Source organism: Haemaphysalis longicornis, unplaced genomic scaffold, assembly GCF_048455015.1.
Source record: "Haemaphysalis longicornis isolate Haplotype H1 unplaced genomic scaffold, Haemaphysalis longicornis Haplotype H1 scaffold_1, whole genome shotgun sequence".
Lineage (NCBI taxonomy): Eukaryota > Metazoa > Arthropoda > Arachnida > Ixodida > Ixodidae > Haemaphysalis > Haemaphysalis longicornis.
Genome location: NW_027526203.1, coordinates 207,830,117 through 207,902,205, shown reverse-complemented (window position 1 = coordinate 207,902,205; position 72,089 = coordinate 207,830,117). Strand labels below are relative to the sequence as shown.

At 47.1% G+C, this 72,089-nt stretch overlaps 1 non-coding gene and 1 pseudogene across 1 annotated transcript; both read right to left on the bottom strand.

Annotated features, from left to right (window-relative positions):
• Positions 1–39,210: 39,210 nt before the first annotated feature.
• LOC144156955 (uncharacterized) lies at positions 39,211–67,767 on the bottom strand (annotated as a pseudogene).
• On the bottom strand, positions 43,678–43,750 carry Trnat-ggu (transfer RNA threonine (anticodon GGU)). Its single transcript has one exon. It is a non-coding gene; the product is annotated as a tRNA-Thr (tRNA).
• Positions 67,768–72,089: the final 4,322 nt, after the last annotated feature.

The following is a 72,089-nucleotide window of genomic DNA, read 5'->3' as shown; positions in this document are numbered from 1 at the left end:
TCCCCCCCCCCCCCCCCCCCCCATCTGTCCCACCGACTTCGCCTTGTGATTTTTTACCTTGGCGGCGCCTTCGCCCCGGCTGCGAGCTGTCTCCCCACGCTTCACTGTTGTTTTTTGCGTCCAGAACCGTCGGTGATCGCATCCCACCTCGCCCCTCATCGGGACGCTGGCGCGGTGTTTGTGTTCACTGCGAAATTCCGCATTTCAGCATACGCCCCATCTCCCTTCGCGCTCCCCCTTCCTCCCCCAGGACGTTTTGCAATACTGGTCCTCCTGTCTAGATACTCGGACGCCTTTGCCCGAAGCAGCGTCTACGAAGACCTAAAATATTGGTTCGAGAATCCACCCGAAACAGGAGAGCCCATGTGATAGGAACTGCGGTCACGCCTGCCCCTTCAAGCTGCACGCTGCAAGCATTGTTCCTAAACGGTTCCAACCTAACGGAAATCGAACGCTAGCCGCTTTCCCTTGCTTTCCCGACTCGCAAGTGCAGTTTCCGTTGTAAATGTGACGTCAGCTGACTTGGAACGCGTGTTTTCCACGGCATCTCTTTTATGACAGACAGCGAAGCGAAACCGGCTCTCAAACACACATTTTAAGCAACTCGTTTGTCAAGCGCAACACACAAACAGAAGGCAACTGTATTAGTTTACCTTTTTTTTTGTTTTTAGAACTGATCGTTGAAACAGCCGTCATTTACACTTCGTGTTTTCAGAACTGAACGGCGAAGCGCCCATTTGGCTCACACCATTTTGTTACGTAATTTGGATGAATGAAACCAAAATAAACTTTTTTTAGACCTTTCACGGCAGCTTGAGACCGTAATTGCAGCATATAAAATTCACGAGTAGACCTAATTGCCCTGTTGAGCACGAGGTGGCGGTTCGATTCCCGGCCGCGGCGGCCGCTTTGCTGAGGGAAGCGATAAGCAAAAACGCCCGTGTGTACGAGATTTCGTCCTAAGGTGGTCAAAATTAATCCGGAGGCCTGCACTACGGCACGCCTCATTGCCTGCGTTGCGTCGGCGCGTTAAACCCTACAATATACCAACGAGGACACTTACGCACTTTTTTCTGGCGTAGGGATTTCCACAACACTAGACTGACCGGCTGCCGAACGTGTCCTTCTATTATTACCGTTATCATTTTTCTTTGCATCTTTTCTTTCGGTTGATCGCCCAGACCAGAGGACACTTGGGGGAACCTTCATTGCTACTCCACTGAATGCAACTCCTCAAATTAGTTATACAGGCCTCAGTTATACAATTAGTTACGCAGGCCTCGGACTCAGTTTTGCTAAGTCCATGGCCGCAACGCATTTTCTAAGTCCTTCTTCAGTTAGCTAGAGCCAAAGGTTGCGTGGTGCATAAGTGTGAACAATCTCCAAATTTCTAAAAGAAAAAAAAAACAAGACGCAGATTAGTATACGAACCAATGCACTATACCAGTACACACTAACGAGACAAAAAAGAATTCTCCCTGCGCATTGGTTCTCATCGAGACACCCATACAAAGGTCGCGCATACTCTAAGCACAGCCTGAACTTTCGCTCGTGCGCATTGGATGATACCTGACGCACTTAACTAAGCTTTTCGGCAAGGGCGACATTGCACACCTGCGCACACGCAAACACAGGAAGTTGTGAACCTATCCGTGCTTTCAAGGCGCGCTTGTCATGCGTGAGTGCTTTTTTTTTCTTTATTGCGTCATGCGTGAGTGCTGACGACCTGTGCGGCCTGTGATCCGTATTTGGTGCAAAGGCAGGACAAGGTTCTCAAGCGGTAATTCTTCGAACAAAATTATAGTTCTAACCATGCTCACGACCGCTCTATACACGTGTTAACTGCTTAAGGAAGATAATGTCTTCTTCAACCATACTTTTGTCAGCACAAAAATAGAACATGTCGTCACGTTAGCAGTAACACATTCACGCTTAAACAATATTAAAGCATCACAACTCGTAAAGACGTGCTGACCGTGCAAATACTATAATAACTACCTGGATAACTGCCCCTGTGGGAATTAGTAGGGTGATTGCACTGAACGAGATAGTATGTCACAAAGCCACTATCCCTCGACCTTGGTTACGTGTTTTATCAGTTCTTAACGCGTGTAATAACATCAGCTTAATGGTGGGTTCATTGGTAACTTGATAATCACCCGATAAAACGTTGAGGAATTAGAGGAATGGAATTGAACTGCCCGGCAATTCCCGGAGTGGGAATGGGCGATGTTCCGGCATTCCGAGGAATTGAAAGGAATGGAATTTAGGCATCTTGTAATTCCCTGGAATGGAATTGGAATGGAATGGGGACGCCCATTCCGCAACACTGCTACACAAACACTTTCCTGAGACATAAAACCACTTGTGAAAAGAAGTCCTTACGTGATAATAACAGGTCAAAATCTGGTTACAACTCTGAATTTACTCTCTATGAGCTGAAGGCTGCCCTGAGCACATGTAAACCTTCACCTCCAGGCGCAGATCAGATTACATACACAATGATACAACACCTACACGCAGATACTCTTGAAACACTCCTACACTTATACAACAACATATGGCTTTCGGGGCACTTTCCGAAATCTTGGAGGGAGGCTATTGTAGTGGCGTTCTTGAAGGAGGGTAAGGACCCGTCTTCTCCCACCAGTTACCGACCCATCGCCCTCACAAGCTGCCTGTGCAAGCTTCTCGAGAAGATGATTAACAGGAGACTCGTGTACTTATTAGAATATAATGGTCTTCTCGAGAGCTGCCAGGCCGGCTTCAGGATGGGGCGATCCACAAACGACCAACTCGTCGCCCTTGAGTCGTATATAAAGGATGCCTTTGTCCACAAACAGTTTTGTGCTACGGTCTTTTTTGATCTTGAGAAAGCCTACGACACTGCGTGGCGATACGGGATACTTAGAGACCTGAAATCATTCGGTGTTTCGGGCAATCTGTTTAACACTCTTTATAGCTACCTGGCAGAACGAACCTTTCGTGTAAGAGTTGGTACTGCCCTTTCAAATGTTTATGTGCAGGAAAATGGTGTGCCTCAAGGTGGCGTTTTGAGTTGCGCATTGTTCATAGTCAAGATGAACTCACTTCGAAAGGCGTTGCCACGAACCATTTCGTGTACCATGTAGGTAGATGATGTCCAAATATCTTTTAAATCGTGTAATATGTCAATTTGCGAACGCCAAGTCCAGCTTGGTGTTAATAAGCTAGCTAGCTGGGCTGATCAGAACGGTTTTAAGCTAAACCCAGTTAAGAGCACTTGTGTTGTATTCTCCAAAAGGCGTGGGATCAGGCCAGATCCAGACATCAAACTGAATGGTGTCTCGATACCCGTTAAAAAAGAACACAAGTTTCTAGGTATAGTCCTTGATGAAAAACTTTCCTTTATCCCCCATATCAAACAACTAAAACAAAAATGTATTAAAACACTGAATATTCTAAAGGTCTTGTCGCACCACTCGTACGGTGCTGAAAAACAACTGCTGCTGCGAGTATTTACCAGCCTGGTAGGGTCGAGGTTAGACTATGGGAGTGTTTTGTATGGTTCAGGAAGGGAAACTGCTTTGAAAATGCTCGACCCAGTGCAGCACTTGGGCCTTCGACTTGCGTCTGGTGCTTTCCGGACTAGCCCCGTGCAAAGTCTGTACGTCGAGTGTGACAGATGGTGCCTGGGGTACCAGCGCGAGTATGTCGATTTGCTATATGCTTTTAAAGTTTCATCAATGTCTCACCATCCCATTAAGTCTCTAATGAACGATACATCTACATCCCAACTGTTTTTAAATCGTCCATCTATTTCTGCGCCTTTCTCGCTCAGGGCGAGGGAGAAAGCCTCTGAACTTTCTGTCTCGTTTTCAGACACTTTTACAACATCTCTCATTGATTCTATAGCCCCATGGCATCTTCGTCCTGTATTGTGTGATTTGTCGTTTACGCAATTTAAGAAAAACACGGTGCCCAGAACTGCCGTTTTGGAGCATTTCATGTATCTCCAGGCGAAATATGGGGCAACAGAATTTTTTACTGATGCTTCAAAAACATCCATTGCGGTGTCTTGTGCTGCACACGGACCCAATTTCAGTTCTTGTAAAACCATGAATGTGAATTCTAGCATTTTTACAGCGGAGGCATACGGTATACTCCTTGTTTTAAATCACATCAATGAACATAATATCGCAAACTCCATCATTTTCACGGATTCACTAAGCGTCGTGCGCACATTATCATCCCAAAGGTCTTCCAAAAATTACATTGTCAATCTGGTTTTTAAATTTTTGATGTCAGCGTATGCGTCAGGTCTGAATGTTACCATCTGCTGGGTTCCAGGCCACGCTGGTATCGCGGGCAATGAGTTTGCTGATGAAATGGACGCTGCTGCTGCACTGAGAAACACTCTAGACATAGCAACAGTACCGTACACTGACATGAAGGCAGTCATCAGACAACACCTACGTAAAACATGGCAAACACACTGGAGTGAACAGTCAGACAACAAGCTACATGTAATAAAGCCACACTTGGGACGATACACAACTGACTCACACAACAGACACACCGAAGTGACCCTAGCAAGGTTACGGATAGGCCACACACATGCAACACACTCGCACATGCTCACTGGGTCTCCAAGACCCATGTGCAGCAGGTGTGGAGAGGGCCTATCCGTAATCCACGTACTCATCCAATGCAAGGCACTTGACACAACACGACGCAAACACTTCCCACAACTATACAGACAACACGTTCCGTTTCACCCATTGTACTTTCTAGGAGACGAGCCCATGTTTTCCACCAAGCTTGTTTTTAAGTTTCTCACCGATGTCAATTTTTTTACATCTCATCTCTTATCATGCATCATGACAACCTGGTCCTTTACACCAGTCATCTTCATTAGCTTGTTTTGTTTTGTGTATGTTTATTGAAACCCTCTACTTTTACTTTCACATCGCTGTCATGAAATCACTTTTGTTTGGCGCTCTTTGCCCTTAGCTGGCCTTGCGCCATTAAAATCCAGATATCATCATCATTAATTGTTTTTCATCCTTTTGAAAAATTCCCAGTATATTGTCGTAGTTTCGCAGTTTTTTTCCCGCAGCTTTTCGTTCAATATTTGTTGCCTTTAAGCTTTGCGATTTTCTCATTCTTGTGTGCGCTCTAGAGAATTTGTTTGATATTTTGTAAATTGTAAATAATAAATTGTGGCCGCGCTCCACTGCTTCCAAGGCGCTTCCATCAGAACATATACCAGTGAAAAACTGATATGCGTTAAAAACGGTTATAAAAAGTATAAACGACGCCGTAAAAAGCATGCATATACGTGAAAATGGCAATGGCGCTTAACCGAAATGGAAGCAATTATAGATTTACAGCACACTGTTACAGTTAAAGTGTCGTGAATTATACGAACGCAATGGTAGTGCTGCACCTGAAATTAGCCCCAATGTTGAGAATTGATGTTTGGGATTCCAAGTTACTACTATTTAGACGCCTATGAACGGCCCATTTTAGACGGGTCCAGGACATTTCGATGTACTGGGACATTTCAATGCGGGATGTTACGGTGCAAGCATTCCGATGCACCGACATTTTCGTACGCCAACTTTTCTGCGAACGGATTTGTGTGCTTATTTGTGTGAAACTTTCGGCAACTTATTATTTGTGTAGATATTAGGTTATGGATGACTGTCTACGCACTGATTGCATCGTTTCTGTTTATGCTTTAAAAGTTTTCGGTCAGAATTTGAGATTTTTTAGAGCTTTATTTAATAACTCCTTTAGGCAATACCAATTATTGTGTATCTTTTTTTTTTCTAGGGGCGTGGGCGAGGGTTCAGAAAGCCAGAAAAAGAGCAGCTTCTTGCCGCCTTGTGTGGCGCCTTGCATCTGCGGAAAAAGAGATATTCAACGATGTTACGGCACATATAATGTTACACTGACGTCGAAAGGGACAAATTATGCAGCTCTTAAAGCTTTATGCTGTCGTTCATGAAACGTTGTGTAAATGAGCTGAAGAAACGGTTCCGGTGCATCAAGTGGTTTTTATTAAGACTTGTAACAAATAAAACTTGCTCAAACGTAGGCACTTCCAAAAAAAGACGCCTATTGCTAAGCTTGCTAACCAAGCTTCTGAACTGTGCTATTTCTGTGCACCCTTCGGTGCCACACACAATAATTGCAGCTCTCTTTCCTAGGTGTAAATTCCGAGGACACCTAAGCACTTTTTTATGATACAGTGATTGAGAAATCATTAGTGTCCAGTTGCCGAACGTGCACTCTCAATCGTCCTTTTTTCTTTTCTGTCTGTCTATCCGTCCGTCTGTCACTCGATTCAGCCGCTGGGCCAAACATGAAACAATGCTGGAACAAGGAGTATATATAGGCAAAACCGTCCCAAGCTACTGAACCTGGCGGAGGGTATATATTCCTACGTGTCAATAGTGTTCAGAAGAAAAACTTGGCCGCGTATCTGCTCGCTTCGCTGCAAGGCGATAGTCTTCCGCAGCCCCTGCCGTCTCATACATTCTCTCCCCCCCCCTTTCACTCCTCGCGCGTCTGACGCGATGGAGGTTAGCTAAATTAAATCAACTTTTCCCGCGCCGCAACGCTCGCACGCCATCTGTTGGAACCTTTGCTACTGTTCGGCTTGGGGTTGCGCTCGAGCTCGAGGCTCGGGCGCCAGCTTCTTTTTGTATTTTTTGGTCAAAACATTGTTTTAACGCCTCTTTTTTAAATTTGCTATCGTGAAAACCAAGGCCACGTCTATTCTTATTTAAAAGAACGCGCGTAATCCCGGTTATGTGCTTACATTTTGCCTCAAATGTACCTGGGGTTTCCTTTGTGCCATATTATTGGGACATGTATGACAAATCTTGGCAGTTTTAGAAGTTTGGAACGGTTTTTCGTATATAAGCGTCTTGTTTAATAATAGTTATAACTTTTGGACCTGTGGCTGAATCGGTGCCGTCCACCGGGCGGGCGCCCTAACATCTGCGCTTCATGCTCGCCAAATAAAGATATATCAATCAATCAATCGCGTTTAAGTAGCCCAAGAAAGACTATCGTCTTTAAAAAAGCATTAGGCATAATTGAGGCAAAACATTAGTGCATAACTGGCCGCAGAAGCGTTCTTTTATTCAAAAATAAACGTGCGATTGGTTTTAATAAAAATGCGGTAAAAGACGGTGTCAAAAACAGGCCAGATAAAAGTACATAATAAAAGAAAGATGTCTCCTCAAGAGTGAGAGAGAGAAACCTTTATTTGGGGCAAGGCTGGCCTTAGGCCTGTTGGGGGACTAGGATCAAAGGAATGGGTAAGGAAGGGGAGCAGACCGGCCGTTCTATACTGCTCGTGCTGGACCGCTTGTGACTGCGAATACAGCAATTTTGTGAAGGATGGGAGTGCCCACGGAGTGAGGGTCTATGGCTATCGCGGGATCGTTGGTGGGGGCAGAGAAATTTCTATAGCGAATTAATTTGGGGCAAAACCAAATGAGGTGGTGCAGATCAGCTTTGGTTAGGGAGTGGCACTTGTTCACGAATACCTCAGCAGCTCTTGGAAGCGTAGGTAGAGAAGCCAGGAACCCAGGAGGGGTGAGGTTTTTGAGGCGCTGTTCCAAGAACAATTGAAAGAAAAGGTCCCAACAGGTGGCGCGCGAACAAAAAAAAAACGAGGGAAAATTGAATCTAATTCATCAAACTTCAATTGCATTAATTATGGGGGAGGCAGGGGGAGAAGAACAGCGTGAGGGGGAGAGGGGAGGATGTTACGAGGCGGGGGCGGCCGAAGGCTATGGTATACATTTGCAGCGAAGCAACCAGATACGCAGCCAATTTCTTATCTTCTCCTCGTGACTATGACTCGGCACATACCCGGGGAACGTACTGTAAATAAAAATACTACTTACAGTACGGTAGCATACCCCATTTCAGGTAGTATGACGGACAGGGCGTTTCACGTAAGAGCGCTAGTCCAAGAATATTGTTCACTGATCATGTCGCACACTGGCCGGTGGTTGAGGCGGGGAGTATTAAAATATTTTAGTGTACGTCTAAAAGAAAAGAAGAACCTACCCGCGTTCAGTAGCACCTTTCTCTTCTTGAGCAAAGCTGCCTCAGGGGCTAGCGCGTGCAAGTCGATCCAGCACGTGCTCTTTGCAGAAGCGTTCTCGTCGGGCCGGCGTGCGTCTTTTTTAGCTTTGGAGGCACTGGAAAGCCCGTTCAGCGGACGCGTCCCACGCAATAGAAAACATTCATAACTTGTTTTTTTTTTACTTGCCGAAGACTTGCATATGCTCATCTGCTTGTTTCGGCACTGTCGCGTTCATTGCGTATTTCTTTGTTTTTCGTCACTCATAATATTAGTATACTTGCACCTCAACCTTAACGCAAAGTAGGTAAGGGTTGAGGCATTTGCTTTTTGGTTTTTTATGAACGCCGAAATAATAGATTATGATCTTGCTCTACCGCTTGTGCTTTGCAACAATAACGCAAAATGTTTTTGTGCTTCAAATTATTTGTCGATGCAGATATTAGCATAGGAAAAATAATTTTCCTGAATTCGGGTGTGAATGTTCGCGAGTAGAAATTAAAAGCGAGCAGAAAAAGAAAAGCTCGTTCCTTTTAATCACATGCGCCTTCAAAAGACGTCCCACATATCAGACACCTGATTAATTCTAATGTACGAGTCAATGTACCAACGCAATTTGTGCAAGTTGTTCAACAGCCAAAAAAAAAAAAAGTTCGGGATGTGCCAAGTGCGAACAAGCATCATGCAAGCGGAAGGAAATAAAAATGCCCTGTGACAAATAGAACAGATGACCCCTTAATGTCGAAAAGGCGACCCATGGGACCTGAAAGGCTTTCGGAACCGACGTCCCCCAACAACACGTTTCATTCCGTGAAATAGCCAGGGCACCGGGCTGGTCGAGTGGGATTCCGAGTCGCCAGATCCAACGCGTCAGTAGATCCAACGAGTCATTACATCCATTCGTGGATCTACTGACTCGGTGGATCTAGTGACGCGTTGGATCTAGTGACTCGGTTGGATCTACTCACCTGTTGGATCTAGTGACGCGTTGGATCTAATGACTCGGATGGATGTACTGACCCTTTGGATCTTATGACTCGTTGGATCTAGTGACTCAGTGGGGCGGGCGGGAGAGGAGGATAGTTTGGGCAGAAACCTTTTTGCCTCCACCGCGTATTCTTCGCGCTTTATAAAATGAACAAAAGGGGTGCCCCTCAGCTTACTGCTTTGGTAGCAGGTATGCTTTCTAGCTCTGCACGTCTTTATTTATTCTTTTTCCACATGTCGTGGTGTGTTCGTAAGTGCACAATACACTTTCAAAAGAAAGGGGCAAAGACTTTTGCGACTGACCATGCTGCGAGCGCTCAGCTATCAGTCAGGGAGTAAGGAAAATGTACAAAAATTAGGAAAAAGGGGCGCTTCTTCCACTTTAGGTTAGTCACGGGAAAGAGCGCCTTGCTACCGTGACATTCATGTGAAAGGTATTGGGGGGGGGGGGGTGCGTGGCACTGCGGGACAGGGATATTTTCCGTGGCAGCCGCTAAGAGGACTGATGCTGGAAAAAGGTCCATTCAGCCTTATAACGCAGGAGTTGTCGGTTTTCTCTCTCTTTTTTCTTTTGCATTTTCAGATATGGTTATAATTTTCACAGCTTGGGTTAGTTTTCGGTGTCCTAACTTTTTTTAATACGTTAGGTTGTGTTAGAGTCGTTTAACTAACGTTACTTTAATGGAAGGCGATGCACTGCCAGACTTTTTCATCAAAGCAACGCCGGTGGGCGTCGCTTTAGCGGAGGGCTTATAATACTGTCGGACCGCATATAGACACAGCCTCATATAAATGAGTAAAATATGCTGTTGGGCTAGTTGGTTCATTGCTTAAGGAAAAATGAGCGCTACAAACGAGGATAGAAAAACGAAGAAGGACGAGACAGATGCGCTACTTTTTCTTGTGAAATGCACTTTTCTCTTGTGAAATGAACTCGAATTCCTTGATACGATTTTTTGTGTAATTATTTGTTGAGAATCGTTCCTCCATCACGTTTTATTCTTTTTTTGGTAACTCCGATTTCATTGGGAAAAAATGTATTGATCCTGCAGTAAAGTCTGCATGCAGACTTCACACGTGGCCTACGCCGTCTTCTTGACCCCAACCGCGGCCTGAGCCCCTCTAGCCGTTCCCGGTCCGCCGGGCTTTTGATCTATTTCTCTGGAGCAGGGGTCTTCAACACGCTGCCCCATGGCCGCACGCGACCTCTGACCTCTTGATTCGAACCTATTTATTACAAGTGTTCTTGTTCGCAATTCTGCGTTATTTTAGGCCAGCGGATAGTTATGCGGCATGGTCAAAAACTTTTGTTTATTTGTTGAATATTTGCTGGAATATTTGAACCTTCCGGAAGCTTCGCTTTAAAAACGCAGAAAGCCATAACGAACAACTTCCGCAGCGATGTGCACAGGTGGTAGCAAAAAACGAAAGCTTAATATAAAAACTGACCATCAGCCCTGCTCAGCTGATTAGACGGTGAAGTTGTTAGATAGCAATGAAAATGATGCTACGAAATGAGTTACAAAAGCCCTTTGAATTGCAATTGCGCAATACAGTTGACTCCTATTAATACCAACTCCATGGGGACAGCAAAAAGCTTCGAAGTAACACAACTTTCAAATAAACAGAATCCCGCCGTGGTGGCTCAGTGGCTGTGGCGTTGTGCCGCTGAGCCCAAGGACGCGGGTTTGATTCCCGGCCGCGGCGGCCGCTCTTTCGATGGAAGCGAAAACGCCGGTGTGTTCGAGATTTCGGCGCATGTTAAAGATTTCCATGTCTAATTTAATCCGGAGCCCTCCACTACGGCGCGCCTCATCGCCTGCGTAGCGTCGGTGCGCTATACCTCACAATCAATCAATCAATCAATCAATCAATCAATCAATCAATCAATCAATCAATCAATCAATCAATCAATCAATCAATCAATCAATCAATCAATCAAACATAAAGTACCATGAAAGCATTGCCATAACTACGCTACACGTCTGCCTCCTTGATTTTGGTCACAACCTCGACATTCCTCGCCAATTCAAGCGCACGACATTGTTTTTCTGGAGTGTTAAGGCTCATCGCTAAAGTTGAAGCCTGAAGCGCCCAGCGCGCAAACTGCTTACACGGAGTTGTGGGCAGCGAAGAACGTACAAAGAACGTAGGGATCGATGCGTACGTTGGCGCGAGTTTCAACGGAACTGGCTGCACGAGGCATCGATTGTCATGGCGCCGACATAACACAGTGCACGGTGCACAGTGCACAGCGCAGCGCACATAACACGGCGCCGAAAAATCTGAATTCCATCGAAAAATGACGGCCACCTGTATGTTTTTATTCAAAATACCTTCCAATTAACCGACACAATTGGTTTTGGCTTTGAATTATCGGGTAATTTTTTCATTGAATCGCACGTATAATTGCCGAGAACAGCTAGAACATCCCTTAAGTTAACCGAAAGTTCTAATTGTGCGACTTTTAATTATCGAGAGTCGATTGTATCTTGTTTACGAGCGTATTCACCGCACGTAGTTAGAACGAGCCCAAGGAACACAATACGATTGTTATTTGCGATTTAAGCTATTTCTCAGTTCAATACAGTAATCAAAGTTGAAATGGCTGCAGTTTTATTCTAACAGACAAACACGAGGTTGCCTGCTTTACGTTGTTTTCGAGACGCTAATGGAATGTCTTAGGACCAGCGGCTTTAGGTTCGTTCTATCACAACTGCGACTGGTAATTACCCGTGATATCGCCTAAGCTAAAACTCCCAATGATCATGTAGCCGCATCAGCAGTCAGACTTCATTTATATGTTTCGGGGTCTCCTTACCAAAATAAGAGTAACAGCGATTTTCTATAGCCATTCTCATCCCGCAGATGTTCACATGTTTACAGCAAAAGAGAATTCCTCAACGCTTACCATTTTACTGTAGACCGCCTAATGACGAAAAGTAAATGAACTTGCGGTGTTGAAAGATCTGTCAGGCGGCACCACGATATTTCCCGGGATGTCTACGCTGGATTTAAAGCTACAGCAGTGTCCCGAATAAGTTGGGGTTTAGTCGCAAAGCGTAATCTGCTGAACGATCCTGCTGACATAACAGGGCAAAGTAGAAATGCACACCGACGAGCGACTTAAAGAAAAATAACTTCATTGCCACCTACTCGCAAAAAAATTGGATATAACAAATAGTTGAATAAAGAAAGACCAGGTGCGGCTTTCCGATTTACAGCAATTCTTCCAAATGTGATTACTATAAAATTAATGAGCGCTGTGCAATGACTTTTCGCACAGTCAATGATGAGGGCAAAAGCTTGCATTGAGCGCAGTTTCAAGTGTATAACTTTGTTCTCCCAGGCTTCATGGCCTTTAGAATATCCTTTTGAAGTGTTTGAGTAGTAAGTTTTGATATTTAATGACACACAAGCTATTCGGATTTTCATATCCAAGGCCACTCCTTGGTCAGTGCGAAATATCACTTTTCTCTTGTAAATTAACTAGGTTCCCGTCCAGTTATATTTCCAGCAGTAAAGTTGGGGAGCAATCAATAGAGAGTTATAGCAGAGCGGAGAACCGGTTCCGGTACGGCACCCGGTACACCTGCGCATGCGCACAGCCAGTTTTTCGCCTCTCGGCACGCGCAGTAGCGCCGGTCGCCTAACGGGTAACGTACCGGAACTGATTCTCCGCTATGCTATAACTCTCTATTAATTACAGAGTGATTGTTCTTTGATATTCCGTCTTGCACGCCAACTCGAGGTTTGGGTGGCTTTGCGCTCTCCGGGGGACTTATCGTTGTCAAAGTAAGATGAGGGCCATGAAGACGAAGTTTGCAACAAGACAACGAAATTTATGCACGCATATTTACATTTGTGCAAGATAGTAAAACAGGGGAAAGCATCCATATTGACGACCTGGGATCAAATCCATGTTCGGCGAATCCGATAGTGCAGAGCGCCGTACACAAAAATACCAGAATACTGAAATATTCGTCCACTCGCGGGGAAGGATTTCTCACCTTTACCCTCGCGTCTCTCATCCCCCCGTCGTCCGCTTCGGCGCGTTCTTGGAAAGCCGTGCCTTGAGCTCCTGAATGGGTTGCCTTGGCTAGCGGACACTGCAGCGCGTACTAAGCGACACGAATGATAGCGGTGTCCTGATCCAAGTGCAAGAGTTTTAGGCGCCGGCGCCATGCACGTCCCTTCCCCCGTTCCCATGTGGCGAGGGAAATTCGGCCAGGGACAGGTGCCTGACCCTTAGGGCGAACATCCATCGGGATTCCGAATACAAAATTTGCCGAAAAAAAAAAGAATAACGCATATGTTTTGGGGGCATTTTTACAAGGCTTTTTCGATGAATGAACATTCCATTACACGCACTGTTAAGCACTCACACGTTCCAGTGCAGGGCGATATCGGTACAAACAGTTATGAATTCATGAAACGTTGCAATCAATTACAGATTTTTTATGTTATTAATATTTTCTTTATCCCGGCAAAATCATAAGTGCACTAAATTTCTTCGAAACGATTTCCCCAGTAATTGTGTATTAAAGACGGTTCCTCAATCGCGTTGTATTGATTTGTGTTATGCAGTATCTCAAGGACATATTTTTCTAAAAACGGCGTCTGTTCTCTTATTGTAATATTTACGCATAATTATGAATCGGCAAATTTTTTAAACGATTAAAATTGTAGTTATTTATTAAGGATCGCTCCTCAATCTTCTTTCATATAATTACCTTTCTTGTAAATGTTCTTTGAACAGTAGCGCTATAACTGCGAATATATAACTGCAATAGCGCTATAAATTGCGAATTTATGACGACTTAGTTATGCCCTGTTTATTTTTTATTGCGAAATGTATGAATATCTAATTCACGGTTAAGACCTAATTGTGGCCTGTACAAAATCAGTACCACTTCAATGATGGAAAAAGTCCTGCAGTCAATTCATTTTTGGTTTCCCACTTTGGAATTTAAAGAGCGCAAGTAGTTCATGAACCGATTATTCGCGGAGGCTAGTAAACAAACGCAAACCTATAAATACAATGACCACCCAATCCCAAGAAACACAAGCACGCGCGGTTCCTCCCTTTGGATGTAGTGGCTCGTTGGATCTAGTGACGCGTTGGATCTAGGGACTCGGTTGGATCTCATGACTCTTTGGATCTATTGACGCGTTGGATCTAGTGACTCGGTTGGATCTCATGACTCTTTGGATCTTTTGACTCGGACATCACGTGACCCAGTGGATCTCCTGACTCGTTGGATCTAATGACCCGTTGGATCTAGTGACCATAAGCGGTCGAGCGGCGCGGTGAGCAGACGATGCGTCCGTAGCAGACGACAAGACGAACAAGACAAAAGTTAACTCATTAGCGACGCTGCAGTTGACCCGAGCCTGCTCGATACGTACTAACGCACATTGTTTCACAAGTCGAAAGAAAATTTTACCCGGCTCTTTCCTTCGAGTGAGAAATGCGGCACGAGCGCCACGAAAAAAGCAGGCGCCCGAGCGGGGCGAGCCCTCCCCGGCCCATAAACGAGCCTCGTCTACACGGGGGAACCACAGCCCATGCGGGGTCGCTTTGTGAGGGCTCCCCTCTTGTTTTTTTTTTTTTTCCTTCCTGGTTCGGCGAATTTCAAAGGCGAAAAGCTGGCCTCTTTGGGAAACCGTCGCGAGCGGCTAGACCCTGTGTGAAGGCCCTGCTTTTCGCGCCGCGGAGGAGAGAACAAGAGAGAAGGAATTGTGTCTCCAGGTCGCTACGCCACGTGGTGTCAGTTTTTCGAAACTCGACGCCGTGTCCCGAAATCCTGGCCATGGTTAGCGGGGTTGGCTCGATTTCCCGATTTAAAAAGCGGCACAACCTGCGCAACCCTCCAGTCATCGGGAATGATGCTGGATTCTAAGGATTGCGAAAATATGAAGAAAAGTATCTGACTGGATAGAACAATAGTGTTTTTCAATAATTTGCTGTTAATTTGACCACATCCGGCAGAAGATGACAACTTAAGTTCTTTGATGAGATTAAAAATGCCTTCACAGCTAACGTGGATAGCGGACATTGTGCTCACGCAAGTGGTTGAAGTGGGAACAGAAATAGCAGCGTTACTAGGGGAAACAATTGAACAAAAATAGTCATTTAAGACATCTGCACACTTATCGTTATTTATTGGATCGTTGCCTTGGTCTGTAAGTTCTATTAGATTAGAGCCGGGCTTATTGCTAATCATGCGCCAAAACTTGTTGGGGTTAGTTTGAAGAATATTTAGCAGTGTAACATTTAACATTGTAAGGACTGTTTGTTCATACATGTTGCCCGTTCAATACTGGAGTGTGTGTCTGAGTCGGCAGAGCAGGTGGCCCTTATCCAAATTGACCTTTCAAAGGCATTTGATCGCGTTTCTCATGATTTTCTATTCGCACTATTGGCAGCGGTAAATTTAGGGGATGTGTTGTTAAAAGGCATTCAGCTTTGTTACAAACAGTGCACCACACAACTGGTCGTCAACCGCGTCCTGTCTAAGCCAGTTTCGATTAAGTCGTCTGTTAGACAGGGCTGCCCCCTTTCACCCTTGTTGTTTGCCTTATACCTCGAACCTCTGTGCCTTAGTATTCAGCAGAGTGAAAGAGTACGGGGCTTTTCATCGCTATCCTGTGAGGTTAAGGTCCTTGCTTACGCGGATGACATTGCATATTTTTGTGCTGATAAAAACAGCGTTCAAGAAGCCCTTAATCTCACCAGGCAGTTTTGTGCCGCGTCTGGAGCAGCTGTGAATATGGAAAAAACAAAGGGATTTTGGTTTGGTGAATGGGGTGCGAAACCGTCCTTATTTGGTGGCATTACTTGGGATAAGGACGCACTTCAATACCTAGGTGTACCTTTGCACCAAATACCAAATACGAAACACCGGGCCTCATTGGTCATTGGCACTCCAAAAAGTCAAGCGAGCCTCTCAGGCATGGATGGGGCGAGAACTTTCTGTGTTTGCGCGTGCGCACGTTTGTAACGTTTGTAATGTCTTCCTTGTCGCAAAGCTTGTTTATGTGTTGCAAGTACGCCACTGTGCGCGTTCTAAAGTGCAAGCTCTACATAGAGTTTTTGCAACATTTGTGTGGGGGTCCCAATGGGAACCTATGCGTAGGGACAATTTGTTTCTTCCATTAGTGTCTGGGGGTGCTGGGCTGATACATTTGTTTGTACACCAGCTTGTATCTCGGTTTTTCTTCTATAAGGTGACACATCATCCACTTCTGCTCAACGTTATTCAACAGCGCATAAGTTTTCATTTACCGCTTTTGCTTGTCTCCACTGGTGAAGTCAGTACGAAACCGCCATGGGGGTTTTTAAAGGAGGTGGGTGACACCTTCAATTTCCTTACTGCGAGGTTTTCCCTGCAATATCTGTTTACCCTTTCCAGGAAGGCTTTGACGAACAATTTATTAGAGAGTCTGTTCCCAGTGCCAATTTATCGCCAGCCTTACATTGGCCACCATAAGGACAGTGTTTTGAAGCGGGTCACACGTATGTGTCTTCCTCCAAATGCAAAAACGTTTTTCTTTAAGCTGCATACATCAACACTCCCAGTGAAAACATGGTTGCGCGAGAAAGGAATGTCTATTCCTTGGTCTGACAATTGCCGTTTATGCAATCAACCTGAAACCATTGATCATTGTTTTGTTTTGTGCCGGGATGCGGTGTTTTTCTGGGATGTGTTGCAACGAACTCTTAAAAAGGACATGAACATTACCCCTTATACAATTCGGTTCTTGCCTTTTAGAGATGTTACTGGAGTGCCCTATGATATGTTTGTTGTGATCGGATTGTATAGCTTGTGGAAGTGCCGCATGACGGGCAGGCACGCGGAACCCCCTCGCCCAACGAAGTCCATTTTTCGGGAGCAAACTGCGTTGGTGCGGAGCATTTATGCGGCGCAAAGTGACCCACCAGAATGGCTGCATCTGTTGGACGCGTGCGTCTGCTTGCCAGAGTTTTAACGGACGGCTTATTTTAGCTGCAGTGATGTGCATCTTCTTGGATGACTCCTAACTTTCGTAGGCTGTATTAGGGGAAGTTTTCCATGCAGTAAAGAAAAAAAAAAGAAATGAAGAAAAAAAAATCGCCCGTGGCCGAGTGGCTTGGAGAGCTAGGTATTTCGGGCAAGTTTTTTGCGTCACAAGTTCGAATCCCCGCGGGTACATGCTTTTTTTTTATAAGTTAACTTTTTCGTTTTCCGCCGATGTTTTCTATACTGAGTTCACCTTTTTTTGGGCCACAACGTTCATTGCTCCACGAACTAGTTCACAGAACGAGTGGAGGCTGGCACTGGCGCACTAGCGAGTTCTCGTTGGCGTGTTGTTGATGATGATGTTTGGAGTTTAATGGCGCAAGGCCGACTAAGGGCAAAGAGCGCCAAACAATATTGATTACAAGAAAGTGGCATGGAAGTAAAAGTAGAACATTTCAGTAAAAATAAACCAAGTAAAGGACAACGTAATGAAGATGATCACTGGTGTAAAGGGCCAGGTTGTCAACATGCATGATAAGAACTGAGATGTAAAAATTTTACGTCGGCAAGAAACTCGAAAACGCGTTTGATTGAAAACATGGCTTCATCTCCTAAGAAGTATGACGGGTGTGGTGGAATATGTCGCGTGTGTAGTTGTGGGAAGTATTTGTGTGGTGTTGTGTCAAGTGCCTTACATTGTATAAGGATGTGGATCACGGATAGGGCCTCTCCGCACCTGCTGCACAGAGGTCTTGGAGACCCCGTGAGAAGGTGCGAGTGCGTTGCATGAGTGTGCCCTATCCGTAATCTAGCCAAGGCGACTTCAGTGTATCTATTACGTGTGTCGGTGGTGTATGGTCCCAAGTGTGGTTTTATTACGTGTAACTTGTTGTCTGTTTGTTCACTCCAGTGTGTTTGCCATGTTTTGCGAAGTTGTTGTCTGATGTGTGGTTTCACGTCGGTGTAGGGTAATGTGGTTATGTCTACTGTATTCGTGAGTGTAGCAGCAGCAGCCATTCGGTCCGCTGCTTCATTCCCGGCTATACCACAGTGACCAGGGACCCAGCAAAGAACCAGTTCAAATTTGCGTACATGCACAGACATAATACCCTTGACGATCAGATTGACAACGTGGTTTTTCGAGGGCATTGTTGACGACAGTGCCCGCACAACACTGAGGGAATCTGTATAGATAATGGATTGTGGGATGTGGCTTTGAAGTATATGATTGACAACAAGAAGTACACCGTAAGCCTCTGCCGTAAATATACTAGTATGACTATTCAGAGTTTTGGTGACACTAAGGCCGGGCCCATGCGCCGCGCAGGACACAAAGGTGGAAGTCCTAGAGGCATCCGTATAAAATTCAGAGCACTCATACTTTTGCTGCAAATACAAGAAATGCTGCAGAATTGCACATGTGGAAGCTCGGTTTTTATCTACATGTGTGAATGATGTGTCGCATGAGACACGGCGGGAATTGCCATGGTGCTATGAGATCTGTTACAGAACTTTGGATGGTATCTAAAAAGGAGACAGCAAGCTCTGACGCTTCCTCTCTAACTCTGTAAGAGAAGGGCGCAGAGAACGATGGTCGATTTAGAAGGAGTTCAGTCATGGAGGTATCATGAAAAACTGATTTAAAAGGATAATGAGGCATGGATGAAATTTTAAAAGCATAAAGGAGGTCTGTGTATGCTCGCTGACGTTGTAGGTTCCATTTGTTGCACTCTACATACAGGCTTTCGACTGGACTAGTCCGAAAGGCGCCACAGGACAAGCGGAGCCCTAGATGAAGCACAGGGTCCAGCATTCTGAGGGATGTTTTAGTGGCTGACCCATAGACAACGCTGCCATAGTCCAATCGTGAGCCTATCAAGCTGGTAAAAACACGCAACAGAAGCTGTTCGTCAGCACCAAAAGAGATGTGCGAGAGAACCTTCAGGATATTCATTGTTTTTAAGCATTTATGTTTTAGTTGTTTTATGTGTGGGATGAATGTGAGCTTTTCGTCAAAGATTGTACCTAAAAACTTGTGTTCCTTTTTGACAGGAATCGAGACACCGCGGAGTTGAATGTCTGGATCCGGCCGGATGCCACGCCTCTTGGAAAACAAGACACAAGTGCACTTCCCTGGATTAAATTTAAAACCGTTGCTGTCTGCCCAACCAGCTAGCTTGTTAACACCAAGCTGGACTTGGCGCTCGCAGACAGACAGGTTACAAGACTTAAAGGATAATTGTACGTCGTCTACATAAATTGAGCAGGAAATCGACGGTGGCAATGCCTTCCTGAGGGAATTCATTTTCACAATAAAAAGGGTGCAACTTAAAACTCCACCTTGTGGCACTCCATTTTCCTGCACATGCACCCTAGAGAGTGCAGTTCCAAGTCGCACGCGAAACGTCCTTTCGGACTGTAACTGGAAAGCGTGTTTATCATGTTACCCGTTATGCCAAAGGACTTCAGATCGATGAGGATACCATACCTCCAAGCAGTGTCGTACGCCTTTTCAAGATCAAAGAATACTGTCATACAGTACTGCTTGTGGAGGAAAGCATCTTTGATATATGACTCTAACGCAACGAGTTGATCGTTGGTAGATCGTCCCGCCCTGAAGCCCGCTTGGCAGCTCTCGAGAAGACCATTGTACTCTAAGAAGTACACGAGTCTCCTGTTTATTATCTTCTCGAAGAGCTTACACAGGCAGCTTGTCAGGGCAATGGGACGATAACTGGCGGGAGAGGAAGGGTCCTTCCCTTCCTTTAGGACAGCCACTACTATGGCCTCCCTCCAAGAGCGTGGAATGTGCCCCGAAAGCCATATTTTATTGTATAGGTGTAAGAGTGTTTCAAGAGTGTCTGGGTGTAGGTGCTGTATCATGGTGTATGTAATCTTATCTGCACCTGGAGCTGAAGGTTTGCACGAGCTCACGGCAGCCCTCAACTCATAGAGAGTGAATTCAGAGTTGTAAGAAGTTTTTGATCTGTCTTTGTCTTGTAAGGGCTTTTTTTTCTGCAGATGTTTTGTGTTTTATGAAAGTGTTCGTGTAGTGTGCTGAACTGGACACGTGTTCGAAGTGTTGTGCAAACGTGTTAGCCTGGTCTTCAAGTGTGTCCCCTGTTGTGCTAACCAGGGCCAGGCTGTGTGTCTGTTGTCCTTTGAGCTTGCGTATACGTGTCCAGACTTTGTGTGTGTCTGTGTATGAATTAATGGATGTCAAGAAGGTGTGCCAACTCTCTCGTTTCGCCTCACGGCGCACACGTTTTCCTAACGCCTTGGCCCGTTTGAACAAAATGAGGTTACCCGACGTGGGGTACCGACGAAGGACACCCCACGCCTTGTTCTGGGCCTCTCGCGCCCGCCTACAGTCCTCATTCCACCACGGCCTCCGCTGGTTGCGCGGGGTACCAGAGGCGTGTGGAATGGGCTTTTCGACGGCGTCGAGGATGTGCGCCGTGAGGAGTTGGGTAGCTTCTTCAACGTGTAGGTGTCCTATGGATGTGTGGTGTAGTTACGATGTCTTTGTAAATGTGTTCCAGTTAGCTCGTGCTTCATTGAACCTATTATGGGAAGAAGAACTGCTTGGGCCATTACCTAAATATGTTAGTGAAGTGGGGAAGTGGTCACTGCCATATGGGTCAGTACCCACTCCCCACTCAAGATATGGAAAGAGAATTGCCGAACCAATAGCCAAGTCAAGATTTGAGAATGTATTGTGTCCTATGTTATGGTATGTAGGCTGTTTCTCGTTGAAAAGGCATGCTCCAGAAGATGTTAGGAATTTCTTTATCAGGCGACCTCGGGCATCCGTTCTGGAAGAGCCACAAAGAGAGTTGTGAGCATTAAAGTCGCCTGTAAGGATGTATGGTTCGGGCAGCTGGTCAACCAGCGCCTCGAAGTCGGAGCTCGTAAGTGCAACATCAGGAGGAATGTATACGGAGCATACCGTTACCAACCTATTAAAAATTATTGTGCGGATGGCTACAGCCTCGAGGACGGTATTGAAGGTGACAGGGTGGCAGGCTAAGGATTTTCGGGCGATTATGGCCACACCGCCAGAAGAGTGTGTGCAGCCATCCCTGTCCTTTCTGTATACCAGGTAACTATTCAAGAAATTTGTGTGTTTGGAATTCAGATGTGTTTCCTGGACACAGATTAAACTCGGCGGTTTGGTATGCAGAATCTCATACACGTCGTCAAGATTACTCAGAAGGCCTCTGCAGTTTTATTGAACTATGTTTTCTCTTCCCATTATTATGTGTTCAGAGCTACTGGAGTGTGACTGTTTATGTAGGGTCTTTCGGGGCTTGGACTCTTGGGAGGGGTTTTCTGACCTTCTCTACTGACCTGGACGTCGCAGCCCGTTCCTTCCGCTGCGATGAAAGCCGGAAGGGCTCGACGTCCATGTCGTCATCTGAAGGCAAGGGGGTGCCCAGCGGACTGGGCCCCCTTGGCGTGGTACCGTTTCGGGTGTTCTTTGCCTGCGCTGCCAGTGCCGAAGGCGTGGGGAGCACGACAGACGGCACAGGCAGTGAGGCGGGGGAGGGGGTCGCTGCGACTGCCTCCGTCTCCATCTCCGTGCCCTTGCATGTGCTTTGGGCCGGTGGAGAGGAAGCAGTGGATGCAGCGGCATCCCCAACAGATGTTGTTGCCACCACAGCCGCTGCTGGGTGAGCGAGCGGTGCAGAGGCTGGTTGGACTGCCTGGGGCAAACCTGGGGGGGCGGGGGCGGGACCAAGTCCGACTCGCGGTACTGGGTCCCCGCCGAAAGCAGACGCCGCTCCGCCCCCCGGCGAGCCGCGTCGGCGTACCTCCCCAGGGGAGAAGAGGCGAACCTCTTTCGCGCCTCTGGGACGGTGATGTTCTCAGTTACCTTCACATTAATAATCGCCTTCTCCTGCTTAAACTTCTCGCACGTTCGAGAGTAGGCGGCATGGGGTCCCTGGCAGTTGGCGCAGGTGAGGGTTGACGATGGACAATTATCAGATGGATGATCATGCTGAGCGCATTTTGCGCAGGTCAGACGACCACGGCAGGAGTTGGTTCCGTGCCCGAACCGCTGGCACTTAAAGCAGCGGCGCGGGTTTGGAATGTAGGGCCGGACATTACAATGTACAAAACCTGCATTGACGTACTCTCGGAGCGTGGACCGGTCAAAAGTAAGGATAATGTGCTTGGTCGAAACTACTTTGTCATCCCTCCTCATAGTTATGCGCCTCACAGCTGTCACGCCCTGATTTCTCAGGCCCTCCAGCAGGTCAGCATCTTTCTCATTCATCAGGTCTAGTTCAGAGACGACACCTTGAGTACTGTTCAGGCTCCGGTGGGGTGTCACCCTGATTTCAAGATTGGCTATGCGAGTTTGTTCAAGGAGGATCTTTGCATGCTGTTGGTTCTGTACTTCAACCAGGATTTCTCCAGTTCTTTGTTTTTTGGCCTTATATTTGTCACCAATGATGCCCTCCAGAAATTTCGATATTAGGAACACGGACTGTGATGCAAGAGGCTTTTCTTGGTCACTGGATTCCAACACCAAAAAACGGGGGTAGTTATCGGGCTTTGGAAGACTGAGGGTTGGGAGTGGCGGAAATGAACCTTCGGTGCGGCCCCTTTTCAGGGGCCGATCATGTTTGGGGGGGGGGGGATTTACGATTTACCATATGGCATGTAAAAGAAGCAGGGGACGGGGGTACTTTCTTCTCAAACGTTACCCTGATAGCCTGAGAGGTCCCGGAGCTCCCTGCCTGGTAAACAGACAGGGAGCCCATCCGCCGGAGCTCGACCAGGGCTCCGACGGCCACCGTTTGAGGCTTCTACCCTTCAATTTAAACACATAACCACGGTAGGTTACAGTTTATGTTGGGGGCTCGGGGTCCGCGGTGTCGCCAACACCGTCACACTGAATACTCAAGGTGCCCCGTGCGGGGGTTGGCGTGTTGTTGCCATAAGCACCGACTGCTTGCGGGCAGTGGGCACAGGCCAGAATCAACAGACCCTTGGCCTGGTGCGAACACGCTTTTTACGATACAGGCATGAGTGAGGCAAGCTCCAAATATACACTCTTAGTCAATTCCTGGTTATACGATCCGCATGCAGGCGGGCCGCCGCGTCAATTTAAAGCCGCTTATAAAGCGGCAGTTCAGGCGGCCTCGAGCACAAGCGGCCCGCAAAACACGCGGCCCACCGAACACGCGGCCCGGCGTTTAAGCGGCCATATTGAGGGCCGCCTAACTAGAGGGCCACCTAAATCCCGGGCCATGTGTTCGGCGGGCCGCTAGCCGTAATTTTTCTACCGTAGCCGTAATTTTTCTATTAGCCCGTTATGCTAATATATTCCCGCTTACGAGCGGCCCCCAAATCATACGGCCCCTCAAATAAGCGGCGGCCTTGTTGCTTTTCATCAAAAAAAAAAAAAGAAAAACAATCAATGCACTCAGCCAGGATCGGTTCTATTCGTTTTTTTTTCGTCCGCATTGACAGGCCAACGCCAGCACCCCGTCGTGAATGCTCTAATATACGCTACGTTATACAAACACACAAAGTATTCATAAGCACATTCACGTAACCCTACGGGGAATCGAACCTGGGTCTACTGCAACACATCAAGGGACGATCAAGAGGCGGACATCATAACAACTACGCCACGACCCACGGACTACTGGGTAGTGCAAGCGTGGGCTTATAAGTATTCTGCATGCTGTTGCGCGTCAAGCATGAGTCTTAAATAACACATTCGGAGGCGGGTGGCTTTCTTTAGACCACCGTTTTTGAATCGCTCTACCAAAGAGGCATAATACTATATGGTTTGCGGGAATTTAAGTACACTGGTACGAGCGGAAACCTTTTGTCATGCTGTGTGCCCGTTCCAACAGTATGATGCGCCGTGCGGGGATTTATTCAATCGATACAAATGGAATTGATAACAGGTATTCTGCCTGGTTACCGAAAGTATTCTTGGCCATTCGTGGAAAGTGTCCCATATGACAATGCTTGCAAATAACTAACACGCAAGGCGCACTGTTGTACTGCAAATAAGAGCTGTCTCGTCACGAGTGGCAATTATACCAAGCATGAAATGGTGTACTAAATTTTTTCTGCTCGTCGTAGCTCTTCTGATGGTGCGGTTACATGCTTTGACCTTTGTTTTTGTAATAGGGGTGCGGTAGTAAAATACGCATCTGGTAATGTAATGAAGCAATATTAAATCACCCACTCCACCTAACATTGTGTCGCGACGCCTGCAGAATTGCTGCGTCGACGCCCAGGTAAAGAGCCGTTGGGAGGCCAGATACTGCGTTTTCTTTTATGGATCGTGAGCACACAACAAATATCTTAGCGTTTTCTCGCTCAGGCCAGATAAGCGCCCGGCCGTGTAACTTGTAACGCCCTGCATTTCCAGACAAATGCTGGTTTCGCGGAAGTTTCACCTTTATTCATTATAATATCGTAAATGAAGATCATTGGTCAAACAAAATTTTGAGAAACTAAAAATTAGGAAAAATATAAAACAATGACGAAAAATGGCGACCTGTATAACGATTTGCATTTCCACAATAATGCAGATTTAGCTGAAATTACGCTTTTAATAGTTATCATAGCGTAGATGGAGATAATTGGTCGAACAGAATTATGAAAAACTAAAGAACAAGCACAGTAAAAAATACGGAAATGCTGAGCCTTGTTACGCCCTTCATTTACAAAAAATGCAGATTTGGCGCAAGTAAGTGATTGATAGGGTAAATGGAGATAATTGGACGGACCGGGCTTTGAAAAACCAATAAAAGTGGCTCTAACAGACTTACACTCAAGAGAAGCGGCATAAAAATGCGGCGCATTAGCAGACAATTCTCGGAATTCGTGCAATTTTTTTAAGGGGCCTCGTTTCATTCGCGCTTCCGTTATTAACGAGTTATATTATTGTACGCCGAAGCGCAAGGTCGCGGTTCAGCATTTTCAATACTTTCAAGGCAGTTCACTAAAACCATAGCACTTGGGGATGAACGCACCCTAGAGCATCGAAAGTTTAAGCCGTATAAAACAATGCCACAAATAACTGGGTTGCAATGGCTGCAATTTCCCTAAATCATTTTTAATTTGTGCCCTTCTAGAACATCGTCATGACCTGTTTTTATGCAATGAGGTTTTACCTTCATAATCTCAGTATATTGCAACCTGATTTATCAGGCCTCAATGCGCATACCACGAAAAAAAACTCCCTTTATTTATAATGCCATGTTACAAGCAAAGCTGTAAAGCAAGTATCTGTATACCTAAAACCTATCCCGATCTTGAACTGATAGTTTATACTCATACAAGCTTGGGACACGAACAGAGAACTGAGTTGGGTAGGTAAATGTTAAGTATTTCGTCATTCTCGAATTCATGAGCATGCACAAGTGTGAGATGAAAATTACAAAATGACACCATGTCCAAGTAGCGATGTTTTATTTTTATTTGATATCCAAAATACAAATATGAATACAAACGACTTATACTGAAATAACAAATACAAATATTAGCAGATTGCCCTTATGGAACACACAAATGAAAATATTTTTGTGCAAGAGCAAATAACGGCCTGTCAAGATAAAATTATTGTTTTTATTTATAGAATTTTCAGCAGCTTGCTGTTTACAAAACAGGGAGGAAACTCGTCTTTTTTGCTGGCTACTGACTGTATAACGCCCAACGTTTGGCCTAAAGCTGAAGGGTATCTCATGTCCTTCATGCAATATAATACCGAACAAATAAAAAGTACATTCTCTGGGCTTCAATTATGGTCCAGGTACACCACTTCCGATGATGTAGATGGCCTTTGTAGAATCGCCCCAAGCAATCTTTGGGCCGGGAGCTGCTGCTTCGGGAATTTCGGACCACTGGAATCGAAACAGCGTTGTAAACATCTCAAAAACGTTGAGTCACGGGTAGCAATGTGTTGTGTTGGCACTGCGTGAAGAAACGGCAGGTGAATAAGTGACCAGGTACAAAAGGGTGGCGTTATTATCGGTGGTAAAACAGTATAGCCTGAAGGGGCGCAGCAGAAGTATTACCAACGCGTTAGCAGATATGCGAAAATATAAATCACGTAAGTGCATCGCTGTAGTTTAGGCAATTATTTCTTTCTTACTGCTTGTAGATTCAAACGCACTCCAAAAGGACGTTTTCTTCATATACATAGGAAGGCCGAGCGCTTTTTCAGTGCAAAGGCGTGCGAGAAAACGTTGCCATAATTTTATATGATGGAGACACGTCAATTGCACGTCGAAAAGAAAGTCTGTTCGCTGTTACATACGGAGGGCAATGTGCCCTAGTTTATTTTTATGAAACAATTGCCACCAATAGTATGGCGCAAAACATTTTATTGAAGATGGAAGAAAATTGCTAGCAATATCTTTTAATACAGCATAGGTAAACTGTGCGCACCGAGCAACAGCCAGCTCATCTGTAACAACATTAGAGGCCACAACTTCGAGCGACCTCCACGCCGGCGACGCGCCGCGTGTGCGCTGCCAATGCTATCATGTTTCTGCAAACCGCGAGTTGACACTCCAGACAGACGACAGCTGTGGCGAGCACAACAAGATAGATGCTGGTGTTACTCATACATGTTGCTTCATGTGAAAACTTTACCACTTAAACGCACCGTAATGAACTTTACAAATCGCCGCAGAAGCCAGACTACTCAACGCGCCAGAAAAGTCACGAGCCGAAACGATGACGCGAAAACCTAGTTATAAAAAAACGTTACATAACTTTTTGCTACGCCTACCGAAAATGGCAAGCAGTGGCCATGGAATATTGAAAAATACAAAATTCAAACTGGGTTTTATGTGCCTTGACCTGGACAATGAAACGCATGGAAAAATGCAATTTCTTTACGACACCACGGTACTCTTTACGGCAACGGAAGTGCATCACATGTGCAAGCGTTTTCATTTTTCGCGTGGATCCCAACGGCCGTCGCACAGGGAAACCAAGTCATCTCTATAAAGCCCTTCAAATTTACCGTACGGCCCCGGGTATCGGAGAACGGTTTTGGCGCGGGCTTCTTACGACGACGAAAAAGGCATAATTTCATGGCCTTTACTAATTGTCTGCAAACACCTATTTTTTACAATCTGCGCCCCCCACCCCTCGGAAAAAAAAAAAACAAGAAGTCCAGGGATCTATCCTTTCGTGTTCAACCGGGCTATGGCCGCAATACACACACGAGCCGGCTTGAAATGTCGTCGCTGTTCGGCTTGCGTGACCGGTGGCCTTAATATTCCCATCGCATTTGCAGTTGTTTCCACTGTTGCACGAACCTCGAAGCACACATTCGATGTCAGCGGAAGCGAACGTGGTCAAGGAAGTGCGAACGCTCGGAACTAAGTATGAACTACACAGAGCAGGAGTCAAAGCGCGGGACCCCAACTTGCTCCGCGGTCAAATTCCTCGCACGTGCGCGATAGAGACAAATCACCGTACGACAACTCGCCGCGCGCAAACTTTTTTCCACTCCTACTGCGCATGTGCGCGCGAGACATTTTTGAAGGTTTTTCGGCTTTCGCCGCGTCGTCGGGCGCGCGTCGTCGGCCACCGCAAAAGTAGCTCGTGGGCGATTGTGTGAGGAGGAATACGCGCATGCGCCGCAAGCCACACATATCGGTCGGAGCTTCACGATTGCCCCCCCCCCCCTTTTTATTTTATTTCTGGCGTCAGGCTGTCTGCTAGTTTATAGCCGTGACACTGGCCGTTGGTGCAGCATATAAGCGTGATGCAACCACCTGAGGTTTTGTCACGGAAAACAAACCTGTCAGGGCCTCTTATATCACGGTATTGAGACTGCCCACCGCATACAACTAGGACGCCATCCGGGACGCGACTAAGAGTGTAGGGGAAAAACGCATGGCATTTGAGCGCCTGCGGGGACGCGGAGGGCGTTCATGCACTGCGTAGGCCTCGGCTAGTGAATGCTACGATTCCAAGCCGTCCTGGGAGGCTTATCTTATGCATTTTACAGCCGACAACATGGCAGAAGCGCGGTACGATGATTACTGAGATATTGAGAATGCCCATCCAACAACGCCATTGGTTGTGTTTTACAGAACCGAAACCGAAACCGAAACTTGTTTGATTGCTAACCTTGGGCATCGTCCAATCAAGGTGCCCCCTCCTCCCAACGTCACAGCCTTACTTGGTGCGGCCGCCGCAAACCGCGCATGGTAGTTTTTCTTCTTTCGCGCTTTGTAAAATAATTACCGATTTGTCACCCGGATAAACGATGTAAAGTGTGCTAATTTGAGCCAGTCTACGCAGTGCAAGCAAAAACGGGAGCTTGACAAATTCACTTCAGTGTCCTTTTAAAGGGACACTGAAGTGATATGTAAACATTGCGGGATTATTAGCGCAAATTGTAGTCCGGAGTACCCAGGCCATGTTTCGACCACTCTGGGCGCGTTTACGCGATTTTATTTAGTAGAAAAATGAATTCTAAAATGCTGTCCTCCTCTCTTTACCTCACCCATTTTCTGTGGCGTTTTCGTGTGACGTCGAGAGGAGCCGAACTCGCAATTGGCTGCGCTACTGCACGGCTCCCCGGCCTCCGGCCCAGCGTTTCGTCCGCCGGCCGCCGACGGGTCGTCGCAATTCGTTCGCGCAGTTGAAACGAAGCCAGGACACGTTTGTGAATGGAAGAATGTGCCTTTCTTTACTTGGTTAGTTTGTACACTGTATCTAGCTCCTAGTCAAGGTCGCTTCACACAAGCGCTGCACAAGCGCACATGCGACGCTTCGCTGACTGGTACGCCAGTAGGAAAATATAAGGCCTCTTGAAGGAGGGAGAAGAGTCAGCGAAGTCAATATAGGTACTAAGGAAATAAAATCAACTGATATTTTTACCGTACAGCGTAAAAATAGGGTGCGGGAAGCACTTTTTTGCGCTGGGCGAACAGCCCAGCGGCCAGCAGCACGACTACGCATCGACGAACGCTTTTCCGTCTAAGAAATGCAATTGCTAGACGTGAGATATTGTGGAAACTTGGAAGATGCTTACTGCACGAGCGCAAAACAACAAATAGTCACCTAAGCTGCTTGGAATGCTAAAACTAAATAAAAGTGTAAATTGGTTATACATTATATACCTCATATTTCCGAGGTCGGCAGCGCTCGCCTGTGGCCGGGTGGTTTGGAGCGCTAGGTATGTCATCGCAAGTGTTTTGCAAATCACAAGTTCGAATCCCCGCGGGTACGTGCTTATTTTTTATAAGTTAACTTTTTCGTTTTCCGTCGATGTTTTCTATACTGAGTTCAGATTTTTTTTGGCCCGCAACGTTCATTGCTCCACGAACTAGTTCACAGAACGCGCGGAGGCTGGCACTGGCGCGCTAGCGAGTTCTCGTTGGCGTGTTGTTGCCATAAGCACCGACTGATTGCGGGCAGTGGGCACAGGCCAGAATCAACAGACCCATGACCTGGTGCGAACACGCTTTTTACGATACAGGCATGAGTGAGGCAATATACAAATATGGGGGAAAAGCGCATGGCATTTGAGCGTTTGCGGGGACGCGGAGGGCGTTCATGCACTGCGTAGGCCTCGGCTAGTGAATGCTACGATTGCAAGCCGTCCTGGGAGGCTTATCGTACGCATTTTACAGCCGACAACATGGCAGAAGCGCGGTACGATGATTACTGAGATATGGAGAATGCCCATCCAACAACGCCATCGGTTGTGTTTTACAGAACCGAAACCGAAACCGAGACTTGTTTGATTGCTAACGTTGGGCATCGTCCAATCACGGTGCTCCCTCCTCCCAACGTCACAGCGTCAGTTGGTGCGGCGCCGCCGCAAACCGCGCATAGTAGTTTTTCTTCTTTCGCGCTGTGTAAAATAATTAGCGATTTGTCAACCGGATAAACGATGATAAGTGTGCTAATTTGAGCCAGTCTACCCAGTGCAAGCAAAAACGGGAGCTTGACAAATTCACTTCAGTGTCCCTTGAAAAACGCGTCCCGTACGTGGCCGGAATCAAACCTGGGTCCGTCGCGTTATGAAGCCGGCGCTTGTCCAACTGCTCCATTTCGACGTGGTAGAGGCGAACGACAAGCAGCATGGTACCGATTCATGCAGTACACCCCAAACCCGGGCGTTAGGCCTACGGAGTGCACCCCCTTGGGGTTTTTGTGGTTATTCTTGAAAATAGGTGCGTGCCTCCAGAGTAGCACATACTCACAGTGTGGGACTAGCCAACCAAGGAATCCATCACGCAGCTTCGCGTTCCACCATCGTCGTTGTTAGACGGAGAGGTGCATGATTTAACGCGTGTTGTGTCGTTTCATTACGCAAAAAATTACGCCCACGTGTATTTTTAATTAAAAGAGCACTGCAAGTATCAGTTATGGATTATTGTTTTACCACAAGTGTGCTTAATGTTTGCTTTTTGCTCAACAATGTTGACAAGTAGGTAGTATTGTGCTAGCTTTAGTAGTTAGAAAATTAGTTTGCTTATATATTTGTCCCTTTGAAGAGTTCTCGTTAACAATAATTTTGCCGGATGGCTGAATCCAGGGACAGAGACAATAAAACAGACCAAAATTTTCCCGTTTAAGTAGCCCAAGAAAGGCTATCGTCTATAAAAATGCAAATAGTAGTAGCAGGAGGCTTTTTATTCGGTCGAAACTACACTCTAAGCTGGGGTAACCCCTAAGAGAGGTGCACATTTGGAATTTTTGTAACCTATAATTTAAAGGGATCAAAAGTAACCTATATCTTAGTAACCTTTATATACGTATACAAGGAATGGTTACTTTGCAGCTTTCAGCATGTATAGCTTTATATGAGTGACATCTACCGTCGTCCAAGGCCCCCACACCTGGAAAGTGTCATATTGCTTGCCAGGCGCTTTGTAAACAAACATTGCGATAGTGGAAAACGATATGTGCGACCATGCTCTCCATTGCGTCGTCTAAAACTGGGAAAGCCTCGGGTGTCTTTTGTTCGTCCCTCGAATAAACTGCGGCCACACGGCTGTGACTAACAGAAGTTAATTTTATAATTCTTAAAATTGCAGTGCCAGAAAGCTTGAAAATGTTCTCTTAATATTCACGCATTGCATTACCAGTTCGATAATCGTTACCCAGGTTGTCACTAAAAAAATCTTTGCGGGTATTGGCAATGCTTAAGTCTTATGAACAGGCATAACTAAATTTGATGTTGGCATCAGCTTTGTGCCGTTGAAGAAACCAGCATCAAACATGCATGATAGTTCTTTTAGTAAATTGTGGGAATGAATATGAACTTTAGTTAAACAACATTAAGCATTAGTGAAACCAAGCTTTAGTGGAAACATGCAGTTCATAGCATACTTCAAAAGGCCCCCAAAATTGTGATAACATACCCTTAAAGGCCAACTGCACTCAAAATTTCGGCTGCGCGAAATCATTGTTCCTGCATAGTATGACTAAAAAGACCGCGATGTACGAAGTATGACGCCTAAAATGTGCGTAATTACGCCGCAAGCGACCAGCAAAAATCGACGATTTTGAAAACGAAACTGGGAAAAACGCGGTCATTACGGGCAGGCGGAAGTGACGTATCAGCCGTCGGCGCGAGCAGTCAGTAGTATTAAAGGGACACTGAAGTGAATTTGTCAAGCTCCCGTTTTTGCTTGCACTGCGTAGACTGGCTCAAATTAGCACACTTTTCATCGTTTATCCGGTTGACAAATCGGTAATTATTTTACAAAGCGCGAAAGAAGAAAAACTACCATGCGCGGTTTGCGGCGGCCGCACCAACTAAGGCTGTGACGTTGAGAGGAGGGGCGCCGTGATTGGACGATGCCCAAGGTTAGCAATCACACAAGTTTCGGTTTCGGTTCTGTAAAACATAACCAATGGCTTTGTTGGATGGGCATTCTCAATATCTCAGTAATCATCGTACCGCGCTTCTGCCATGTTGTCGGCTGTAAAATGCACAAGAGAAGCCTCCCAGGACGGCTTGTAGTCGTAGCATTCACTAGCCGAGACCTACGCAGTGCATGAACGCCCTCCGCGTACCCGCAGACGCCCAAATGTCATGCGCTTTTCCCCCATATTTGGAGCTTGCCTCCCTCATGCCTGTATCGTAAAAAGCGTGTTCGCACCAGGCCAAGGGTCTGTTCATTCTGGCCTGTGCCCACTGCCTGCAAGCAGTCGGTGCTTATGGCAACAGCACGCCAACGAGAACTCGCTAGCGCGCCAGTGCCAGCCTGCGTGCGTTTTGTGAACTAGTTCGTGTAGCCATGAACGTTGCGGCCCCAAAAAAGGTGAACTCAATATACAAAACATCGGCGGAAAACAAAAAAGTTAACTTACAAAAAAAAAAAAAAAAGCACGTACCCGCGGGGATTCGAACTCGTGACTCGCAAAACATTTGCAATGAATTCCTAGCGCCACCGACTATTAGGCTACGGAGCGGGACGCGAAGGCCCTGCTAATATAGGGTATATATTGTACAACCGGTGTACACTTTTATTTAGTTTTGGCATTTCAAGCCGCTTAGGTGACTATTTGTTGTACTGCGATCATGCAGTAAGCGTCGCCCGAGTTTCCACAGTAGCTCACGTCTAGCAATCGCATTTCGTAGACGGAAAAGCGTTCGCAGATGCGTAGTCGTGCTGCTGACCGCTGTGCTTGTTCGCCCAGCGCAAAAAAGTGCTTCCCGCGCCCTAGTTTTACGCTGTACGGTAAAAATATCAGTTGATTTTATTTGCTTAGTACCTATATTGACCTCGCTGACTCTTCTCCCGCCTTCAAGAGGCCTTATATTTTCCTACTGGCGTACCAGTCAGCGAAGCGTCGCATGTGCAGCGCTTGTGTGAAGCGACCTTGACTTGGAGCTAGATACAGTGTACAAACAAACCAAGTAAAGAAAGGCACATTCTTCCATTCACAAACGTGTCCTGGCTTCGTTTCAACTAAGCGAACGAATTGCGACCAAGCAATTTTTTTTAACCTCCTTGATTGTGACGACCCGCCGGCGGCCGGCGGACGAAACGCTGGGCCGACTGACTCTGTCGGCCGGGGAGCCGTGCAGTAGCGCAGCCGTGGCGCAGCCAATTGCCAGCTCATCCCCTCCTGACGTCACACGAAAACGCCACAGAAAATGGGCGAGCGTAAAGAGAGGAGGACAGCGTTTTCGAATTAGTTTTTCTACTAAATAAAATCGCGTAAACGCGCCTAGAGTGGTCGAAACATGGCCTGGGGACTCCGGACTACAATTTGCGCTAGTAATCCCGCAATGTTTACATATCACTTCAGTGTCCCTTTAACTCTATGGCGCGAGCGGCCAGACGGCCGCCTGACCTGACGGCCCGAGCTGTGCGGACCGGGCGACGCGGCCGGCTCGGCAAGCCAGGAGGAGAGTGTGAGCGCGCGTGCGGGGGTGTGGGAGGCGCGCGGAAAAGCGAGCGCTTGTCCCGCAAGCACGACACTATTCGTGCGCTCCGACAGCAGCACACCGCGTAGGCATGATGTCGCGACGACACACGAAATGGAGAGAACCGTACGGTTAACGAAGCCTCTTCGAAGCCATGAAAGCCAGGCGCATGGCCAGGCGTACTGGCGCGAAATACGAGTTTCCTGGATTCTCCCGCTGCGAGGCAGGCCGATCAGCCTGGACCTAGGGTGCCTCGATGCGCGCCCCCTCCGCTGAGGGTGAGGACAACCGCGTCGTCTGCTAGCGCGACCGCCATTTTCTTGCATCCGCTGGACGCGGGGCGCGCGTTTGCTGCGTGACGCGCCTTGATAGTGCTGGTCTCGCTAACAGTGTGGGCTTGATTTGGCTTTACTTTTGATATACATTCCTTTTTATGGAACATGAACGGAAGAGTAAGGTTTTGGTGGAGGATTCTGTATTTTGAGATGATTAGCGAAGGTATGGTGAAAGCCGTCTTTTTTTTTCCATAGTTGACACGGCGGGCAACTTCTCGCCGTCGTTGTAATACCGGAGCCGTGAACTTGCTGTCGTTGCATTTACATATAAACATAGCAGGCGAAGGTGGACAGGCGAAGTACACGAAGGAAGGGAACTGCTAGATATTCAAGTACGAATGTCCGGCACGCTTATGGCCACTGAAATTATTATGCGGTACTTAGATATATAGGAATGCCTGGCGGCAAACTGTTTCATGCATACACTGTGCAATCGAAACATTATTGATTGATTGATTGATGAGGTTTAACGCGCCTTCGCTAAATTGGCGATGAGGAGCGCCGTTGTGGAGGGCTCCGGATTAATTTTGACCACCTAGGGGTCTTTAACATACACCGAAATCTCGAACACACGGGCGTTTTGTCTCCATCAGAAAAGCGGCCGCCGCGGCGAGAATCTTACTAGCGTCCTTGGTCTGAAATCTAAACATAAAGGCTTACACGGAAGTAGGAATAGTCATTTAATACCTTGAAGCAAAAATACATTTTGTACAAAATGATGAACAACATACTCCACTGCTGTTACCTAATACATTATGTGCAAAATGATACAAACACACTTCACTGCAGTTATAATACAGGTAATGATGATTACGCTAGAATGCGTTCGAACTTGCTTTTTGAGGTTTTGAATTGCGTTCTTAGCATGTGTGTGATGTTTTTGAAGTACGGTATATCTTTTTTCCAGGTCTGCCAACTGCTTTTTCAACTCAGAACTATCCCTGTGTGTCTCAGTAGCTGTGAGAGTTTTATTTGCCGAGTTTGGAATTCCGACATTGAAAGCTTCAACCCCTGGGCTGTTGAATTGGAGGTTTTCCGATGACGTCTCTTGTGATACCGTTTGAGTTGACTCGGGGAGCATTTCCGCTGTCTCTGATTATGCGTGAGGTTCTTCAGCCGGGTTGTCCACCTCTTCATCGTTGGATGTGGGCTCAGGCTGCGTTCTGTCTCTGGGTGGCTTTCGCTGCTTTGGAGCAACTGGAAGCAGAACGACATGCAAACCAATGATCAAATTAAGCAGTAAGTTTAGGGAAAGCGTGGTAATCAGGGGAACAGGAAATCAAGACAAAGAACAAAGCGGGAACACTGCATGACAGGCATCTCAGCATTTACACTTCTCATAATTAACCATTAACCAGGGCGAGCGATTGTGCCTTTTCCGGTGGAAATGGATTAAGTGGATGCGTGAGGTTAAGGTTGTTGCGTGGGCTGATCGAAATTACAGTTCAATAGGTGAAAGTGACTCCCGATAAGAGCAGGAGAAGCAGCATCGATACATATACATACTTGCATGCATGCGTAACGTGTTAAAGTCAAAATAAGTGAAGCATGCCAGACCGACGGCTCCGATGCCATGGAACATTTCCCAGCGGCCACCACCGATTTCTTTAGTAATGTACGTTCTTATACGAAAATACGCAGTGAATCAAATGGTAAATGCCTACCTCTGATTGGGAAAGGCGTTGGCACAGCATTTGGCTTCAGCTTCTTTCATCCTTCTGCTCGGTTTTGTTCAAAACAGGATCCTTCAAGTGAGCCTGCACGATAAATTGTCAATATAGATGCCTTTTCTCTCGAGAAATAAGAATAAATGACGTGAAATCAAGCAAATCGAACAAACTGGCATCCACGCATATCGGCTCACATCCGCACATGATTCACAAAATAGAGGTGTAATTGACACATTTATTTTCACCTTCATGCGCTACTTTTATGGCATGATAAGCGAGAATAAATGTCTTAAATCTCATACTTTTTGCGCACAACCAGACCTTAAGTTGAGACAACGCGGAGAAACATGAGCATAGCGCTTCGGATGCAGTTTTACGCTTCGGATATATCATTCCGACTGCCAAAAATGCGCTTTTGGTAAAGTAAGCATGATGCGCTGGGATGACGCTTCCGACTGAGAAAGGTCGCACACATTCTTACAACGAGCGCCTTATTTCGTGATACAAAGTGAAATGACTGAAGGTGCAAAGCGCCACACGTTTTATTCGGACCCCCGCTTTAAGAGGCCACGTCCGTTTGCATCAATCAAATATAAAAATGCCGCAAAAGCGTGATGAAACCTCCAAGATAAACATATAAAACCGTACGTCTGCTATCTAGAAACCGCGACACAGACAAGCTGACAATAGCCACAAATGGATTTGGCACTGCTGAGAAGCCAGGTACTTACACTGCATATGTAGGAGTGGTTCGTCGGCTGCCACTTGTCCCGCTTGATCTTCACCGGCCACAGAAGCCGCCTTTCTTTGGTCTATAGCAAACGAAAACACCCTCCAGACATTTTTAGCGCTGTTAGAACACTGGGGAACGCAGCACTCAGGCATTCTGCAGAAAACTTTGTGAAGAGCGCCGCTTTCCGCGCGTCTAGCGCGGGAGTCGGCGGCGGCGCGATGCAAGAAAATGGCGGCGGCGCCTCCCGAGAACCGGTCTTGGCGGCGCCGACCCCTTCAAAGAGTGGCGCCACCCTCAGCGGAGCGGGCGCGCATCGAGGCACCCTACCTGGACCAGAGAGCATGGAGGAAGAAAAATGCTAGAGAGGCTCTGGCCTGGACGGCTGGCATGTCACTTCCGCTAAATGGCTGTTTGCGCTACACGCCAGCAGGTGCTTTGTCGTCTGCAAGGGCGTATTTTGAGTGCCTGAAACTGAATAACCACGCATTGCACAGAGCTACCGGTCGCGTCGCAGTAGTTCTCATGGTACCTACTGCACATTTCGAAGGTATTTAGCCAGGGTGAAATTCGAGTGCAGTTGGCCTTTAAGCCAAAAATTGATTGATTGTAGGGTTTAACGCGCCGACGCAACGCAGGCGATGAGGCGCGCCGTACTGGAGGGCTCCGGATTAATTTCGACCACCTGGGGATCTTTAACGTGCGCCGAAATCTCGAACACACTGGCGTTTTTTTTGCTTTTCGATTCCATCAGAAAAGCGGCTGCCGCGGCCGGGAATCGAACCAAAAATTCTTGTGTGACAACTTAGGTCATGATTACCAAAAAAGAATTGCAGTACATGCACACATGTTTGCACATCAAACAGGAGCACATTTCCGGAAGATTGGCATCAGTAGTTTTGAACATTCACATTTATTATTATGAATCACCTGTGGGTTATCTGTTAAAAAGCAAAGCTGCGAACCACCCAAACGGCATGATCGTCCCTTAATGAGTATTAGACTTTTCATATATAACTTTAAATTCCCAGGTAAAATTCGGTTTATTCATATATTCTTATTAAACCCATTTAATAAATGTTGCGTGAACAGCTTCAGAAACATGGCCAAATATACAGATTCTTTACCTCAATATTTGCACGGATGTATGCAAAGAATTTGGAATTGTTTGGATACTGCCATTAAACAATTTTAGAAAAATTCGAATTAGACCTAAATATATGACATGGTTCTCAGGTGTGCGCTTTCCCAGTACAGCGTTATTGCCATGGTTCCGCACAGAAACAACGCAGAATGTGGGAAAGCGGAAAGAACATTTATTACAAAATCACTTTCATACAAAGCAGTGTTTATGGCTATATTCGCTACATTCTCCGGTTCACTCAGAGTCTAATATTACACTCGAATTCATTCGTTTTTACGAATCCATCTTTGCACTTCCCTCTTATGTTCCTCTTTGCAATTCCACCTGAGGTGTGATTCCCACGCCAAATTATCTTTTTTTATGCATCACTAACCGGAGGCCGACGTGAGCGCATCTTCACTTTCCTCGCCGCCTCGGTAACGAAATACAGCGCGCTTATCAAACAAGCTCTTAATGTTCCACAGTAGATGAAGATTGTCCCTGCCCTGACCGGCACTTGCTAAACCTATGGGATACCTACTACATACTCGTGAACCGCTACAAATGTAATGAGAGGCGATTTGGAGACCTGAAGCGAGCCCGGCTCAAACATAAGAAATTAAGCGATATGAAAAAGAACTGTCTTTCTTGCGTTGGGCGGAATACTGCGACAGCTTCAATAAAAACACCTCTACTAAAAAGCTGTGGCACACATTTCGATCCCTTAACGGCAAGAAAAAGACTGGTATTGCCAAAATTGCTCTCGACATTGGGTGTTCTATCGAAACAATTGAACAAGAGAGGCGGCTTACAACTTCTTCCCCAACGCCAGCCTTACGCCTCCACCTACCCACCCTCGCGTAACGGTTACGGACGAGGACAATGAAGAATCACTGTTCACTATGGCGGAAATGGAGACTGCTCTCCACCAGGTTAACAAGCGTAGCGCTCCTGGTAAAGACGGTATCACTTGGACTATGCTTCAGAATTTAAACGAACAAAACAAACAACTCCTCCTCTAATTCCTCAACGATGTTTGGAAATCTGGCTCCATCCCTGCCTCCATGAAACACTCGGTTATACAACCTATCCCCAAACAAGGGAAACCTACAAACCACGTCCGTAACCTCCGACCAGTTTCTCTAACATCTACGATAGGTAAACTTCTTGAAAGGATGGCTGCTAATCGTCTCACTTACCACTTTGAACAAATGACCAACCACTTCCACCCTGGTCAGACTGGTTTCCGCCCCAACATGGGGACTCATGACAGTCTGTGGCTTCTAAGACGGCTCATCAATTCAGCTCGACCAGGCCCGCTATCAGGACAACCACATATTCTGGTGGCAGTTGATCTGCAGAAGGCCTTCGACACGGTGTTGCACGAAGCCATACTGGCCAAAATCAAGAACCATTATCTGGGCAAGAGGATGTACAACTACGTTGCCAGTTTTCTGGAAAATAGAACGTTAGAGATCCGAACGGGCAACGACCATTCGAAGACCTACTACAATGACCGCGGAGCACCACAAGGTTCCATAATATCACCCCTCCTATTCAATTTGGTGATGAGAAAGGTGGCAATTGACATACACAAAACCAGCGGTGCGCGCCTCACCGTCTATGCGGATGATATCACGCTGTGGACGGAGCGAGACCATTATCCTACCACCGAGGAGGCGTGCATAGACCTTCAAGCAGCACTTTTTGCCCTAGAAAACGCCATCCAGGTAGCAGGAATGCATCCCTCACCGGAAAAGTCCACTCTACTGCTTTTGGGTTGCAAAGAACAGGAAAGGCAAAAAGTCCATCTTTACCTTGAAAATCAAGAGATTCCGCTATCCTCGCAAGGTTGGATCCACCTACTCGGCGTTCCATCAGTAGGTCTTCGGATGGTCGTTGCCCGTTCGGATCTCTAACGTTCTATTTTCCAGAAAACTGGCAACGTAGTTGTACATCCTCTTGCCCAGATAATGGTTCTCGATTTTGGCCAGTATGGCTTCGTGCAACACCGTGTCGAAGGCCTTCTGCAGATCAACTGCCACCAGAATATGTGGTTGTCCTGATGGCAACGCCACAGAATGGCTCAAGCAGGTCCGACAGGGCTGGGATGCTACAGCCCACCTTATCCACAGAATCGACACGAAATTTGGTCGCGCAAGCACCGCCCTCATCCGGAACATCGGTAGAGCCATTCTAACTTCCCGGCTAACATATGGCGGGACCTGCTTCAACCTGACGCAAACCCAATTAAATAAAGTTCGAACTTTACACCACAAACTCCTTCGAGTCATCACCGGACTCCCTCGGCGCACCAAGCTAAATGCCTTGTATACTTTTGCATCGCTGCCACCAATTGAAGCAACACTGGAAGCAGCGCGCGACAACCATTCCTACCGTCGCGAACTCACCGTTCAGGGCCGTCATCTCATCGCCTACGATGAGACACGAACTTTTACACCTGGCCCATCAACAGACCCTTCTTTGACGCGAAACCCGCCTTGGCAATGGACACAACCGGTAAATCACAAACCAAGGTCGACAAAAGGGCGCAAAAGGCACAAGCATCAAAGAAACACCCTATCTCGCTTCCAGCACCTACTAGAACCAGGCATATATGCCATCTACACTGATGCCGCACTAGCATTTGACCGATTTACGTGCGGGATACACCACGTCAACGATCCGAGCTTGACAGAGTACAAGACGTTCTCTACGAATTCGGAAATCGACCCACTTACAGCAGAACTTAAAGCCATTCTACTGGCCACCGCCCTCCCGTCCATCAAGACAAAACACAATCCCTCTAAAGTCGTCATATATACTGACAATGCAGAGGCAATCCGCACAATGCACTCTCCAGATCCGCATGACTACATCTCCAATGCAATTAGACGAACCATCGACAACCTTGTCGAAATGAATGACACCACAATTCTTATAGAATGGACCCCCGGCCACCAGTCCAACCCAGGGAACGAAACGGCCCATCGCATGGCATCTGTGTCAATTCGTACCTCCCAGAACTCTCATGCGACGCCCGCCCCACTTCCCGAATCTGCCCTCAACAACCCCGTCGTTGAACGCCGTATCCGAAAAACGCCGTCACCTCAAGGAAACGACCCCAAGGCCAGACCCACCAGTTCCGGAGGACATCCCGCGAGGCCTCCAGGTCCTTCTACACAAGGCCCGCTCCGGCACAGCGGTCACTCCTGATGTCCGCGACCGATGGACCTGGTACCGGCGTTTCGGCAGAAAAAGACCAGATGGCTCTACACCTGTTCCCCCTCCTAGCCTTCCCTGCCCCTTGTGCAGGGCCGACCAACCCACCATACCCCACCTTCTCTGGGACTGTGCCGGACTCTCCGAGGAACAGCGTAGGTGTCTACCTCCTCACATCACTTCCCTTCAAGAATAGATAACGCCTTCGAGTGACGTGAAAGAGACTTTACTGACCCTGTGGGCATTTGCAGAACGTACAGGTCTAGTGAAAATGACCTAAATCAAGTGGTCCGTGTGCGGGGCGATCATGCGTTGTGATTGAACCCAATCCCCCCGCAGGTTTATTTCCCCTCCTCTTCCTCCCCTTCCCCTGCACGAGGCGTTCGACCTTTCCCTTCTAAATAAATGCATTCATTCATTCATTCATGCATCACTAACGAGATTTTAGGCCGATTGCAAGCTGTCTTTTGGACAAAATTTCAATTTGGACAAAATTTTGGACAAAATTTTGGACTGGCGGGAAACCCTCTTATGCTACCTTGGCATCAAGGCTACCAGAACCGAGGCCAAGGTAGCATAAGAGTGTTTCCCGCCAGTTACCTGCTTATGACAGCTGTAGACGTTCGCGTCACGCCCCGGGGGTTGAAAAGAAGGTCCCCTTCTCCCCGTGTAGTCGGAGTGGCGCTGGCTACCACCCTCAAGCGTCAGATACAGTTGAAGTAAATATAAATACCCCAGAAAGTGAAGGAGAGCACAGTCACCCAGATAGCCGAATTGGTAAGGCATTCGAGATCTAATCGAAAGGCGTGGGTTGGGTCCCCACTCTGGGCGCGTGTTTTTCTTTCTTTCTTTCTCACGTAGGTAATAAAAAAACAAAGAATGTAACGTCACTAACGGTAAAAAATAGTCTAACCATTCCCCTGTGCCTTCTTTGGCGTTGTAGACTGCCGGCATTTCTTTCTGTATTTCCTAAAGAGCCCCTCATTTCCAAACCCTATTATCGTGCGAAAGCTTAGCGAGGGCCTCGGTTCTGGCAGCTTTGATGCCAAGGTAGCATAAGAGGGTTTCCCGCCGGTTACCTGCTTATGACAGGCTGTAGACGTTCGCGTCACGCCCCGGGGGTTGAAAAGAAGGTCCCCTTCTCCCCGTGTAGTCGGAGTAGCGCTGGCTACCACCCTCAAGCGTCAGATACAGTTGAAGTAAATATAAATACCCCAGAAAGTGAAGGAGAGCACAGTCACCCAGATAGCCGAATTGGTAAGGCATTCGAGATCTAATCGAAAGGCGTGGGTTGGGTCCCCACTCTGGGCCCGTGTTTTTCTTTCTTTCTTTCTCACGTAGGTAATAAAAAAAACAAAGAATATAACGTCACTAACGGTAAAAAATAGTCTAACCATTCCCCTGTGCCTTCTTTGGCGTTGTAGACTGCCGGCATTTCTTTCTGTATTTCCTAACGAGCCCCTCATTTCCAAACCCTATTATCGTGCGAAAGCTAGAGAGGGCCTCGGTTCTGGCAGCTTTGATGCCAAGGTAGCATAAGAGGGTTTCCCGCCAGTTACCTGCTTATGACAGGCTGTAGACGTTCGCGTCACGCCCTGGGGGTTGAAAAGAAGGTCCCCTTCTCCCCGTGTAGTCGGAGTAGCGCTGGCTACCACTCTCAAGCGTCAGATACAGTTGAAGTAAATATAAATACCCCAGAAAGTGAAGGAGAGCACAGTCACCCAGATAGCCGAATTGGTAAGGCATTCGAGATCTAATCGAAAGGCGTGGGTTGGGTCCCCACTCTGGGCCCGTGTTTTTCTTTCTTTCTTTCTCACGTAGGTAATAAAAAAAACAAAGAATATAACGTCACTAACGGTAAAAAATAGTCTAACCATTCCCCTGTGCCTTCTTTGGCGTTGTAGACTGCCGGCATTTCTTTCTGTATTTCCTAACGAGCCCCTCATTTCCAAACCCTATTATCGTGCGAAAGCTAGAGAGGGCCTCGGTTCTGGCAGCTTTGATGCCAAGGTAGCATAAGAGGGTTTCCCGCCAGTTACCTGCTTATGACAGGCTGTAGACGTTCGCGTCACGCCCTGGGGGTTGAAAAGAAGGTCCCCTTCTCCCCGTGTAGTCGGAGTAGCGCTGGCTACCACTCTCAAGCGTCAGATACAGTTGAAGTAAATATAAATACCCCAGAAAGTGAAGGAGAGCACAGTCACCCAGATAGCCGAATTGGTAAGGCATTCGAGATCTAATCGAAAGGCGTGGGTTGGGTCCCCACTCTGGGCGCGTGTTTTTCTTTCTTTCTTTCTCACGTAGGTAATAAAAAAAACAAAGAAGGTAACGTCACTAACGGTAAAAAATTGTCTAACCATTCCCCTGTGCCTTCTTTGGCGTTGTAGACTGCCGGCATTTCTTTCTGTATGTATATATATATATATATATATATATATATATATATATATATATATATATATATATATATATATATATAGAGAGAGAGAGAGAGAGAGAGAGAGAGAGAATCAGGAAATGGGAAATGAGGGGCTCCGTGAAATAAGACAGAAAATAAGGGTTGGCAGTCAAGAAAACCTCGGAAAGCAAAGGGGAGGTGATGGTGGGTCATAGAAAGAGATGAAGAATTTTTTGAGTCGAAAAGAAAGTGGTGAAAAAATGCCCGCCTGGTGGGATCCGAACCCACGACCTCCAGAATACCGGTCTGGTGCGATAACCACTACGCTACCGGCGGGGCTGTTTCCCCAGCACTTTCTCGGGTATTTATGTTAAGATATTTTTGTTTCCTGCACTTGGGGGTGGTAGCCAGCGCCACTCGGACTACTCGGGGTGAAGGGGACCTTCTTTTTAACCCCCGGGCCGTGACTCGAGTGTCTACGACATGTCGAGAGTGGTCGACCAGCGTAGAACCCTCTTAAGCTCCCTTTGGCACCAAGACTGCCAGAACAGGGGCCCTCGCTAAGCATGTAGCGAATCAGAAAATGGGAAATGAGGGGCTCCGTGAAATAAGACAGAAAATGAGGGTTTGCAGTCAAGAAAACCTCGGAAAGCAAAGGGGAGGTGATGGTGGGTCATAGAAAGAGATGAAGAATTTTTTGAGTCGAAAAGAAAGTGGTGAAAAAATGCCCGCCGGGTGGGATTCGAACCCACGACCTCCGGAATACCGGTCTGGTGCGATAACCACTACGCTACCGGCGGGGCTGTTTCCCCAGCACTTCCTCGGGTATTTATGTTAAGATATTTTTGTTTCCTGCACTTGGGGGTGGTAGCCAGCGCCACTGGGACTACTCGGGGTGAAGGGGACCTTCTTTTTAACCGCCGGGCCGTGACTCGAGTGTCTACGACATGTCGAGAGTGGTCGACCAGCGTAGAACCCTCTTAAGCTCCCTTTGGCACCAAGACTGCCAGAACAGAGGCCCTCGCTAAGCATGTAGCGAATCAGAAAATGGGAAATGAGGGGTTCCGGGAAATAAGACAGAAAATAAGGGTTTTCACCACTTTCTTTTCGACTCAAAAAATTCTTCATCTCTTTCTATGACCCACCATCACCTCCCCTTTGCTTTCCGAAGTTTTCTTGACTGCCAACCCTTATTTTCTCTCTTATTTCACGGAGCCCCTCATTTCCCAGTTGCAGTCCTTATTGCCAGTGCTAAAAGGCAATCATACCTCATTCGGCACTATAAAACACTGTTAAAACGCCAAACAGCACTGGCAATAAGGACTGCAACTTTGATATGTGTACTTACGGAATCCCTCGTCCCGTACGTCTCTGTTCTACAAATGCATTACGAGGGTTCTGGCTTCAGCAGTCTGAAATGCCTTTGGCTATCCCCGACTTCCGACCACGTCTTACGTGCGGCCGCTGGGAAAAGACGTTCTACGTCTTCCCGCGGTGTTCGAGGGGCGGCGCTAGTTGACCGGGCTCTGAGCAGTCTTAAATACAAAACCCCGCGGTATAGTCGAGAGCGGGGTCGCCGCGGAACTAGCTCAATGGTAGAGCACCGCACGCGTTATGCGGAGGTTGTGGGTTCGATTCCCGCTTCCGGAAAAAACGGCGCATTTTTTCTCGACTTGAATTTTCTATTATTTATTCCTGCATAAAAAAAAGGCAGTCATACCTTATTCGGCACTATAAAATACTGTTAAAACGCCAAACAGCACTGCAATAAGGACTGCAACTTTGATATATATATATATATATATATATATATATATATATATATATATATATATACGGTCGAGTTCACTTACAACGATACCGTTTATTACAATATATCGGATATAACGATGAACAGCTATGGCACCGTCAACTTTTGTATTCTTTCTATGGTAAAAAAAAACCGCTTGTTACAATGCTACAGGGCCACGATGTCGGATATAACGATTTAATCCGGTTATAGTGTGCACCAAGAATGCAACAGTGATGACTCGAATGACGCGGTTGCGCAGCCTACTCTGGTAGTGTCTTCGTAGGAGGCCAAATGCGTGACACAGTCCCTCGGGGACTTTGTTTCCGCCAAGGACATTTACTTCAGCCAGGTGAAGCACCTATATGCTCTAAGAAAACATTTGCGCTAGCTTCACACGCGGCAAACAAAGGTGACCGACTGTGGCTTCTCCTCAAATTAGTAGTAGTACCACCTTGCTGGCATGCGAATAAAATGTTGTAAACTCTGTTCCGTATTTATATTGGGCAACCCGCTTATAACAATTATCGGTTATAAACATGTATAAACATGTATTTCTATATATATATATATATATATATATATATATATATATATATATATATATATAATATTAATATATATAGCGAATTAGAATAGGAAATGAGGGGCTCGTTGAAATTAAGACAGAAATAAGGGTTGGCAGTCAAGAAAATCTCGGAAAGCAAAGGGGAGGATATGGTATGTCATTGAAACAGATAAAGAATTGGAAAAGAAAGTGGAGGAAAGATGCCCGCCAGGTGGTATCCGAACCCACGACCTCCAGAATACCGGTCTGGTGCGATAACCACTACGCTACTTGCGGGGCTATTTTTCAGCTCCACTTTCTGAGGTATTTATGTCAATGTAATTTTTTCCGGTGCTTGGGGGTGGTAGCTAGCGCCACTTCGACTTCTCGGGGTGAAGGGGACCTTTTTTTCAAACCCGGGCCGTGACTGAAATGTCTGCGACATGTCGAGAGTGTTTGACCAGCGTTGAACCCTCTTAAGCTCCCTATGGCACCAAGACTGCCAGAACAGAGGCATTCGCTATGCATGTAGCGAATTAGAATAGGAAGTGAGGGGCTCGTTGAAAATAAGACAGAAATAAGGGTTGACAGTCAAGAAAACCTCGGAAAACAAAGGGAGGATATGGTATGTCATTGAAACATATAAAGAATTTGGAAAGAAAGAAAGTGGAAAAAAAGTTTTTCTCTCCACTTTCTTTCTTTCCAAATTCTGTTTCTGAATCCTGATGTACCCAACTGAAAGTTGGGTACATCTTTGAAAACCCAGATACGTAAAAGATGGCGGCGTGGAATAATGGACCATACAGGACAACGCACGCCAAGAAAAAGAACAGACAGCGCGTTGTTCTGTGTGTTGTTTTCTGCAAAAGCAAAAGTGGGCAATCTCTTTCGCATTGTTAATAACCAGGACCATCCAACGAAAGGGAGGAACGAGTGCAGTGTTAACCATGCGCAGCCTTTAGTTCGTTGTATAATTGGCATGGCTTACAGAATTCCGTTGTCATGTAAGTCCGTGTATGTGGGCCAGACAGGACGCTGTCTAAGTGTCCATCTCAGAGAGCACTTGGTACGATCACGAATTCAACGGGTGCAAATCTTCCTGTGCATCATAAAAAGTGTCGGTGTCACACTTTGTTTGACGAGACTATAGTGTGTCCCTCCTACCTGAACGTGTTATTTGTGCGCTTTCCAATTTTCAGTGGCTTTATGCCCTGCCATATACTATTGGTCCCATACGCAGCTTCTTCCATTCACCTTCAATGTACACTTTACTGACAGTTGGTTCTGGTGCCTCCTCATAAAGAGCCCAAAATACCGCGTAACCTTCACATCCCCTCGGGCGATCTGATTCTGCCGCCGTCATTTCGTCTATCCTTTCGCTCTCCCTGTTCCGTCTTTTTTGGCTTACGGTATCACGCCTTTTTTTTCCTTTGACCGCGATATCCTGACGTTCTCTGTACAGAAGCGAAGTTTCCCATTCATCTCCACCAACGCAACTTAACTGCCCGAAGACCTAAAACTCTGATGCGTGCACACGACATACTCGCGAGATTAACGCTATCAAACACACGCATACTTACGATCGAGGCACTGCACCTCACACATCCAAGACTGCGCTTTGGGGAGTACACGCCACCGGTTCGATCAAACTTAAGCAATGTTATGTGCTCCTACACAAAAAGGAACAACAACGAAACGCTTGAAACTGCAGCCGGAGTGTGTGGGGACAGAGCATCGTAATTTGAATTAAGTGTGTGCTGCATACGTGAACGAGAAACAGGGACTGGGAAAAGACAAACCACAGGCACGTTGGCTACACGAAGTGGGTGTTGGTTTGCGCGCCAATGTCTGGTATGTCTTTTAAAGCAAAGCCTTCTACCTCTACCCCCCAAGGGTTCTTTCGCGACCGTTGGTGTCACCAGAAAACTCCCGCGAAGAAATAAAAGAATCCCCCGCACCGCCAAGAACCGAACCTGGAACTAACAGACCAACAAAGCAAGAGCCCGTCGTCTTACCGATTAAGCTACGAACCCACGCGGAGTGGGGGAAGACAAGTGGTGCACTCACCAAGCACATCTAGGGGTATAACCCCTGCGTTCTTGCTAAATGTCATGCGAAAGCGATTAAAGGAAGCTCACACCAACCCATGGCATCTCACTTCTAGTACGCCAATGGGCCTGTGGCTTCCAGTGTTAGCTCCTTAGCTCCTTGTCGTCCCCCATCACGCCAATCGATACCTCAATGAACGCATTCAAATACTCCTTGATGGCCAGGCCATCACTTAAAGCCCCAGCATCAAGATCCTGGGCCTCCATCTTCAGGCCAACACCAAGAGTGACGTATCTTTGCAGCGCCTCAAACACACAATCAATAAATCATACACATGATCACCAAGAAGCGAGGCCTCAAGGAATCCCATACCGTTCGATTAGTTCAAGCTTTTGCACTCTCGAGAATCACCTACGTCAACCCCGTGTCTTCTTCTCGGCAAGGAGGACGTAAACATGCCTTATATAATGATTAGAAAGGTGGTCGGGCAAGCCATTTGTCTTCCAATGAGTGCGTCCACAGAGACCCTGCTTAGAACGGGGCTCTACAACACGGTGGAAGAGCTGATATAAGCCATCTTTCTAACCAGAAGGTCCGACTCAGAACTCCGGTGGGTAACCGCATGCTGCACCAGATTGGCTGGAAAGCCCAGAATGTCGCCGCTTGACGTACTCCCAGACTCTTGGCGACTAAAACTAGATATGTTCCCTTTGTTAAGAAATATGAATTCCTCATATGACGAGGGTCACCGAAAACCACGGGCTTAAGCGCTAAACACCACCCTCGGTGGTGATCATGCAGTTATCTACCCAGACGCCTCCAAACATCGAGGGCAGCACTACGCGATCATCGTGGCTACTTTCAGAACCAACCTCCTTGCTTGTGCCTCACTCAAGACCGAAGACATGACGACAGCAGAAGAGGCAGCCATCGCCTTGGCTCTCAGTCAACCATGGGTTCGTAAAGTAGTCACCACTTCCCAACAAGCCTACCGGAATTACCTGTCGAGTTTGGTGTCCCGACCCGCACTGCGTGTGCTAAAAACCACTCCCCAAATGGTTCCATTCAGCTCATCTAGATGCCCGCTCATGCTTCCATGGAAGGCAACGAATACGTCCACCAAGCCGTACTTTTAGCCCCCCTGCTATGAAGCTGCATGATGACGGTCTCCCGCTTGTCTCGTTCAGGGACGTAACCCAGCATTATCGCCTTCTGAGACCGACCCTACCTTCGCCTCACCCTGACCTTTCCATAGAACAACCTACCCTATGGCTCATACAATCCGGCTCATTCCCACACCCGACGCGTCTTCACTTAATGCACCCAAATCGCTACGACGCTGAATGTAAACTTTGCTCAGAAGTAGGAAAACTCTGCCACATAATCGGGGTGTGCTACTTTAGCCCTGAGCACCCTCCTCTCTTTCCGTTAACTACCAAACAAGAGCCATGGGCGATGCTGCTGTCCAGCCCCTCTCTGCCTACCCAACTTCAGCTGATAGAGAGAGCACACGTGGCGCGGACTCAATATGGGCTACAGTGAAGGAGGAACCACTCCCCTGGACCCCACTCTGGGCCATTGAGGAATCTGAATAGAAGTATTTCCTCCTTCTGCCTCTCCTACCCCTCCTCCTGATTCTGCTCCGTCTCTGCCGCTGATCTCGACGCCTCCGTTCGCGACGGCAGAGACGGAGAAGTGAGATCGTCTAATACCGAGTTTGAGCTTTAATTTCGTGAAAGCCGTTTCCACCCATGTGCTATACCAATACAACTCAACCAACCACCGTTCATGCTTCATGCATTAATTTAATCTTACCAAGAATATCTGTTTGAAGGAGTAGAGGGTAAGGGTATGCAAAGTGAATTTCACTTCTCTCTGGTTTCAATATTTGTAGAGCGAAGTGAGTGAATTATGTGACGTCGCATTAGTAAGCATTGTGGGGGCCGTTCACAGCTTTGCTTTCCAGACACATTCACAGAGTGGATTGGCGTTAATTTTTTTTGCACTGTCTCTGTTCCTCGTCCAAGTATGCAGCGCACGCTAAATTTGAATTTAAGATTATACAGTGAAATCTCGATATAACGAACTTTGGGGGACCGCGGAAAATTGCTCGTTATTCTGAAAGGTCGTTGTAGCGAACATCGCAAAATTTAAGACAACAAACAACATTTCAATGCCTGAAAGACCTACTTGTAGAGCTGTGCATCCTTGAAGTCATTTTTCAGAAAAAATGCACAAGTGATCATGAAACAATGTACGCTTATTTAATGTACTTGGCAATTTTTTCTGGTACGTGCAGCCCAAGCTTCCTAGCACGAAGGACTCTAACTCTTCCATATTCCTGTCGACTAACTCCTTGGCCGCGCGGTTATCCCTGGAAATGTGCGATTTCAGTACGCTGTCCAGCACATCCGCAGTCGTCACGTGCAGGTCGCAGTCGATCGAGTGCTGCGGTGGTACCCTCCGAGGCATCGTCGTTAATGCGTCCTCACTGCCTTCTTGATCCTGAACGCTCATGCTCTGAACATTATCCTCTGTGGTCAGCTCCACTGATGTCTATGAGGATCCAGAAAGCAACCCGAGCCGCGGCAGAACGTAGAAAAACTCGAGGTATGGCGCGAATAGCGCGGCCGCGGCTTTGAGGACGGAGGAGGCCACCCATGCTTCATTTTTTCCCTTCTCCTCACGTTATTTTTTCTTTCTCGCATCGGCTCACGCATTCCGCGGAGCAAGTTGCAAGACGTCCTCTTCTGCGCTGCGCTTTGCCGGGTTGTCTGCTAGCATACGGCTCCGGTTGCCGCGATTGCTTATCGGAAATCTAACAATCTCCGGCATTGAAAATATGAGATCGTTATACTGAGGCTTTGTTAACATGGTACGGAACTGAATAAAACGATCGTTATTTTGAAAAGTTCGCTATTTTGAAGTACGTATTAGTGAAAAAATTTTACATTAAAGCTATGAGCAGTCGGCGTGGAATTTCTTAAATGCTCGTTAATCTGAAAAGTTCGTTAATGTGGTGTTCGTTGTACCGAGATTTGACTGTACACAAATCGTTAACTTCAATATACTATCGGAAAAGAGAATGACAGCTAGGAGGCCGAGGCGGCCACGCAAACAAGAATTCACGCAGCTTTAGGTACACAGTACAGTGGTACAACAAACTACAACAAACATAAAATAACGACGTTACTGACCTTGCTGGGAAAATGAGCGCATAGATTCCCTCTTTTCCGCTCTTCCGTGTCTGTGAAAGCAAACGCCGGAGACCGGCATGGCTGATCTACGCTGAGCTCAGGCTGCAAGTCTCTCTTGAAATGTCGTAGTAGTATGTAGGTATGTAAGACACCAAATCGGATAGGGAGATGGTACCAATACTAGCATTCGCGCTATATTCACACATTTGCAGCTTCATTTGGTAGCGGTCAACACAAACTGACACGCTGAGTACTGACAGCGCAAAATCGCAAATCATTCACAACCCAGGGAAATGCTGCGCCTACTTCGGTGTTGTCCCTAGGTGCTGAAAAACAAGTCCAGTGACGTCACGTTTTAGTCACGTGACCCAAGTATTTCTTTCCTCCTTCTAGCCGCTCCGAGTCCGGCCGTGAACGGCACATGGCTATAGTGAACATTGCCTCCCAGATTCCCTCGCACGCGTTTTGCTCCGGCTGTCGCAATCTCCGCGCGCCCCAGCCAAATCTTGTAAGCGTGCTGGTTCCCCCAGGTTCCGCCAGGTGGCAGTGCGCCCCTATGCATCGAATGCGCATCGTTCAGACCGTTAGGCCGCTGTTTATGCTGCATTTCGCGGCATATCAACGCTGAAGATTTTGTGGTCTTGGCACGAGTGTATTTGGGAGTTTATTTCCGCATTTCTGCTCGGCTCCTGCCGAAGATGCTGACACAGTCCTTCATTAGAAGAGGCCAGAGCTCGCCACCTTCGATGCATAGGCCTGCGCCCAAGGAGTACTTCCGTCCTTGCAGGTCGACCTCACCCCCCCCCCCCTCGATCTTCATTAAACGATAAAGGGACCCCACCACCGCTCCCGTGCGCTCTTCCGCGAAGCGGAAGCCAGCATCTAACTGTAATATACATTTTATGCCCATGAGGCATGCAATCGCATTTCGAAAAGCGCAATCTGTCGTTGCTGGCCGATTCTAGAGTGAACGTACACAATTAACCCCCGAGTACCCCACGTACGGCCCCAAATGTGCAGCCCTGCTTTTCCACAGAAATGCAAATTGGCGGAGTTAATATAACTGATCGCTAGAAAGTGCAGATAAAGATGACTAGTCGAACGTAATTTAGAAAAAAAATTACAGAAACTACAAAAAAATTAACGCCAATCCACTCTGTGAATGTGTCTGGAAAGCAAAGCTGTGAACGGCCCCCACAATGCTTACTAATGCGACGTCACATAATTCACTCACTTCGCTCTACAAATATTGAAACCAGAGAGAAGTGAAATTCACTTTGCATACCCTTACCCTCTACTCCTTCAAACAGATATTCTTGGTAAGATTAAATTAATGCATGAAGCATGAACGGTGGTTGGTTGAGTTGTATTGGTATAGCACATGGGTGGAAACGGCTTTCACGAAATTAAAGCTCAAACTCGGTATTAGACGATCTCACTTCTCCGTCTCTGCCGTCGCGAACGGAGGCGTCGAGATCAGCGGCAGAGACGGAGCAGGATCAGGAGGAGGGGTAGGAGAGGTAGAAGGAGGAAATACTTCTATTCAGATTCCTCAATGGCCCAGAGTGGGGTCCAGGGGAGTGGTTCCTCCTTCACTGTAGCCCATATTGAGTCCGCGCCACGTGTGCTCTCTCTATCAGCTGAAGTTGGGTAGGCAGAGAGGGGCTGGACAGCAGCATCTCCCATGGCTCTTGTTCGGTAGTTAACGGAAAGAGAGGAGGGTGCTCAGGGCTAAAGTAGCACACCCCGATTATGTGGCAGAGTTTTCCTACTTCTGAGCAAAGTTTACATTCAGCGTCGTAGCGATTCGGGTGCATTAAGTGAAGACGCGTCGGGTGTGGGAATGAGCCGGATTGTATGAGCCATAGGGTAGGTTGTTCTATGGAAAGGTCAGGGTGAGGCGAAGGTAGGGTCTGTCTCAGAAGGCGATAATGCTGGGTTACGTCCCTGAACGAGACAAGCGGGAGACCGTCATCATGCAGCTTCATAGCAGGGGGGGCTAAAAGTACGGCTTGGTGGGCGTATTCGTTGCCTTCCATGAAAGCATGAGCGGGCATCTAGATGAGCTGAATGGAACCATTTGGGGAGTGGTTTTTAGCACACGCAGTGCGGGTCGGGACACCAAACTCGACAGGTAATTCCGGTAGGCTTGTTGGGAAGTGGTGACTACTTTACGAACCCATGGTTGACTGAGAGCCAAGGCGATGGCTGCCTCTTCTGCTGCCGTCATGTCTTCGGTCTTGAGTGAGGCACAAGCAAGGAGGTTGGTTCTGAAAGTAGCCACGATGATCGCGTAGTGCTGCCTTAGATGTTTGGAGGCGTCTGGGTAGATAACTGCATGATCACCACCGAGGGTGGTGTTTAGCGCGTAAGCCCGTGCTTTTCAGTGACCCTCGTCATATGAGGAATTCATATTTCTAAACAAAGGGAACATATCTAGTTTTAGTCGACAAGAGTCTGGGAGTACGTCAAGCGGCGACATTCTGGGCTTTCCAGCCAATCTGGTGCAGCATGCGGTTACCCACCGCAGTTCTGAGTCGGACCTTCTGGTTAGAAAGATGGCTTATATCAGCTCTTCCACCGTGTTGTAAAGCCCCGTTCTAAGCAGGGTCTCTGTGGACGCACTCATTGGAAGACCAATGGCTTGCCCAACCACCTTTCTAATCATTATATAAGGCATGTTTACGTACTCCTTGCCGAGAAGAAGACACGGGGTTGGCGTAAGTGATTCTCGAGAGTACAAAAGCTTGAACTAATCGAACGGTATGGGATTCCTTGAGGTCTCGCTTCTTGGTAGCAACTCGCCTGATCATGTGTATGATTTATTGATTGTGTGTTTGAGGCGCTGCAAAGATACGTCACTCTTGGTGTTGGCCTGAAGATGGAGGCCCAGGATCTTGATGCTGGGGCTTTAAGTGATGGCCTGGCCATCAAGGAGTATTTGAATGTGTCCATTGAGGTATCGATTGGCGTGAGGGGGGACGACAAGTAGCTAAGATTTTTACGTGAACACTGGAAGCCACAGGCCCATTGGCGTACTAGAAGTGAGATGCCATGAGTTGGTGTGAGCTTCCTTTAATCGCTTTCGCGTGACATTTAGCAAGAACGCAGGGGTTATACCCCTAGATGTGCTTGGTGAGTGCACGACTTGTCTTCCCCGACTCCGCGTGGGTTCGTAGCTTAATCGGTAGGACGACGGGCTCTTGCTTTGTTGCTCTGTTAGTTCCAGGTTCGATTCCTTGTGGTGCAGGAGATTCTTTTATTTCTTCGTGGGAGTTTTCTGGTGACACCAACGGTCGCGAAGGAACCCTTGGGGGGTAGAGGTAGAAAGCTTTTCTTTAAAAAAGGCAGTGGTTTTAGCAGCGATTCCGCCCAGCGGCTGCCTGGACTGCTCCGATGTGATGGCCTTTCTTGGTCAGCACGCCCTTATGTAGCCGTTCATGCCGTGACGTCCGTGTCTCTCAGGCTACGCAGGCGCTGTCGTCGCTCGGATGCCGATTTCCCTGCCGCCGGCACGTTTCCCATGCTACGATGAGGCTGCCATGACTGTTCAAATGCTGCGCCGCTGAAGTTTCCGGCTGCGAAAAAAATCGCGTCAATCCACCCTGTGAATGTGGTTGGAAAGCAAAGCTGTAAACGGCACCCACAATGTTTAGCCATGCGACGTCACTTAAATTCACTCACGTCGCTCTACAAATAGGGAAACCAGAGAAGTGAAATGCACTTAACCAAAGCCTTTATTACTTCATAGAAATATTCTTGGTCAGGTTAAATCAAGGTATGATGCGTGAACGGTGGTTGGTTGAGTTGTATTCGGGTAGCACATGAGTGGTAACTCTTTTTATAAAATTAAAGGAAGCTCAAACCCGGTGTTGGACGATCTCACTTCTCCGTCTGCGCCGCCGCGGACGGAGGCGAGGAGATCGGCCGCAAAAACAGAATGGGAGGAGGAGGAGGAAATACTTCTATTCAGATTTTCGAATTGCCCAGTGTGCGGCCCAGGGGAGTAGTTCCTACTTCACTGGAGCCCATATGCAGTCCGCGCTGCCTGTGCCCTGGCCACCAGCTGAAGCAGGGTAGGCAGAGGGGGGCTGTAGAGCAGCAGCCCCCCTTTTGTTGGGTATTTGAAGGAAAGAGAGGAGGGTGCTCAGGGCTAAAGTCGCACACCCCGCTTTTGTGGCGGATTTTTCCTACTTCTTATCAAAATTTACATTCAGCGTCGTAGTGATTCGGGTACAATAAGTCATAAGTGAAGATGCGTCGGGTGTGGGAATGCGCCCGATTGTATGAGCCGTAGGGTAGTTTGTTGTTCTCTGGGAAGGTCAGGGTAAGGTGAAGGTAGGGTCTGTCTCTGAAGGCGATAATGCAGGGTTTTGTCCCTGAACAAGACAACCGGGTGACTGTCCTCGTGCAGCTCCATAGCACGGGGGCAAAGCGCACGCTTGTTGGTGGGCGTATTCATTGCCCTCCATGGAAGAGTGAGCGGGTGTCCAGATAGCTGAATGGAACCATTTGGGGAGTGGTTTTTCAGCAGACGCAGTGCCGGTCGGGAAATCCAACCCGACTGGTAATTCTGGTAGGCTTGTTGGGAATCGGGAAACCTTCCGAACACCTGCTTGAGTGAGAGCCAAAGCGATGGTTACCTTTGCTGCTGCCGTCATGTCTTCGGTCTTGAGTGAGGCACACGCAAGGAGGTTGGTTCTGGAGGTAGCCACAAGATGGCGTACTGCTGATCTCGGTGTTGGGAGGCGTCTGTGTCGATAACTGTAGGATCACCACCGAGGGTGGTGTTGAGCGCTTGAGCCCGTGCTTTTCGGCGGCCCCCGTTGTGTGCGGGGTTCATATTTATAAGCAAAGGGAGAATCTTTAGTTCTTGTCGCCAAGAGTCCCATCAAGCGGGGTGACATTCTGTGGGGCCCAGCCAACCTGGTGAAGGATGCGGCGACCCGCCGCAGTTCTGCTCAGTCGAAGCTTCTGGTTAGAAAGATGCCTCTCTATTAGCTCTTCCACCGAGTTGTGGAGCCCCGAGATAAGCAGATTTTTTGTTGACCTGAGAAGACCAATGGGCTGCTCGATCGCCTTTTTAAACATTATATAAATCATCTTTATGTCCTCCTTGCAGAGAAGACAGGGGCTGACGTTAGTGATTCTCGAGAGGACAAAAGCTTGACTTAATCGAAAGGTATCGGATTCCTTGAGGCCTCGCTTCTTGGTGGCAACTCTCCTGATCATGTGTATGATTTTATTGATACTGTGTTTGAGGCGCTGCAAGGATACGTCACTCCTGGTGCTGGCTTGGAGATGTAGGCCCAGGATTTTGTTGCTGGGGCTTGGAGTGATGGCCTGGCCATCAAGGAGTATTTGAATGTGTTACTTGGTGTGCCATTTGGCGTGAGGGCGGACGACAAAGCGCTGTGATTTTTTGCGTGAACACTGGAGGCCACAGGGTTTAGCACATTGGCATACTAGAAGTGAGATGCCATGTGTTACTGCTGGCTTCCTTAAATGTTTGTAACTTCTAGCACACGCGCAAGGCTCGCACAGAGCTGCTAGACGTGCCGTGGGCGGAGTGCACTGCGGCGCGAGAAATTGCGTGACTCTATCACGTGGCGTTAGGCGAGAATGCAAGGGGTAAACCCGAAGATGTGCTGGTGAGTGCACCACCGGTTTCCCCGTTTCCGCGTGGGCTGGTAGCTAAATCGGTAAGACGATGGGCTCTCGCTTTGTTGCTCTATTAGTTCCGGGTTCGATTCCTGGTGGTGCCAGTAAGTTCTTTTATTTGTTCGCGGGAGTTTTCTGATGACACCAACGGTCGCGAAAGAACCCTTGGGGGGTAGAGGTAAAAATCTTTGCTTTAAAAACGAACCACGCTGTTTCCTCGGCTGACACAACACGACAGAAACGTTAGCAAGCAAAGCACACGCTAGTTTCGATCACTAAAGAACGACACACGCGGCCTGCTTGGTTTGCCGAATTGGTTGAAAAAATTAACAGTACATGCGCACGACATAGCTGTACTTTTCAGATAAGAGCCTTGATATATTACTAATAGCATTCGCAAAATTACTGCAACGCGCATTCGAAACACCAGGGAGGAATTTACACTAAAATAGAACTGCTGCCCCTCGAATAGAGTCCACAACGAACGCTGCGGGTCGCGTTATAATTTTGCTTTCTTTCTCTGTGGTTTTATGTGTCTTGTGTGTTTTCTCCCACACGGGACATTTGCGCGCATTACCGGTACTGATTATTTTTCTCCGTACCTGTTCTTGCTTCACGCGCATCGAGCTTTTCTTTCGCACTTGCATTTCGACTCTCAGATGTGGTAATTCGGTTATGCTTCTCCCTTCGTGTTCCTATAGTCTATTTTTAAGCGCTCCGCACGTTTGGGCCGTGGGCGGGTGGGCGCACACACACTGGTAATTATTTACAGTTCGGAAAGCGAACACCTTCAATAAACAGATGACGCAGTGACATTGCCTCCCCGCTGTTGAGTCGCTGCACATGATCCATATAGGAAATCGAAACCAGCTAGCCGCAGCACATGATCTTGGTTTGTGAAATTGTAAGAGGAGCCTAGCAGGAACCACAGTTGTTTGAATGTTCTTGGTTCATTGTTTTAATTGTTTGTAGCGTGGATGTAACTTATTAAATGTAATGTGTAATTATTTTATGTTTATGGGTGTTCAGTGTGCAAAAAAGTGCGCAGTTTTAAAATGGCAGCGCAGTAAAACGTAGTAAAATGATGCCGTGTGGCTTGGTGCTTTTCTGAGAATTGCGGTCGCGAATCCTGTATTTGCACGCTTTTTGATGACTTGGGTATATTAGGGGTATTAGGGGTACAGTCCCACAGTAATATATTAGGGGTACAGTCCCACAACACGCTATTGCCATATCCTTTCCAACTGCATGGGCCATGGCCCTTCGGAAATAAGAGACCGCCGCAAGCATATTCCCTCTCCAAATTACAAACGAAAGAAAGAACCAAGAACGTTTAAAGATCAGCGTAATGCCGGCTAGGCTTATCTTGCAATAACGCACACAAAAATATCATGTGCAGCGGCTTAAGAAACTTCAAAACCGAGTGTGAATCACTCAACAGCAGCATAGCGGCAACGCGCGCCGCGTCGGGATCTCCTCGGGCGGGACACACCAGCGCCACGAGCGGCGGTTAACGTGTTCGGTTTCAAGGGCGCTGTGGGTAGAAGGCCCCGCTTTTTCCACTACCCAAGTATTCTGGTTCACTATAGTCTCGGAGGCCATGAACGGAAGATGGCGGCCCCTGTAAGCAGTCTTTCTAAAGATGGTGAAGGAATTTTTGCATTGCGATTTTGAGCTCCCTTTCAATATGGTAGAAGTTGCCGCAGAACTTGCACTGGCTGGTTTGGGTGCCCGCTGGTTCCGCTGATCCCTTTACGGGAGCGGGCTACTGCAGCTTGAGTAAGTCGCATTCGAAGCGTAAAGTACCAGGAGACGTGAACGCCTCGGCTGGCAGGAAATAAAAGACCAAAGAACTGAGCGGGAACAGTTTATTGCACGCATCGACAACAAAAAGGATTAGTGCCCTTCCATTATGTGAAAGCGGATGTCCTGCGACGCTGCACGCCCTCTACGGAGTGCACAAAATTATACACGGTTGTTTGTAATTTACGACTGAGCATACTGCCTAGTCAATACACCCTTTAGAAAAGTCAGTCTGGCAACGTAACCTACCATCATCACCATCGATATTTACCTGGCGTCGGCCATTACTTGATCTGCACTATCAGCCGGCGTTATCCTGGCGTGATGCGCATTGAGTGCATTAAACTTTTTCTGGATTCATTCCAGCCCTGGGGATGTGCATGTGAAACGCAATTGCTTAAGGAGCCACAAAAACTACCACCTCCCCTCGCGGGAACCCCTGTGTAGATGCGACGCATAGGGGGTTCACGTTGCAGCGTTGGACCACGGAGGAACGGCGCTGGAACGATGGAGCGGAGCGGCGCAGGCCCCGCGTTTTATAGCGCGCATAACGGTGAGGGGACGCGCCGGCGCCAGTGCGTCTGCCGCGGCTATGACGCTACACAATCTAACACAATCCACTTTAATCCAATCCAATCCAAATCCAATCCAATCCAAGCCAAGCCAAGCCAAGCCAAGCCAATCCTATCGAATCCAATCCAATGCCCCTCGCGAGAGAGTGTTCGCTATCGGAGAGGAGAGGGGGTGAGCGGTGGAGAGCGAAGCTGGCGCGGCGAGGAGAATGGGGGAGGGGCGGACGCCGACAACAACGACGCCGACGCCGGATGGAGGGACAAGGCGGGTGAATGAGATGCGTGGCATCTAAAAAGACTTCAAAGCCCTATAAAGTGGAGGCAGACCTGGGGCCTGGTGGCACCGTCACAAAAGCTACGTGCCAATGCCGCGCCGGTAGGAGTGGTGCCTGCAGTCACAGTAGGGCTGCCTTACATCTGCCGGCGTTACTAAAGCAGCAAGGATACACAGAACCCCCACCCGAGCTGTCCTGCACAGAGCTGCCGCAGCAATCGTGAAGGCCGCGCAGCACCCCACTTGCTCCCATGCCACTGGAGTTTGTCGATTGGAGAAGTGTGCGACAAGAAGGATTAATGGAGCCAATCTACAGTAAATTCTGATTGCAAAGGTGACCGTGGAGTCATTCAATGAAGTGGCTGCCAGTATAAGGACGCTCGGAGCACAGCTTTCTTCCGTCTGTCCTTCACCATTCTCGAGACAAATAGAAACAGGCGACCTCATTGAGAGCTCCTCAAGAATGGGGCCTACACCTTTGGACAGCCCACTAGAATATTTAAAACCAGTGGTGCCTCACGGGTTCGAGACGTTGATCTGTCCCGAGGTAGAGTGCACAGCCCCAACCATGGCAACACCGACAAGGCCAGCCCTGTTCCAGTCATGCACGTCGTGGAGGCACACTTCAGCGAGCTGTCTTCCTCAGCAAGCTGTAATCCTTGAGGTAAGTATGCAGTCTAAAGTTGCGTTATAACCAGTACTGGGCAGGGAACTTGCAATGGTGGTTGCCTGGGCAGGTTGGTGTAATGTGTTGAATACTTAAATCATCACACCAAAAAAGGCACTGAGGATAAAGGTATAAAAATACGTATAAGAATAGCTTTTTTTGTAATCGTGGCGCAGTGGCTAAGGCTTTGTGCTGCTGAATCTCATATAACAATTTTTTTCGTGGTCAACTAATCTCCATAATAGCACGGGTCTGCTCCACTTGAAACTTTAGGCCAAACAAGCAACAACCTCCTCCCAACATTTCTGTTCAGGGCTTGGAAATCACACCTGCTGATGCTGCTGCCCTGGAGCAGAATACACGCCAGCAAGCCAACACCGAAACGTGGAAGGAGGCTCGGTCGCAGCGTGTAACAGCGTCGTCCTTAGGGGTTGTCTTGAAAAGCCCTACGTAGACGGATAAAGGACTGCAAAATTTTACGTCGCAGAAAAATCTGTCACGTGTGAGACCTATCCAGTAAGTACAAAAATATTTGCGCTTGTCCCTAACAAAAACTTGGCCGCGTATCTGCTCCTTTAGTTGCAAATGTCTATGTGGAAAACGCCCAGGGAGGCAAGGGAGGTGGCCGTCGTCTGGGGAAAGGCAATATATTCACACTATTTACAGAGAACCGTTCAATGCACAGCCATCTTGTCGCCTCACCTAGTCGTCTTCGTCGTCTTCGTCTATGCGTCGGCTGAGCTCGGTGTGAGCTTCATCTTCGTCTTCATCGAAAGTTTCTACATCTTCCCGCCCCAAAAGAGTTCGTACGAGCGCGATGGTGTCCAGTCAGTTTGCCATTCGTGTCCATCAGGTGTCCGAGTTCTATCCTTTTCTTTCTTATCTTTGGCCTTCTCTTCCTTCTGAACTTCGCCTTTCTCCGGACTACCGGCTTACGTCTTTTCATGATGATCCCGCCAGGCGATGAATCGCAGGCGTATTTTCCTGCATAGTTTCTTGGGCCCGCTAACTTCGCAAATAATTTCATCGACGCCTTGTGTTTGCGCCTGACACGATGACCTCCAGTTTTTTTCGATTTCCGAGTCTCTTTAGAGGCCTTGTTAATCGTTGACGTAATCATGATCGCCTCAGCGTCCTTCTTTGATCTCTTTCCTGGAGATGTGCACCTTTCCGCCGTAGCCCATAGACCGATGCGAAGGTGCTTGATCGCCGTTGGGTGGTCCGAGTTTTTACGAAGAGTACGCTTACGCAGTTCGTATCTCGTGGCCCTGCCATCGTGGTGGCCTGTCTGCTGTTTCACTTCTGCTGCCTTGGTCATCGTTCTTATTTTGTACGCACTCCTGTCGCAGCTACGCACCTCCAGAACATCCAGGTCCGCTCTTCCAGCAGTGAAGACTCTATGCATTCCTGTACATAGTTCCTCACTCTACTGCGGGGTTGTTCATCACCTTGAGTTACGTATTCTCTCTTGTGGTAGCAGTTCTGCACACAACGATCTGGACGTGTGACGGCTGTAAACGAAAAGGATGGTTCAGGCACTTCAGTCGTATAGACTCCGACGGTGTCGCCTTCTGAAGCTAGCTCCTCGTCCAGGGAACATTCTTCTGTTTCTGATGGGGCCAAAGTAGATTGTGAGAATGCTTTATAGCCTGCGTTATGTTCTTGGTGTGGCGTTTCCAGCATCATGGCGTTTTCCGTTCTGAGCGATAGATGCCCAGTTGCTCGGCGTGACTCCAGGGCCGTCTCAACCGAGTGGTCACATATAGAGGCACACGGCGTCGTTGGATCTGGCGGAACAATCACGGTTGAAGATCGTTGAGGTCGATGACCGATTGCCGAAATGCCTATCAATGTCGTTGAAGTAGTCTGTTCGCGGTAGCCCTCTGTCTCCTCTCCATCGCGTTTACTCTGGCTTGAACTGGTCTACCCACCTTCTGGTGCTTCTGGTTGGGGTTGCTCTTTGTCTTCTGTCGGGACTACTGGCTTCGGTGGTGCGTTTTCGTTTCCATCGTAAAGCCTTCGTTCTAGTGAGAGGGCAATTGGTACGCTTTTTTAACCTACTCTAAAGCGTCGTAATGTTGGCCGTCAAAGGCCGTTCCGCAAACAAGGGCTTCCAGCTTTTCGCTGATTCCAGCAAGTCGGTCTGCGCTATGCTGGAGCCTGGCCAAAGAAACAGCAGGGTCGACGTCCCTCGTTTCGTTTAGAGTGGGCGTTATTTCGGAGATAACCTCCTCGTTAAATTCAAGACGGCTTTTCTGTGCAATCTTTAGGCGGTTCGTCTGCCTCGACACCTCCTCCTCGCTTCGGGGTGAGCAATGCGGTTGAAGAGTTTATTTCCGCTCCATGGCTCACCTCGTCGTGTCCCTTGACGTCCAGGGTTTCGGCACCATGTGGAAAACGTCTAGGGAGGCAAGGGAAGAGGCCGTCGTCTGGGAAAAGGCAATATATTCACACTATTTACAGAGAACCGTTCAATGCACAGACATCTTGTCGCCTCGCCTAGTCGTCTTCGTCTATGCGTCTGCTGAGCTCGGTGCGAGCTTCATCTTCGTCTTCATCGAAAGTTTCTACAGTCTACAAAAGACGATAGTCTTTATCGACCTTTGCCAAGTAAATGCCTCCCTTCGCTTTCCCGCTCCCCTCTCATGTTGTTCCTCTCGCGTCGTGCTCCTCCCAAGGTAAAGACGCCAAAGGTTTGCTTAAATCATTTTAAATTTACCGGCCGGGTGTCTCGATGCCAACGCTGCCGTACGGCGGAGACTCGCGTGAATCGAGACGTCCTACTTCAGCGTTTATAGAACCACGTCACCCTACTCCACTTACCTTCCAAGCAGAACGTGAACCTATCTAGTGGAACCTTTCGTAACTGTTGCCGGTTGATTTCTTAAAATGGCGCCAGAAGCTATAGTGGCGCGGGCGACAGCAGGTGATGGCGGAGTGAATTTTTTTCTGCAGTTAATGAAGTATTTAATTTCGCAAAAATCAAGCATGTATGATTTTTTATAAAGTAACACTGCAAATATCACTTCTGTATTCATTTCTTGTCTTATATTTGCGTAATGTCTTGTTCTTCTTTAACAATATTCACAAGTATGAACATTACACCCGACCTAGACGGGTAGATTTAGCTGTGACTATATATGACTATTGCGCAGGCCTTGTTTTACTTTGGCCGGGTGGCTGAATCGAGTCACAGACAGACGGACAGACAGACAGACATACAGACATACAGACAGACCAAAATTTCTGGGTTTAATTAGCCCAAGAAAGTCTATCGTCTTTAAAAATTCTGTAGTAAGGCCTTTCTTTTTTACAGTGCAAAGGCAGGAAGTCTTATGTGACTTCGTGCCTTTTTTTCTTGTCATGTAATCTTGATCAAGTTACATTTGGAAATGTACCTTTTGACAGTGGCACATACTTCCTTTTTCCACCAAAATGGAACATGGCATGACTCTACATTCAAGCAACTGTTTCTTTACGTTGGTGACGTTTCATTGATTGTCCCTTCACCATATGAATTAGCAGTTTTAAATGCGCTGTGAGACACGCACTGTGGCCAACGACTGTTACTGGCAACTTCATCTCGAAGCATTACAAGGAAGCGAAAATTCTCAGCTATTGATCAGATTGATGTAGCATGCATTTTTTGTATTTGGGAGATGTGCACGTGTACAATGAGCAGAAACTGAGTGAACTAGTTGGTTCATGCCTGAGTGAACATGGTTTCTGGGTGAGAGCCCACAAAAACTAATGCAACACGGCTACCAAAATGTGACGACACGCAGCATCGGGTGTCGCTTACTTTGGTTGCCCATGTAGCATTAGTTTTTGTAGGCTGACCAGTAAACCGAGTGGGATGTGCGCATGCACCGGCCAAGACCCACTGCATGCATTTTTATGCTCCATATGTGCAAAATTTAGTTAACATTTGGTCCAACATGCACGTGTGCAAATGTATGTGCATGACTGTTTTAATATTTTGTATCATGAAAGGTTTATGGGCTACGTGTCCAGCATTTCCTGAAGCTGAAGCCCCAAAAACCGTGTCGCCTGAAGGCATGACACTGATCATATAGGCTAACAGGCCATTGAGCATGCGCTCGCCTCTGATCGCACCATGTAGCACGAGCATTAGGAGACAACATCTGTTGGGTCATGTCATTTTAGCATTTGAGGCAAAGGTCACACACAAACCGAGGAGGAATTGTACGAGTGTCAATGTATACTTGTTTCATGCTTGCAACGTATGTGGCAGTTGCATACCCTTTTTTCTCCCTGCCGTGGTTCAGTGGTGCTGCTGAGTACCACAATGCGGTATCCTTGCCACAGCAGCCGTTTTTCTGATTGAGGCAAAAAACAAAAATGCCCGTATATTAATATTTCGGTGAACGCAAAAGATTTCTAGGCGGGCGAATTTAATCCCAAGCTCTCTTCAAGGCGTACCTCTTAGCACATAGCTTTGGCGCATAAACACCCCTCCTCCACCTTTTTTTTAAATTGTTTTGTACCACTGATGGAACTTTTTCTTACGGGTATGGCATCAGCAACGAGCAACCTGCAGTTCACCGATATGTGTCGGTGATGAAGACCAGAGGGCACGATGTTGAAGCCTTCAGATGTGGGTTGCTGGTTGACCCTTCATGTCCGTGGCTGGGTGCGTCGCCAGACAGTCTGATATTTGATCCGTCAGAGACACCTATGCATGGCCTCCTTGAGATTAAGTGCCCATACAGCAAAAGGGCTAATCAGTTTCAGAAATAGCAGAGCCCTTTTACATGGTGAAAGACCATCAAGACACCTTCAGGCTAGACCGTAGTCATGACTACTAGTTTCAAGTACTCGGCCAGATGGCGTTTGCAGGCCTGTCTTGGACAGATTTTGCGTGTTTTCGGACCAGTTCATAATTGTTGAGCGCATAAGGTTTTGCGAGCAGGACTGGGTTGTAGCTAGGCCTAAACTTGACAACTTTTTCTTTTCTGTTTTGCTGCCTTATTTAGCAAAGTAAATGGGATAAAAGGGGCAATGCAGAATTTGCTAGTCAGGAGAAGCACACTGTGCTGCAAGTTCACACTACAAGCACAGAGGTGTCAAATAAGTACTTGAACAAAGGGGCCATAAAGATAAAATACAAATTTTCTTTATTCAAAAGATTTAGTGTTTATTTATTCAGAGCTGCCACGTATGTTCTACAGCTCCTGTGCGGTGGATGAATCGTCCATGAATAAACACATTTTCATTCACTAACACTTGGTGTTGAGTCATTTGGGGTAGTGTCATTAGGTGTGTGGTCACCTGGTGCACGTATAATGGGATACTGAAAGTTTGTCAGCAATACACACACCACCCAAATCTCGTTGATGACAGGACCCATTGAAAGCGGTATAGGTCTGTCGAAGATGTGGAAGCTCTTGATTCGTTGTATGCGTAGCTCCACGTGTATGCGCAGGGACGCGATTTCCTCTGTCTCTTCCACCTCCTCCTCCGAGAATTGCTCTCTGGTAAGAAAGGGGGGCGTGTTCAGCTGAACCTTGATGTCATCTAGTAGGTCCTGAATTTTGAAGCCCTTTTCAGCCATTACCACGTCACCCTCCTCAAAAGAACGCTTCAAAAAACCACTTTGACGCACGCATTCCTTGTCCGAAATGGAGCCTGGAAAAAGGTTTGACACAAAAGTCACGGTGCCATCGGGTGAAATGCCGATCAAACCCTTAAATGTATTCGCAGACTTGTAGTGCGATTATGCTGCCGACTGAAGTGCGAGTGAGCTCGCTGCCTGGCATTTTATCTCAGTTGCATCCACGATAACGCGTATTAAGGAGTACTTAGGCTTCAAAGCTGGAGGCATCTCTTCAAGCACTCTTGCTTTAGAGAACCATAAATTCAGATGTGACAACTTGATAAAAGCTAAGCTTGTCTAAGTTATGCATATGCTTGAAACGGTGGTAATCGACACGCAAAATCTGACTGCCATGTCTTTTTCGAACAGTCCGAGGCGCATCCTCACAAGAAACAAAAATAATTCATTTTCCACTGTGATACTCCTTGGTCTACCTGCTTTAGGTGGGTCTGAACGAGGTGTGGACCAAGTTCCCACATTCTCCCGTTGCAAGCCAGGGTTGAAGAACATAACAAAAACCTGGAACACCGTGTATGATGGCAGGCAGTATAAAAACGCATACCTTCATCGCTGTGCTTGAACCGTTCTATGGAAAACTGTGTTCCGGCTTTTTTCCGCAGCTTATCTGCCACAGTGAAAATTTAAAGCGCAACAAATTTAGACACAAGACGAATGACACAGGGACAAGCGCTATGGAGTACCACTATGGAGTACCTATGGAGTTCACTATGGGGTACCAACTAGCTCGAACCCTCACGTTGTTAAGTTATCTGCCACCTCCTTCACTAGTTCTAACTCCCTCGTAATTTGAAAAACCTTCAACTTAGCAGCCTTCAGCTCCTCTTCTAGCTCTTCAGCTTTTTTGAAGTTCCATTTTTACACGTAACAGTTCGTTCTGCGTGGCTTTTAGATCATCCTGGGCTGCTTTCAGCAGCTGCTGATTCTGTGCCGCTGAAGTTTTGGCTTCATTGCAGAATGGGCAGCCTTGGATGGAAACAGATGACTGTCGTTCCAAGCTGCTCATTTCAGTGTCCTCGTTGCTTGGTTGGTCCGAGGAAGTGAGATCTACATCTTGTGCACACACCCCATCAAAGTTGCCATTCCCAGTAAAAGCTCCTTGACGTTGCGTTGCCAACTGCTACCCATTTGTTGCACAGCGCTGCTTAGGGGGCGGCCTTTGTACATTAGGACGTTGTGGCGGGAAATTGAAAACGAGTGCTTTGAGCAGACCTTCGTGTGTTTGGTTATTTGGAATTTCTTGCCTTGATCTCGGCGTATAGCCACAATCCACTTTTTTCAGGCCAGGATCAATTGGGAATCCTAAGAATGAAACCTAAGAAAGGGGTAAAAAATTGCATTAGCCCAGAGAAGCAAACAAAAAAAAAACATCCCGTAGTTGCTTTCTATACTATTCATATTTTTATCCCCTTAAGAAAAGGAGCAATTTAGTACTACAATGTTTCGAAGTTGGCTGACAACCATAAAAACTATGAACAGGAGTTGAGTAGTAACCACATGCGATTTTACCGAGCTCACTAAAATCGCCCTGTGAAAACTACACGCGAAGCACAACTTTGACTGAAAGCGTAGAAGTAGCCCGCTCACGAAACTAACTGAAAAGTCAGAGACCAAAAGGAAATATGACGCGAAAGTCATCGGGCGAATTCAACACGCTTAAAAATGATGAAAATATCATATCTACATCCAATGACTTTACATCAGCCCACGCTAGGGCAGCTCTCAGGTAACCTTGACAAACTGATCCTAACCGTAGTATTTAACCCTGTAATGCCCAATGTATCATAAAAGATACACCATCTTTCGGGTTATTTTACTCACCCCTGGGCCTTTCTACAGCAAAGAAATGCCCACTACTATCATTTCTTATACCTCCTAAGCGTTTTTCAAAAATCTATAGCTCAATAACTCGCCGCATTGAGTACTAAATAATGTATGCAAGATGGATTCTTCCGTCGTAAGCGCTCCCGGTGCGTCTGCACCTACATTCAATGGGTGTATGATGCACTTGTTTTACCGGGTGTAGGATACATTAGATACCCACTTTATATGTAGGTATACATACACCAACAAGTAAATTGGTATATGCTACATTATATACCTACATTATCTATGTAGGTATATATATATATATTTATTCTCTTTATGTTTATGATTCACTAGGTAATTTTGAAACCCTGGGAGAAAAAAATTTTCTTCGCATTTTTTTTTATGTTTCAGTCACAAACTACAACGAAACAAAGCAATAGAATTTTTATCTAATGTTTTCATTGGTTGGGCATTACAGGGTTAACGCCGATAATATTAAAAAACTGAAGCAAGCGCGACCAGTTTGCGCGAAGTGCCCACAGCGAGCCCGAACACTCAGCGACCGCGACCAGGGAAAGTACGCACTCGTCCAGCAGTGCAGCACGCTTGCCAATGGTTTAAACAGATCACCTCCCCTTCTTTTTGATGCAAGCGCTTTTTCAGTACGCATGGCCAGCATGCTTTCCGTTATACAACAGATCTGCTACGGCACGTTCTAGCGTCACGTATGTACTGAGTACGTACGTACCTTGTTTCCGAGCGCGTCTTTCGTGGCACGCTGGCTGCACAAATGCACGCAACAGCATCCTGGCATCGCGGATGTGTTCAGACGATGACGACTAGCGTCTGCAGGGCGCAAGTGGCCGGAAAAAGTACAAAAGTTTGTAAACTTGAGCCACTGAGCGCTGAGGCGTCCCGTGTGTGCATGCCGCGCGTTGGCAAGTAGATCAAAAGCTTGATGTGGGCGAGTTGGTACATACTGCTAAAAAAATTAATCGGCGCTAAAACAGGGACGAAGTATTTTAGTATTTTAGTTTTGGGTATATAAGCAGCATCTTTTTTCAATAAATTCTAGTTGGAAGTTCGGCACCGTGTTGAGTGTTACGTGTTTCTTCTTCGTCCCTGTTTTAGCGCCGATTAATTTTTTAGCAAGTAGATCAAGTAATGGTGGACGAGAGCACACTAAACTTTTTTACACCCTTTTAGCCAAAAAGGGCGTAGCATAGGTGGAAAAAGGCTTTTGGGAGGCCTTTACACCCTTTTTCTTGAGTCTCAACACCCTTTTTCTAGCTCTACGCCCTTTTTGTTTGAAAATAAGGGTGTTGATCAACTTCAACACCCTTGGTTTTTCTTAGGGTGTTGAAAGGGTGTGGAAAAGGTGTTCAGCTGTTCATTGAATAAGGCCATGTTCGGATGCATAATAGCACTGTAAAGAAGAAGACATCCCCTCATATACTCCTCTACTCGCAAGAAATTTCCAAACGCAAAAAAAAAAATAATTGGTCTTATGCAATGATCGCTCGTTTCCTTATTGGGTGCACCTCATGCCCCAAGTTTAGCTTTGGCACGTGAAACACCAATTTGAACCTTCAAAATTAAGAAGACTGTAGACGTGTGGCGAAAAGGATGTTTACGAACTGCAACACGCTTGGCTTTCTGTAGGTTGTTGAAACGGTGTGAAATAGGTGTTCAGTTCCAAAAAAAGAACAGCGGAGCCGGGGGTCGACCTAGTTTCTTCCGGTGTTGCTAGGTTTTGTTATGTTTGCTAAGGTTTACAATGTTCTTGCTAAGCCAGGATGACCACTCAGGGATGAGGCCAAATTTAACCAGATTTTACAAGGCTGTTCCAGAGTGCCCGCCTCCCCCCCCCCTTCCCCATTTCCAGGAGATCCAAGAGGGAAACAAGGTAGGTCGGCCCCCAGCGTTGCTGTTTCTCCAGTCTTGCACCACTATTGCAAGCTGCCCGAATTTTTTTACCTTTTAGAATCCAAAAAAAGACTAGTACCTTTGAAATGGTACAGTAAGAGGTGCGGATACGCATACGCCCCTTGTGCTCACACTCTAACAAGCTCGAAAGCCGACTTCACTGTCATAATACCCCATCTGCGGTGGTGCACCCTTTACAGGCGCCCCAGTTTTTTCTTTGTATGTGTTTGCTAATGCTGCTGAAACTACCTCCTGAAGCTTAAAGAGCTTCACTGGTAATAAATTATGCCAATTCATATTGCTGTAAACATCGTGTGGCACAACCCCCCCCCCCCCGCCCGCTTGTAGAGAATGTTCAGTCCACCCGTGTAAACAGGTACAAAATGCCTCCAAAATTGGAGGTCTCTCCACCTTTTTTCTTTGTTGGCGGTCTTTTCTCACACCCTTTTTTTCTTTACGCCCTGTTTCTTAGTTTCGAACACCCTATTTGTAGCTTTACACCCTTCTGGGAAAAAGGGTGTTGAAATAATGAACACCCTTTTTGAAGGGTGTTGAGGTGGCAGGGAAGGTTTGTATGATATTTAATAAAATTCTTTAAGTTACGGATAGGAAAAACTACCGCGTAATTAAAAAGTTTTTGCAAATCCACGTGTTGATTTGTATATTCTCGTAGTAAAATCCATACTTCCAAAATTAGCGCTAAAATGTCAGTTTTTTGCGACAAGCCCACCGACTCCATCTAGGGTCTTTTCTCTGCTGGGTATGAAAGCAAGAACAGCACATGTATTTCTAAGTAAGTATGCACTCCCTGTACAGCTTGCATCCCGTGTTCCAACTGTAACTTGTACGTATTGGCTGTTTGTGTTGAATGCTGCGCGCTCCGCCGTTTGACATTGCCTCTACGCATGCCATCACCTCAAAAAAAGGGTGTGAGACTCCACACCCTTTTTTTAGGGTGTTGAGCATCCTCAACACCCTTTTTTAAAGGTGTTGAGCTCAACACCCTTTTTTCATCCATACACCCTTTTTTTGCCAAAACACCTTTTAAGGGTGTTAGCCATGGGACAAGATTTTTACACCCTTTTCGGCCCAAAAGGGTGTAAAAAAGTTTAGTGTGAGCAGTCGGTGTGTCCGTCACTAGGCGGCGCTGCCTTTCTTAAAGGGTGTATTGCAAGAATGAATTTGGAAAGACCCAAGCTTTATCCTAGCGGACAAACGTAGAGCTGTCTCTTTCCCTCCTGCGTCGTAGGCATCTTCCCAAGCAGCAGAGGCTGACTGCCAATGTTTGGAAACCTCATAGATCCCCATCGGCTTCCGAGCTATCTCTCGGCTGAAAGATTGATTGAGCGCCAAGCTAACGTCGACCGGAAGTAACGTCACACGGAAAGCCCATCGGAGGCCGAGCTTTAGCAGACGGATAAAAGCTCATTTTTGCCACGTGCTTGACGTGTCCGTGGCATGTGCAAGCACGACAGTTAGATCATGTGAACAGGCAACAACGCAACATAAGTAGATACGTAAAGAGCTAGAGCACCAAGCAACAAAACAAAGGCTAATAAAACGAAAGTGTTGTGTATTCAAAATAGCGTGCGAGATAGTGTTACACGTTCTGTACGAATGGGTCATTTTCGTGTCCTAACGCAATTGTCCGTCGTACGACTTGAGCGCTGTGCCCTTGCGCGTTCCTTGCCTCTGCGGCTGGGTTGGTGGACGCGCGCGTCGCTCCGACTTCTGCGTCTCTTTTGTGGCATTGAAACCACCGTAGCACTCCTGTACGTGTCTGAGGTGCGCTTTGGTGTCGGTGGCTGTGTTAAAAGTATACTGACTGGTGGAATGACATCGTTTGCCTGCTGCGGCCGGCCGCTGAAAACGTGAGCCACCATTTAATTTTTCAGTGCGCGGTACGGGAGAGCTCGCAGCTCGTTCCCGCCAAAACTTCAGCTGTCGTTTATAACAATTCGCACTCGTGAGTGCAGCTTAATGTTGTTGGTTCTTTCGAAGAATTAAGCGGTCACATACATGTGCTCCTATTTGTGTGGTGCCAATTCTAGCTATCCTCTTTCCGGCTTTGCGTTTTCCCAACAAACGGCAGTGCTCCCACTGCAGGTTCACAACGTCCAGCATGCATTAAAGCAAGACTCGTGTGCAGTAAAAGAGTTACGGGTGTATTAAGCTGGCTTCATTAAACGCTAGCTGTAAATGAAGCTTGTGTTTCATTATTTTCGTGGGCAACGTAAAGATATTGTCGAACGACAGAGTAATTACACTGCCGCTGCTTCTCCGTCGGTCCCATTTGCATCTTGCGCGTCTGACGAGGCGCAAGTGAGCGACGGTGACAGCAATACCGTAACCAGTTTATAACATATCAGTTAGTTTTGTAGAGTCGCTAAAAATTGTCGCTTTATTTGGTTACCCCTTAAAAATATAACGCAATGAAAGGTCACAAGACTTCTCATCTACCTCCAAGTTGGCATAGATGTCTTGCAAAAAAGCGTGAACGTTCGTGCGTTCCGAACCGAATGTGTAGTGCGTTGCCTTGTAATCCCTGATCCCGCGTTGTTAGAAAACAAAACTTACGCAAATAAACCTTTTACGGCACGAAATGTCTGTCCCGATAATTGTTTATGCGACTACATCGGCACAACAAAATTTTATAGAACCGCTGGCGTGTTGCTTGGTCTGCTCGACTTTTTTTATATTACCTTGTGCGATTGCCATAAGTGGGAAGCCCATTTTCGGTGAAATTTCGGACTGTTTTCTCAAGAACGAGTCAAGTAACTGCTACCGTAAAACTCAGTATTGAAAAATAAATAGCAGTGAGTGCAGTACGTTTCATGTTTCATAGCGAGTGTTAACCAGCTAAAAGTTTAAGCTGAATATTTTCTGAAGTAACAAAAGCTTGATGTCGGCGAGTTGGTACTGTACGAATCGGCCAGCGCCGTCGTACTTTCCTGCATCACTCCTCGGCTGTGCGGCGAAGCCACTGCGTGCGCATTTCAGCCGTCAGGCGCCATGATGTCGGTGACTCATCATTCAAGTTTCGACAAGCCGGGCCAAACGCCTCGCTTTCAACGCGCTTCAAACTCCGGCGGTTGCCAGCGGCGCGCCGAGACTTGTTTCAAGGACAAACAGGCCCCGTCGATCGCAGCGGAGTCCTCCTCTCTCCCCTCTCCCGGACTCAACGTCCGCCGAGGCTATCGACTGCTCACG